Below are 72,089 nucleotides of genomic sequence, written 5' to 3'. Positions count from 1 at the left end.
AGAGATAAGTTTGTTCCATTACTACTCCAGATGACAAACAAAGGAATTCAGTAGTTGCATAGGATGGGGGTTTCACAAGGTCCATCTATGGGATGTAGGGCTTTAGGAACTTACATACACCACATAATTGACAATTATTACTTTAAAAGTTTCCATGGCTAGGCATGTTGGACTCTGTGGAGGCAACATCATGAAGAAAAAAGAAATACTGACAGAGCACTATTACTGTTAGTATCAGTAGCTGATTAGTTAGCCCAATATGAATATGACCTGAGGATTTATTGAGGACTTGCAGGTTTGGAGAATCTCTCATTTTCCATGTATAATTTAGGGCATCTTTTCACTGCAAAACCATTGATCTGAATGTGGCAAGACAGGACTGGAGGAAACATATACAGAGTAGATCTGACCTGATTTATTAATCTGCTATATAATTTCTCTGACAAGACATTTTAGGAGAAAACAGGCTGAACAGTAATATATCATCATGCAGTAACATATGCTTCAGGAATCACCTTAGAACTCCATCTTCCCAAATTGTGTGAGAAAAAGCATGCCCTCTAACTGACATGCTTGGTACTGCTATCTAGCCTGGGAGGAAATAAGCTGCCCCCTTTCTAAGACCACGTGCTGGCGAACTGAAGAAGCAACGTAGAAATAAGTTGAGGCTGTGTATCTTGCTTTCATTAATGGCCAGGGTGACAGCTACAAGAGGAGAGTAGATGGCCAATATTCAGTTACCCAGTGAGTCATCCAAAAATAAAAAAGAAAGACTTTTGTTTTGAGCCCTAGGATCAGAAATAATATTTTTATATATGTGACCCAAGAGCTTCTTACTGCCAAATGACAACAGAGTGTGGTGGGGTTACAGGAATTTCCTGATTCTGGTTCACCAAAGAATGTCATGTGAGGTCTCAAATGAAAGCTGGTGTCCCACTCGTCATCACTATCATTGTAAAATATATAGATACTATGTAAGGAGTCATGTATCTATACTAAAAAATATGTTCTTAAGCACGTAAAGTGAAAACAGGTCACCAGAAGGTGATATGTCTCAGACTGGTTCCTTCAGACAGGAGTTAAGAAATATGTATCTCTCTTTTGAGATGTAAATTAAGCAGTGTAAGCTAACACAATTGATGTCCATTCACATATGAAGTAAAAGTTGAAGAGATATGAAGTCAACAGGAAGAGCACAAAGGAAAAAACAAGCCACAGGAGTTATCCTGTCCATGAGTAAAGATAATTAACTTTGGAGGTATTTCTAGCAGGCAAAGAAGATATCCTGTTATCCTGTACCTACAAAGTAAAGGACAGCATGTTTGCATTTATGAAAGTGGAATCTCAGCCAGCCCTGGTTGAAAATTCTGCAGAGAACTTTAGGTGAGATAAATTTATTTTGACGGCAGGTTAACCTGATAGTTAAGATTAGTCTCTAGAAAGTGTGTTATGATTTTGTTTTATATGTAACCATTTGTTTCCAATAGTCTTACTCGCTATTTCTTGAATCTCAACTCTTTTATAGGGAAAACAAGCATAGGTTTATTATCAAGATATTTACATGTTATGATGTTAAGCAAAGTGCTGATCCTGAGCTGAAACTTACAAGCCGATGCGTACTTTCCTTTGGGCCCCACAGGATAAGGGGCAAGATATTACAAATAGGTCTCCAAGGACTTGAGGGTTGATGTGTGCCTAGCACTACCTACACAGAGAGATTGAGACCTGCAAAGGCCTGGCAGCTAGTGCTTGTGCTACCAGAAGCTGTTGATTTCAGGGAGCTGACCCAGAGCAAACACAGAAAAGCCTCCTTCAGGCTAAGGGCAGGTAGTGGTGAAGTGCCTCACGAACTTGGGGAGCACCACAAAGTAATCTTTAAATCACAGACTAGAAACTGTGTGTTGCTAATCGTCTTCTGGGATTTTAGAAGTTTGCATGATCTATTTGGAGTAGAGTACACTCCCCTGCATACATGAACACTCTTCTTCTTTGCTGGTACTGCTACAAGCAATTAACACCTGCTAGTGACAAAGTATTAGCTGCTGGTTGTCCATATAGTCATCATGTGCTAGGCCAGTGATACAGCTTTAGTGTAGATCAGCCCTCAGTCTGAGTAAGTCGACCTAAATTATGCTACCTCACTTACATAAGTTACGTCGGTGAAGTTGACATAACTTAGGTTGGCTTACAGCAGTGTCTACACTGTGCTGTGTTGATGGGAGATGCTCTCCTGCCAACTTACCCTATGCTTCTCGGGGAGGTGGAGTACAGAAGTTGGTGGGAGAGCGCTTTGCCATTGACTTAGCTTGTTTTCACCAGACTCAGTAAATCGATAGCGCTGCATCTATCGCAGCAGTGCAGATTTAGCCATAAGTATAGACAAGCCCTGAGGCTTGCGAATGTGACTCTTTAAGGTGTCTCCTGAGACTCTTTGCAGCACATAACATTAAAACACTGTGATTTAATTATTAACCAATCAGAATGCTTTTACTATGTTATTAACCAATTGTAGTTGATAAAATAATAATACTTGGTCAGTCATTTTGATGTGAGAATAATTCATACATATAAAAATAGAAAATGAAACATTTAATTCATACTACTGTGGCTCTTCTGGGTAATGTTGGCTGCTAATTTGGCTCCTGAACCACTGAGGTCTCAGTGTGACTGTGCTAGGCACAGAATTAGAGCATGTCACAGCAGATTTTTCTGTTACAAGAGAGCACGTTAACCCACATATGTCACCAGAGAGAATCACAACCTCCTTGGCTAAGTTGGGGTAAATTAGATACACTTTCTATACTTTTCTTTTTGGGTAGGAGTCAAAAAACCAAGAGCTGGGCAAAACCCAATATGTTTTTAACGGCTGTAAAATGGATTTTATAAAAGCTGAAGAATCTGAGTCACTTGGTAATAAGATCAAGTATCATTAAACGTGTTACTGGAATTCCTCAACCGTTGCAGCTCTTCTGTGCTGCATTTTGTCTGAATGAATTGTCTTTCTGCTAAGCAAATCCACCTGAACATTATCTTTTTTTCCAGTTAGTAACATACTGGTAGATTTAGAAAATGTCATTCTGAGCAGCTTAGGATTCTTGATTTTTCTCTCTGGTTTACTTCTTTCTCTCCCTCAATCTACTACTGAAGTATTTAACCATCAATTAAAGTTTTTTGAGTTTTTACTGTTCTGCTCTTGCTTGATGACCTACTTGATAGGTGACAAATATTTCAAAACTTTCCACCATCAGTTCTAAACTATAAACCACTACCTTAGATTCTCTGAAGGACTGATGATGTTTAACTGATTAAAGACTGAATTTGACTCCAAGCACCAAATATCAGATTTGAATGGTAAAAGTTTTGACCTACAGGTTCTGGTGCCCAGAAACCCAATAGGTACAGATTCTGGTGCTGGTTTTTTATTTGTATTGTTGTATCACCTAGGAGCCTCAGTCATGGCTCAAGATCCAATTGGGCTAGGCACTGTACAAAACAAAACAAAATAGAACAATTCTTAGCACAAACATAATCTAAGTACAAGAGAGGAGGTGACAACAGATGGATACAGACTGATGAGGGAGTACAGGAAAACAATGAGACAATATCGGTCAGCATAATAGGCCCTGGCTGCTTCTGTGTTTGAACTTTTCCATGATGTTTTCAAAATGCTGCAAGTGAGCAGTCAGAATGGACATTGTTTGACTAAATGGATGCTGACAAACCTGAGCTTTGTGGGAAAGAATCTTCATGGTGCCTGGAATAGTCAAGGGCTTTGAGAATCACCTAATTTAAATTGTGATGATGGGTCAGTTGGAAGATGCCATTGTAAAGTTTGAGTTTAATTTTGCACTTAAAGCAGAGGTTCTCAGAACATTTAATCGGGCCTCAAAGTGCTGTGATTTTGAAGGAAAATAGAGTTTTTACCGGGGAATATGGTATACTAGGCTATGAGATTAATTTGATGAAAGCCTTCAGCACAGACACAAATATTATTATAAAAAAATAGGAAACACTTGTTTTTTGCATTCAAGTTGTTTTCATCATGCCAACTAGCTCCTTTCGCTTTAATGGAAATTAAGGGAAGGGTGTAAAAAATATCTAAATTAGTTCTAAATACCACTTCTGTTATGACTATGAAAATTAAGTTGTTTTATTTATTTTCTTTAACCATCTAATATGTATCATATTGTTGGTACATTTGCAGTATCAGAAAGAAGTTGGGCTTTATGAACTATGATAAAACATTTGAAAATCTTCTGAAATACCTCAGAGCAGAGATTCTCAAACTGTGGTCCATGGACCACCCGTGGTCTGTGAGCTCCATTCAGGTGGTCCGCGGACACTTCCCTCTAAGGTGCGCGCCTAGGTGGCCGCACATGAGAGAATGAAGGGCAACCCACCTAATTAGTGGACCTGCGCAGGCATGGCTCCACTAATTAGGTGCCTGGACCCTGGAGAAGACGCACATGTAAGGTGAGGTGGTGGCCTTGGGGGGAACAGGGAATACGTGGGAGGGGGAAGTGGGGTGAGAAGAGGGAGTAGGGGGAATTTGGGATGTGCAGAGCTGTGGCGGCTAGAGAAAGAGGCGACTTTCCCCAGCTCCAAGGCTGCGGCTGCCGGGGAGAGACCCCCTCCCTTCCCAGCCCCAGATCAGGGGCTGGTGTGATGGGGAAGAGAACCCTCAAGCGGGGCTGGGAAAGAAGAGGTATCACAGGAGGAGAGAGAGGGGACATCCACCGCATTAGCAAGTAAGACTACTGATATAAAAATATGAGTTGTGTGCTTTTATTTGTAGAACAAAAAAAATTTTATTATTATTAAGCGTTTTTTTATATAGTGCTTTTATCCAAAGCGCTTTACAATAGTTAGCTAATGGTACAAACAACATTTGGAAAGATCATTAAGTGGTCCACCGAGACCCTCAGCAATTTTCAGATAGTCCACGAAAAGAAAGAGTTTAAGAACCACTGCCTTAGAGAAGACAATGACAGATACTGATCTAGTAATATTCTATAAAAGCTACTGTCATTTAAATACTGAAAGCATAAAATGATTTTTATCTTGATGAATTAACTTTAAATACATATTTCAAGACCCAACAGGATTTATATATCATATAAAGTAAGACGGGATTATATAACCAATAGATGCTGAAAAAGGAGCTGGGTTTCTGGGGAAAAAAACCGCTCATTTGGTGTCTACCCTCTGTGTACAAACCGACATTGTGTGCCAGCTTACCAAAATTTTACACCCCTCTAACCGTCCATGGTATATCTGGGTTCTTGCAGGAACAGGGATACTTTTAGTACTAGGGATCTTACTGTGGTGTTACCGGTGCTGTAAAGCCTGTTGCCCTACATGTCTCTGTTCAACATCTAACACTCCGCCCCTGCCCCAGTCACTAGCCCTTCATCCCCTACGAGATGTCGTCCCTCCCGACATGCATTACTACGACTCTTTAGTTCTTGATGATGTCCCGTGTACAGATACTCAACTCTCGAAATTACGGAAAATCCCCGTTCAGTAATGCCAAATATCCCTGAGGAGGAATTTGATGCCGTAAAATGTGATTAATTAGGCATCAAAAAGGAGGGAGTTGTCAGGGAAAAGGCCCCCTAGTCTATTATTCCTACTAACAATTATTAGCATGAAAGGAGGCCTGAATGGAATTTCCCTAACAACCCGATCTAATGTCCAGACAGCCTGCTTCAATCATTATTCAATAAAAATAAATGCATGCACTAATGACATATTAACAAAAATATAAAACGATTTGTCAGCATGTAAGCCATCTGGCCGAAACTGGGGAACTAGACACAGGTCACAAGGACCCTAAATAGGCCTGCTTAGTCTGCCAAACGAAAACCGCAAGTAGGGGTGTCTGAATAGTCAAGGCCGCCTGACTATCAGGGGACTATCTGTACGGAAGTGAAACACAGTATGCTTGCATTTTAGAGGGGGTTATAGGAGTTTATGTACCAAATAAAGCAAATTATTTAATTGTTTATGCAATATACGCCACATGAGTAACCAAATAAGGTATAATAAATGACTTAATGAAATATGCTAATTTGCGGTTTTAAGCTATATAAGCAAAGACATAATCATGTTCAGGAGGCCAGCCTAACCCTTGCATGGGAGCACACTGGCCTCCGCTTGTGCACAGGTGTAATCAAAAAAGGAGCCTCCGGCTGTCTGATTCAAAATTCACTAGAGTGGTGGTCTTTTCCCCAACACATGCAACAGACAGGTAAAGAGGGATCAAAGAAATGGAATGGGGTTATAAAGGATATGGTAAAATATTTAAAATTGCTCATTTTGAGTCATTAAACAAAATGATATTTTCCTTAGGTCTATTTTAATGCAAGCTTACACCTCGTAACAAAGGGCCCAATCCTGTAAAGTGCCGAGTATCCTTAACTCCCATTGATTTAAATGAGATTTAAGAGCTCTCAGTATCTTACAGGGTCAGACTCCACAATAACAGTATCTAGGCTAATAAAAAACAGACCACAAAATAAGTGGTGTACCCACCTCTTTCTGACTACCATAAACTACAAAGAATATGGTACATTTCAGCTTTCTGGGTGCTTTCTTCTCTAGCCCCGAGGAAAAGAACAGCCATACAGGGTCTCACCAATGGTCCATCTAGCCCCGTATCTTATCTCTGACAGCAGATACTACCATAACTTCAGGGGGAGTGTACAAAACAGGGCAATTCTTTAGAGATCCACCCCATCTTCCCCTCCTGACTATTGGCAGTCAGCGGTTTAGGCTGCTCCGAGTATGAGATTACATCCCTGATCATCTTGGATAACAGCCCTTGATAGATTTATCCTCCATCAATTTAATCTAGTTCTTTTTCAAAACCAGTTATACCTTTGGCCTTCACAACATCCCATGGCTATGTGTTCCACATGTTAATATTGTATTGTGTGCAAGAAGTACTTCCTCTTGTTTGCATTAAACCTGCTGACTATTAATTTCATTGGGTGACCCCGGTTTTTGTATTGTAGGAAAGGGTAAACACCACTTCTCCATCCATTTCTTCCATAACATTAATGATTGTATATAGAACTCTATCTTATCTTCCTTAACGGAGTCTTTTCTAAGAAGAATAGTCCTCATCTTTTTAGTCTGTTCTTGTTTGGTAATTGTTCCATACCCTTGCTCATCTTTGTTGCCCTTCTATGAACTTTTTCCAGTTCCACTATATTGTTTTGAGGTAGAACAACCCGAACTGGACACAATATTCTAGGTCTGGGAGCACAGTGGATTTCTATAGTGGCATTATATTTTCTGGCCCGTTCTTTATAGTTCCTAACATTCTTTAGCCTTTTTGACCGCTGCTGTGGATTGAGTTGAAGTTTTCAGAGAACTATCCGTGATGACTCCAAGATCTCTTTCTTAAGCAGTAACAGCTAATTTAGAACCCATCATTATAGGGGTGTGTGGGGGTGTGTGTGTTGAATTTCATCTGCCATTTTGTCGCCGTTTCACCCAGTTTTGTGAGAGCCCATTCTAACTCTTTGCAGTCAGCTCTGGATTTAACTATCTTAAATAATTTTGTATCATCCATTTCACTGTTCACTCTCTTTCCCAGATCATTAATGAATATGTTGAAGAGCACAGCTTCCAGTGCCGCTTCTTAGGGTTGGGGACCCAACTGTTTACCTCTCTCCATTGTGAAAATGGACAGCTGATAGCTGCCTCAAACAACTGAGTCCTCTCTACTAAGTACTAAAACCAAACTGTAGACTTCCAGACTAACAACTAAACAAGTTTGCTGCAACACTAAACCAAAGTCTTTTTTGTTTTGCTAGTTTTTTACGACATGACAGATTAGTCATATTTTTCCTTCATTACATATGTTACTATAGTCATGCCAAAAAATTATAGAGCTCTGATAAATGTTTCAAAAGGAAGGCCTCAGTTGTCAAATATCCAAATTATTAGGAAAGTTAGATTTAAAAAGTTTTAAGGAAAAAGTCTAGCAAAGACAGGTGAGCTATCTTTTAAATTAAAAAAGCACTGCAGACATACAATGTAAAGACCTTTTACACAGCAGAATTAACAATCAGCAAATAAAACAGGTGCTGTATGATGATGACAAAGACAATGGAAGGCTTAGATTTAAAAAAAAATCTTCACTTTATAACCCCTAGAGATGGGATCCAATGAAGACTTTCCAGATGGAATTACACAAAATCTTGGATGTGAGACTCAAAACAGAGATATCACAATGCTAATAGCTGGCTTCCTTTATAAGGGACATCTGTTGAAAAATTGTTTACATTCCTAGCAAAATGCAAAAGGCTATAACTAATCCTCCAGTGACGCTAACATTGTCTGGGCGTAAGAAAGTCATTTCCTAGTACTATTATTTAATATTAACCTGCTTGCTTAAATTCAAAGATCTACTGTAGATTTTTGTTTGTCTGCAATAACTAACAATTTATTAGATAGTGATGTCATTTTATTTACTTCAGTTTTGAAATACTGAACACTTTCAGTCTGGAAAAACAATGAGCCAAGTTCTTCACTGACACTTACATAAATCACTGAGATTACACAGGATATAAATCTGCACAATAATCTGGTCCAATTACTTCAAAGTAAAATCACAAAATGTTACTGGAAGTATAAATATTTTTCACTCTTAACAACCGCAGTAGCAATAGTTGAATTAACCAATCATTTGGACAAAACCCTATTTTGCTGATTTGGCAGCACTAATTTAAACATTAAAAACAAACGTGGGTGTTGGGCATAAAGAGTATCCTGAAATTACCATTCACAGCCACAAGATGGAGTCTGATATGACTGTATTTATTTCCGCAGAATTTACCATGGGGCCAATCCTGCTTCTATTCAAGAAAATGGGGTTGAGGGGAGTTGGGGGAAATAATTGACGTGAATGCAAGCAGAATCAGTCCTGTATTTGTATTTGACAGTGGTATTGAACTGGCTGCTCGATCAATGGATTTGTTTGGAAGAAAATGATTTTAACATTGTACTAACTTTTCTAAGATAAAGCTAAATGAAGAACACCAGTATTTCATGTCTGTAACGTATTCTGCAGATATAGGATATGCTGCATACAAGTTGTGCCTAAGCTTTTCACCCTGCAGGCCAAACATAATATTAAAATAAGTCCCTGGGCAACAGTTAAAACCTGGGGGCAGATTTTCTGCCATGTTCTAGTCCTTTTCCCTGCTCAGATAACACAAAAAAAGCAGAACCTACTCGCAAGGTCCCTGCTGAGGATCATCCAAGAGAAGGGGAACCTCCAGTGGGTTTAAAGCTGGAGCACTGACTCCAATGCATCCCATCTTGCAGCCCATAGTATAGGGGATGAAGAGGGGTATATGTAGACCATGCTTTAACTTGTGCTGCAGCAGAAAATCGGGGAGCCAATGCAGGTTGTGGTTCTCATCTGTGCTGCTGCTGGCAGCGGCGCTGCCTTCAGAGCTGGGTGCCCAGTCAGCAACTGCTGCTCTCTGCTCTGCCTTGAGAACTGAGCGCTGGCTGCTGGCCAGATGCCTGGGGGAAAGAGGCACGTAAACTACTAGACACAAAGAAGGGTGGCACAATCAAATACATTTAAGAACCACTGCCCTACAGCACCTGCTTTCAGCAGGCGGCAGCACAACAAGTGCACCTGCCTCAGTTTCCTCCAACTCCCCAGTAACTCTATGCCAGGTCCTCCAGCACTCTGGTCTCCAGCATCTCCCACCTGATTCTCTCATAGGTGGTTCTGCTTCTTCAGGTCTCTCTCTCTGTCTGACTCCCTGACTCCTTTATAGCCCCAAGTGGTGCCCTGCCTTCTTAACTGCCCAAAGTGGGAACACAGGTCCAGTTTCCCTGTGCCAGAACTGATGTCATTTGCTGGGGTCGGAAACCCTGTGATGTATCTATTTTAGTCAGTCATCCTTTTATAGGCCATCACCATTGATGAGAGATCTGTTTTACTATCTGATGTTTTTTCTGTTGTAACAATGCAGTCATAAGTGTAACTTAGTTGATGTTCCTATTTAGAATGGCTCAATGTAAAATTAATTTCAATTTTTGTTTTTTAATTTTCATTTCATTTGTGCCAAAACACTGAGTTTGATCTCACATTGGTGCATATCAGAAATGATTCCACTGAAGTCATGGAATTAGTTATGCCGGGTTAAAATTTAGTTACGTGAGATCAGAATCAGGCCCTTCTTGTTCAAAACCACATTTTATATAATGTCACACTTGAAGTCCCTGCTGGGGGTTGGTGCTCATCACTGAAAACAAACACAAAATAAAGTAAGTGGAATTACCACAAAGAAGAATTTGACCTATTCTGTTAAATGGGAGGGGAAGAGTGAAGGTGGAGGTAGACACAAAGAAGTAGTCAGCATGGGATTGAAGTGAGGCAGTTTAGGGGGTGAGAAGCACTGGAATAAAAACTGTCCCCTGCCCCCACAATGCCAAGCACCTATTTCAGTAGCACTTTGTTGACCTCCAGCCACTTTCATGCACTTTGGTTTCATATTGAAATTATTCAGTGTTCTGTTTCTTTCAAAAATGTTTTAAGAGTATTAGCTGTGCCTTTGATATCGCTGAATGGACAGCTGGACTTGATGGGTAATCAGAAGAGGGACAGGCAGTCCAAATGCTACAGGTAAACAAGAGAAAAATGGCTAGGAAAAAACAAACATTAAATGTATTCAAAATAGGAGAAGAAATTTATAAACTATTCCCTGCTTCTGTATTTTCTATCTTTCTACTGTTATTTTTAGAAGAAGCCATATTGCCTAACTTAGTTCTACTACAGCTTTATTTTCCTTTTATTCCCACCAAAAATAGTTTTCTGCAAAGGTTATTTCTCTTAAAATGACATTTAACAGGTTCATGACTCACAAGGCACTAGAGGCATCACAAGGCTACCAATGTGCACTTTCTTGTAGCTTTTTCCTATACCAAAATGTGTAGCACACTATTCTACTGTGCATATGAAGTCTCTGAATTTACCCATTAAACCAGATTAGTAGCTCAGGAGAAGCTATTTTGGTTTAAATGACTGATTAATGAGTAAATGTCTACATAAATCTAAACACAAAAGGATCTGATGACTGCATGAGTTGTATCCAGCCATTCAGCTGACTGTTAACTTTTAACCAATAGTACCTGTGTAGTCTGGTATCAGAGGGGTAGCCGTGTTAGTCTGAATCTGTAAAAGCAGCAAGAGAGTTCTGTGGCACCTTATAGACTAACAGACATTTTGCAGCTACAAACATTGCTCCTGATTCTGAGAGGGAGTCTTCCTCTTGCTAGTGACTGTGTAGTGGTGTTTTTTGTCTGGTCCCAATCTCCCCGTGCCCAGGAGGTATCCCATTGCCTTCAGTGGAACTCCTCTCATAGGTGAAAGTCCATGCTACTGTGTGCAAACACAGGATTGGTGCCTTAGACATTTCACAGCTGCCTATGGCCGCCTTCTTCCCAGAGGTGAACTCTGTCCAAGCAGACTGCCATAAAACAATCAAGACAGGGAGAATGACCCACATTCTGTGTCCCACAGCATCTTAGCATGAAAGGCAAGGCATTTCTCATGTCACGTTTGGTTGGATAGACAATGTTTTTAAAGGCCAAAGACTCTGGCATCTCTGTGTGGCTGTGTTCGAGACTTCTGTTACTAAGAAAAAGAGGGGGTCCACAGCGTGGAAGATTGAGAAAAGCAAAAATCCCAACTCATCCTCCCCCCTTTTTTAAAAGTTATGAACATGCTTAAATATACACAAGATCAGTACCTAATTTTAGACATGTTGTGTTGAATAAGAGCAATAAACAAGGGAGAAGAGAATAAGAGCATGTAGCTACTCAGAGTTCGTGTACATCCTGAAGGTTCCATTAATTTTTTTTAAATTTATAAATATTTCTAAATATTTAGAGGATAGCGGGGGGAAGAGGTTTCAAATGTATATTTCAGGCTATCAAAATTATATTGTTTTTGAAAAAATCTGACACTATAAATTTAAAAATACATGCATTTAAATTGACAAGTTTCAGAGTAGCAGCCATGTTAGTCTTTATCTGCAAAAAAGAACAGGAGTACTTGTGGCATCTTAGAGACTAACAAATTTATTTGAGCATAAGCTTTCGTGGGCTACAGCCCACTTCATCAGATGCATAGACTGGAACATCAGCAGGAGAAAAAAAACTTTTAAAGTGATAAACAAGATGATCATGTTAAGTAATCTCACACCTTCTATTGGCCTCTCACAGTTGGTATGGCTACTTCCACCTTCTCATGTTCTCTGTATGTATAAATATCTTCTTGCTGTATGTTCCAGTCTATGCATCCGATGAAGTGGGTTGTAGCCCATGAAAGCTTATGCTCAAATGAATTTGTTAGTCTCTAAGGTGCCACAAGTACTCCTGTTCTTTTTAAATTGAAAAGTGTTCTTATGCTTAGCTCCACTTAGTAACAAAATCTCTCCCCCCACCCCCTTCCTACACAAATTAGAGTTTGTAGAGAAAACTTTACTACTGCCACAGCACCTTGATTACAAAAGGCAATTACTAATTCTGAAGTACATTAAAAAGACATGACCTGATTAGGGCATGATGATTAAGATACAGATATAGATTAAGATTAGGATGCACTGATATGACCTACAAAATAAAATTAAAACCACCGTTGGAAAAAGCCAACAATTTACAAAAGGTCTTATTCTTTGCATGGCTCTAGTTAAACAGGAATGCATTAACATTTAGTTTTGACCCTGCAAGCATTTACATACGTATTTAACTTTACACATGAGTAGTCTCACTGAACTCAATGAGACTACTATGTTTAGTTAAGCACGTGCATGTTTGCAGAATTGAGACCCGAGTCACAGCTACCAAGCTGAACTCTAAAGACTATTTCACTTCCCCCATCCTGAATTTCAAGACTTCTTTACCAGAGCTGTAAAAGGTCTCACTGGGCATTCTCAGACATTGAGAAATGCACTATAGTTGGATTCTGGCTTCTTCTCTTATGAAGAACAGTTCCTTTCCCATAATTTGAGACTGGAGCCCCGTCACAAAGAGCAGGTCTTCTAATATGTGACACAGAACACCATCCTGGCATACAGCAGCTTTCTCACAGTCTGAAACATGAAAGCCCCTATTGCAACCATAGCAGTAAAGTCTTGAAAACTTCAAAGAATGGTTTTAATTTTATTTTCGCCTTTATCCCAAGATATTGTAGTTCTTTTTCTTGAATTTTTCTGGAATGACTTGTTCACGCACAGGCTCAGGTAAAAAATAGCTATCTGAATTGTCAAAAGTTCCCCATTTCACTAATAGTTTCCATTTTTCCTTTGGCCTTTGGTTAGGAAGCTTCACTACTAAAACACTTTCCTAAATTTATCTTTGTGAACTCTTCTCTCTGTTCCACTTTGTGCCAATTTAAAAATAAAATCATTTCAGTTTTACATAAGATGGGTCAGTTTCATGTTTTCAAGTTTCATCAGAGCTTTATTTTGTTCAACAGTAGCTTGACTATAATATAACATTTTTCTGAAGTTGTTTCATCCCATTAACTCTGAAACATTGTACAACGAGGACTACCACCCCTCCCTCTATGTATTAAGATTACCTCTGCCCCACCCCAATCCAATCTTCTCCACCAGCAGAGCCCCCGCTACCTCCCACGCTCTCTCCATCCAATCCCTGTTCCCTCTGCTGCCCCCCAAAACCACCAGCCTCTTCTACTGCTGAGATTATCTTTTCCTACCCCTCAACCCAGCTTCCTTCCTCTGCCCTAACCTCAGGCTTCTCTGCCTGACAGGCTGGTTCTGGGGCTTCTCCTCAGCTGCACAAACCCCTCTGGAGGGACTGTTCCTCAGACACTGGTCGGGAGGTAGAGAGGCAGGAACTGAGGTGGCCAGACGGCGGTGAGGAGGAGGGTAGGTGTGAGGGCTGAGCACAAGGCTGCTGCTAACAGGAGAGGAGTCAGGTTTAGTGAAGAGCTCCCTAGCCCCCTGCGAGGGGCCTCTGAAGTGGTGAATAAGTCTCCCAGGGACAGGGAAATAACCCCAAGTCCTGCCCCCTCCTTCGCCCCAGGAGACAGAAATGAGCCTGGACTCCCTGTTCCAGCAAATTCTCCTCACAGAGCAGCAAGCAGAGGAGAAGCGGCGCCTCATGCACCAAGGTCAGCCACACAGCCGCCATCTTGTGCCCGAGGTCACACCAGGGGCGGCTCTAGGTATTTTGCCACCTCAAGCACTGCAGGCAGGCTGCCTTCGGCAGCTCGCCTGCGGGAGGTCCCTGGTCCCGCGAATTCGGCGGCAGCCTGTGGGAGGTCCACCGAAGCCACGGGACCAGCGGACCCTCTGCAGGCATGCCACTGAAGGCAACCTGCTTGCCGCCCTTGCAGCGACCGGCAGAGTGCCCCCCGCAGCTTGCCGCCCCAGGCACGTGCTTGGCATGCTGGTGCCTGGAGCTGCCCCTGGGTCACACAACTCCATGGTTCCCAGAGAGCCCTGAATGGCAGTGAGGTTTTTCCTTCATCCTGTGATGGGGTGGTGTTTTCAAGCAAGGTCAGTAAATGCTGACTGAGCCTTTCCCCTGGAGTATATCAACTCCTAGATTAGAAGGTCGGAAGGGACCTCCAGAGTCTTTAGTCTCGCCTGTATAACACAGGCCACAGAGTTACCCTGTCACTCCTTTACTGAGCCCAATAACTCGAGTTCCTGTCTTCCTCACCATCTCCTGTTTCAACAGTTCTAGTGAATTCCACAGGGACTCAGGGCAGCCCTGCAATAGACACACATGGGCTGGCTTTGAAAGAGCCTATCTCCCTTCTCTTGTGTGTGAATACAGCAGGGTCAGGCTTGTATCATCCTCACGCACAGCCTTGCCAACATATAATTTTTTTATCATGAGATTCATGATATTTGCTGTTATTCTTAAAGCCCCAATTCCTGGAATCATGTTATTACAAGCAAATCTCAGTGCTCGCTCACTCTCTTTTTTTTTTTTTTTTTTTAATAAGAGTACATTTCTATCCTCCCGATGGTGGAGGAAAGATCAAAAACAAACCCAAAGGCTCTAAACCAGAAGGTGAATAAAAAGGATCTACTATTTTTTTTAATCTCATGATTTTTAAGCTGACCTCATAATACTGGTGGGGGCTAAGTCATGATTTTCTGAATGCTTGGTTCTGGCAATACTGCAGTCTAGACCTGTAGTTTGAACTCTACAAAATCTGCTTTCAGAAAATGTAATTGCCTGGAGTGCAGTGGGAACTTTAGGAAGTTTGTCCAAGATTACATAGAAAACCACCAGCAGATTTAGAAACAGAACCCCTGTATCTTGTCTCCTTGCCTGTTGTTTTAATCCCTTGGTCATGGTATAGCAGAGTATCAACAAAGTACTTTACTATATAGTAAAACAGGTGACCCTTACTTTAAATCAAATTTCCAAAGCTAGCTATCTGAATTATCTATGAAAATGTCATGTTTGTCCACACTAAAGTAGCAATTAGGCACTTGTTTGTTTGCAATTGAATGTCAATTTCCGCTTCTAGTAACTGATGACAGTGACAGTAGCTGTTATAAGAAAACCAATGTGATTAGAAGTCTAGCAATTATATGTCTCTACTGAAGTCATCTTTCTACACCACTCTATCTGCAAGCAACAAATTGTTAAAAGAATCTCACTTTCACCAATTGATTTCATGTGTTTAAAGGTTCCTTTTGTATTGCAGTTAAATTAGACATAAACAGAAGTCGTGAAAAAATTAAGCAAATAACAGAAGAGCTGAATGAAGCAAAAATAAAATTAGAAACTAAGGTAGAGTAGTAATATTTATAATATGTTAATTATTGTTATAGATAAATGCCTCTGATTTTAATACATTATTCATGAACACTTTGAAGCAATATATTTCATGTAGTGTTTATATTAATTATCATAGTGTTTGCTTTATGTATTTGTATGCATTTCTATAATACTCATCGCCATAATATCTGAACACTTCACAAGAACATCGGCCTGCTGTTTTGATCCCAGTCCTATAAGACTCACCATTCAGACTGACCCCTGAGATTGCAGGGAGCCCCAGGGGCCTCAGTAGGATTCCATATGGGCTCAGGGGTATACCAATCTGGTTATTTTTACAAGCTTGGGGTCTTGATGTAGAAGGTAGAACACTCCTTCCTTCTCCTTTATTAACATTCTAAGATATATGGAGTTTGTTCACACACACGCTTCACTGCCCACTTCCATTCAATAACGGCCTTACCTAGTGTGCACTGAAGTAAATTAAGAGAGTCCCAGAATTGACTTTAGTGAGCTTTGGATCAGGCCTTAAGAGTTCCCACCTCATCCACACATCAGTAATTCTATTTGTGTTACTCACTGTAACAAAGTGTACAGTAATTCTATTTGTGTTACTCACTGTACAAAGACTGCACTTATAGTTTGGCTAGTGCCACTGTAGACAGAACCACCTTTCTAGCCAGACCAGTTAGTGTTCAGCCACTCACTTTTACATTTTCTAATTTCTTTTTCCATATAGTAGATGTGGAGCCTTTTCTGAGACATGTACTCCCTTTTTATACTCTCAGTTTTGTCAGTACTAATAATTGTGGGTGAAACTGATGTAAGAAACCCACTTGTTTGTGCCTGCAAATGAGGTCTAAATGCGCTCTTAAATATCTGCACCCACAAAATTGTAGGTGCATAGTAAGCAGGCAGACAGAGGCTCCTTTTAGAGTCAGACCTATGTTATCTATAGTATTTTACCTATAAAATAACAGAAATAGGTTACAGATAAATCTTGGAATCTTCTGGATTGTCCTTTGTGCCCCTTTTGACTTTTACTGCCAGACTCCTATTTTTACCAACACTTATTATACTACTAATTCATTTGGTAAGGTGAATGAATGGTTTGGTGGCGATACCCGTATCTCCAAAAATATAGGCTGTTGTGTGGTTTGCCAGTGGTATCCACTTCAATGCTACTGTGACAGGTGCTATAAAAACCCCTAAAATAGATTAAGGTATGTTGGGGAGGGGGAAGAATCCACATACTTGTTTAGAAATGTCTACTAGTTACAAATTTAGACCTTGATTTGGCAAACAGTTACACATATGCATGTCAACAGCCTGATTGACTTCAATGAAACTAACGTGCATAAATGTTTCAAAGATCAGAACCCAATATGGATCTATAAGAGGAACTGGTCTTTAATCAATACAAGGTTGGAATGTTTGATATTTGCTAGGTAACCAACGCCCTGTAGTCCTGCTTATAAAATTAATTTATGAGAATCACAATTTTATTTATCAGAGGGGTAGCCGTGTTAGTCTGGATCTGTAAAAGCAACAGAGAATCCTGTGGCACCTTACAGACGTCTGTTAGTCTATAAGGTGCCACAGGATTCTCTGCTGCTTTTACAATTTTATTTGTATACCCCTAATTTCTTATTGATTCATTCTAGTTTATAACTGTGGTTTGTATGGTAGGTATCAGAGGACTCAAAAGTAAAACAATTGCTGTACATGACTAGTGGAGAAAGGTGAAGATGCATTCCTAATTGATTCCAGTGTCTTTTATTCATTAATTAATTAATTATATTCTTACCAATGTGTACAACAGTAGATCTTATTTGCTTGTTTAGTTTGAAATTGATTCATTTATCAAAAGGAAATGATGCAGGCAATAAAGGAAATGCCAAAATGCATTATTTCAATCAAATAATATTTCAATACAAAGATTATATTGACTAGTGAGATTACTTACATTGTCAATTATTTTTCAATATCTAAAATTTAGCTTATTCTACCAATTCTTAATGTATCCACTGCAATTAATATAATCAAACTACTACTAAGTAATAATATAATACTAAAGTCTTCCTCCAAATAACTGTATGTCATTTCTTCCCTCTCCCTCCACCCCATCTCAACCCAAGCCTGAATAAGCAGATGAGCCTTAGAGTTCAAAAACGTTTTGACATCTATTTCACAGAGACTGCTTGTGGTCAAGAGAACACTCCTAGGAAATATTTTTTTTTTCTGTTCTGTAAAACCAGCTAGCATGTAATTAGAACTTGATTTATAGCATTTTGCCTTTCATGGCTCAATGATTTCTTTATAAAAAATTATTGCAAAGTAATAGATTATGAAGGCACTTTGAGGCCAAAGAAACTACAATAAGCCTGGTTATATTCAGTAATATAAATACAGAAGCACAATATTAGTAACTTCCTTTGAATCAGTATGTAACAATAAATTATCCCAAAGCTCTTGATATTGGAGGAACAAGCTCCTTGACACCTTCACTAAAATATGGTTGGTATGTGAGGAGAAAATCTGGCCCATTGTTTTCTTTTCCAAATTCTCCTAATTTTGCCTGAGCTTCATTGCTATTGATACTATCACCATTCTCTTTGTTATTCAGGCATATCAACTTGACTGTACCCTCTTCTCAACTCGCATATGTAGACAGTTTCCAAATCTTGTTGCTTCTTCTTCCATAATCTCTCTAATATTTGGCCTTTTCTTGCCATCCACACCACTAAAACTACCATATAGACTCTCACCGTATTTCCTCTTGACTAGTGCAATCTCATCCTCCATGGGCTTCCTGACAGCCGCTTTGCTCCCTTGTCATCAGTTCAAAACAGTGCTAAGATCACTTTCCTTAACCAGTGTTTTGACCGTTTTAACCCTCTCTTTGAGTCCCTTCATTGGTTCCCACTCACCATCACATCAGATGCTTCTGGTGCTTGCCTTTAAAATCCTTCAATAACTTAGTTGCTCCCTATTTATCTGCTCTTGTATCTTATCATATTTTGTTCCTCTATGCTTGCTTAGTTGTAAACCTCCAACCATGGTTGTGCCACAAAATCATGAAGAATTCTCCTTGAGTGATATGCACAAATTAGTTGAGCAGCCTACCTCATCAGTTGAAGTACTGTTTAAAAAAATTAAATCTGAAAATACAAATGTGTGCAGATGGAAGGTTTTTAGTTTATTTGGCATTTTATAGTAGAACTGCCTTCAGCCCAAAGCTTGGTCCCTTCATTATCCTTCCCTGGCTGATAGTTCTCACAGTTATATTGGGAAAATGTATGAGACCATCAATTCCTACTTCATCGTCTGTAGTAGAAGAGGCATAGCATAAATAGTTCTCTATGGCTAACCACAGACATTCAGAGAAGAGCACAATAACTTTGGATTTTTGTCTCTTTGAAGTTAATCTATGCCTGACGATGATATCTGGTTAGATGAAGAAAAACTCACCCCTACATTAAGCTATCTAAAAGACTGTATGCTCTGTTGAGTCTCTCTCCATTCCAGATGAAACATTTTCTGGTTAAAAATGAGAATTAAGGACTCTGTTCTCTATATTGGGAACAGCACTGATCTTAGCCTCTGAAGAGGGGATACTGCTGCAAAGAATTGTGATTAGATTGAAGCTAATGAGAAAAGGAGACCCATTAAGCTTTCAGGGTCCAGCAGCTATGCAGACTATTTTTTTTCTGGATAAGGCTTTTTATGTGCAAAACCTATACATCATGTGTACTTATTTTTATCACCTATAATCTTTTGTTCTCTTTGAAGGTTCAACAGCTGTCTGAAAAGCTCTTCTACTTACAGCTTTTGAAGAACCGTGAAGACATCTTAGAGAAAAAGAAAGTTGAACTTATGAATCAAAGGAGTATTTTTCTCAAAATCTTTGTATGTTTCCAGTTATACTATTTAGGAGAGTTCAGTTTTACAAAATACTGTATGACTACAGTCAGTTTTATATTTAGAAAAAAACTGGACACTAATTATGAAAATCTGAATGATTAAAATTTGTTTTGGTTCTAACAAATTAAAACACAAAGAAATTCAGAATCTCACTCCAAACTTTAATCCATGATTTTAGATAATCTACCTGCTGGATTACCTTTAAAAACTTTTCAGTTGTCTTTATAATTTAGTATTACTGCAGTGTCTAGCATAGTCTAAATTATAAAGACAACTGAAAAGGACAGAATAAGGAATACTGTAAATATTAATATTATTATATTAATGCTACTTAGCTATAAAGGCAAAATTGCTGTCCTCTGATGGAATGTGAATTTGCGATCAACTGTATCAGTTGTATCCAATCAGATTTATCAGGTTATCTTTTCTTGTTTACAAGGGAAATCACTTTTTATTTAAATTAGTATTCAGATAAGAGCTTTGAATGGAATTTAATCTTGTCATTGACTTTATGAATGTATTTTTCTATAAATGAAAGTTTTTCTTTAAAAAACAAATACTTTAAATTTGGGACCTACTCTAAAAGGCACTAAGAAACCCCATATTCCCTAACAGGATCAGCTCCCTTAGGCTATATTTTGGGAGCTTAAATAGTGCAGTGGCCTTGTCCTGAACTTATGCAGAGGAGTGAATTTCACCCTTAATGAGCAATTTAAAGAACCAAAAAGAATGACCACTTTGTGCCATTGATTTTAAGCAAAACTCTCCACTGATTTCAACACATGCTTAAAAATTGATAGCATAATGTGGCCTCTAACACTAATGATACAGCACTATTATTATAGAACATGCTCCTTTCATTTTGTCACAGGAGCGAAACAGTAAGATTAATTCTTCTGTTGCATTAATCTTACTGTTTCGCTCCTGTGACAAAATGAAAGGAGCATGTTCTATAATAATAGTGCTGCATCATTAGTGTTAGAGGATGGAGATCTAGATCATTTCCCTGTTTTTCCAGGTTACAATAGAATACATACTGATTTTACATAGTTATAAGAGGATAAAAACTGTATTTCAACTTGATTATTTTAACAAAGATTCTATTTTCCTGTGTATTTTCTTTCCACCTTTCTAGTCAGATACAAAGAGGAAAATGATTGAAGAAGAGGAGAATTTTATTAAGGAAATCACAGATTTTAACAACGAGTATGGACTAACATGTAACAGAGAGCTTTTGATTAGAAAAAAAGCCAAGACTGAAATACTTGACTTAGAAACTAAGGCAAATATTTTGAAAAATGGTACATCTTATGTTAAACTATTTTATCTTGGACTGCTAGAGAATACAAATGACTAAAACTTAACTAAGTAAAGCAATAGTTTAAAACTGATTGCCTTCCTAACTGGATATTTCTCTTAGGATTAGATTGTGAGATCATGATCTGCCCTGAATAAGGGGCAGTATGTTGGTGTGGCTATATTGCCCAGTACGCTCTCTCCCACTCACTTGTGCTATGCGGGGAAGTACAAGCTCTGTGGTCCCTGCATCTACTCCTGCACAGCTGTCCAGGAGGTCATAGCCAACACAGAAGCATAGGGGGGTGCACATTGCATTACAATGTTACATGGACCACAATTAAGCCCTCAATGATTATTGACCACCTACAAGCCTTTCTAAATTTGGTGGGAGTTACATGCACAAGTACCTCACGGGATTGGTGCTTTATAGCTATTGTCTGAAACAGGATCCTATGACCTTTTGAGCTAAAGTACAGAATATAAGATTATCGTAGCAGGCAGTCTAACCATGGCATTTTTTGTTCCTCTTCCTTGCTGACTTGGCAGTCATTCTTTGTGCTAGCCATAGACCACACTAGTAACAAAGGCAATGGCTACTTGGACCGTTTCAGCTTCTATTTCTCCAGTGAACTCAACTCATCCATTTGGCAATAAAGTCCAGAGTCCTAGCAACATGAATAGCCAACAGGGGTAAAAAATTTCTCTCTCCAGACAATTTGACTTGACAGACTTAATTCATCATGCACCTGTTCCTTGTATTCCCTGTTTGTAGATACAGATAATTCTAATAGAGTTGTCCATATGTAATTTCTTGTATACCAGGCTAAATGTATTTTTAGCCTAATGTCCTTTTAGAATATCTGAAGATGGTTAGAAGTAATTAAAGAGTATTTAAGATTATACCATGAAGATTAAAACTGTAATACATTTTAACTTAAAATATATTTCTTCTTAGAAATGGAGTCAATGGAACGTGAAAATGCTCAGTTAAATGCACTCCAGCTGCAGAAGCATGAATTAAAGCAGGATTTATTTACTCTCCAGAGCAAACTCAAAGGTATTTAATGTGTTTGATAATCACTTATTATGATAATCATTTGTGATTTGACAAACGTATTTGACAAATAGTTCCCCTCAGATATTTTTCACAGAGTAAGAATGTCCCAATGACTATTCATTGTCTTAATGAAAGATATGAATTGTTACTTAGAATGACAATGGATAGTCACTGGGACAGGGAAAGAGTTAGAATGGATGTATAGCTTGGTATTTAGGGACTCACCTGGGGGGCGGGATACCCAAGTCCATGCTCCAATGATAATTTTTTAGAAGTAGAACACAGCTTCAAGAGAAGAGATTGAAAAAGACGCATACTAGAATATCCATAGCCCAGTGATAGTAGTGCATTACTCTTCTGAAATGTGGGAGACCCCAACTAACATTTCTTCTCCACATCAGGCAGTGGGAAGAATTGAACCCAGGTCTCCCACATCCCAGGGTGAGCGCCCTTATCACTGGGGTAAAACCCATACATTTATAAACATTTTCAAACTTAGATTCACCAAACCATTTTTTTAAATGTCATTTTTGGTTTGACCAAAAACTTTTTCTTGAAAACCAAAAAAAGCCATGGCCCACCTAGCTTTAATGATGAGCTGTTTATCCTGCTAATCTTTTCATATATAAATCAGCACTGATTTAGAATGAGGACATGAGAAATATATATGTGTGTGACTTGATTTACGAAAGAACCAACAAAAGGTGACAAAGTAAAAGTTTTTGTCAGTGTGCCAGTGGTGCATATCTGGAATAAAATAAAGCAGGAGCATCGGCTAACTCAGGATAATCTGGGGTCTCAACCTGCTCTCACGGAAGTCAAAAACAGTAGGTGTTACCATTGTCTTCTGTGGAAGCAGGATAGGGGCCATAAAAGACAAAGATGCTTATAAAATTGAACCAGTAGTGTCACTCATTTCTAGACTATTTTTATCATTTATGGATAGATTGATAGTAATTTAGTTATCTACCCTTTCCCTCATTTCCTTTCACTTCCTGTTTCCATCATTCCTTTCCCCAACCTCACCTTCCTTTTCACCTCTTCTCGCTTTATAATACTGAAACAATCTCTCTCCAAAATACTTTTGTGTTTGAAATACAGCTCTGGTCCATATATACTGTAACACCTCTTGATAGCCCGTCATCTAGATTATTATATACAAGGATCTAGAAATAAAATGGATTTATTTGTGTGACACTTCAAATAATGCAGAGTTCACTGGGTCCAACTTTTGTCCCATTTTGTTTAACACTGCCATCCTTTCACCATCATAATTATTTACTGTACTACAGTAGTGCTTAGGAGAGCTAGTCATAGACTAGGGAGGCCACTGTGGTAAGTGCTGTGCAAATTCAGAACTAAGAGATGGCGTCTGTCCCAAAGAACTTACAACATAAGAGTATTTGTATTCTGCCATGCAGAGGTGTGATCGAAGTATATACAGACATATATGAAATCAAAGCTAGTTTGAGTAACAGCAGCAACACTGGTGTCTCCACAGCTACACCTGCCTGCCAGAACCCTGCATACATACTCAAGGAGTCACCAACCATGCTGCTGCAGCTTCACTAGTACTGTTACTCAAGCTATCTTTGTTGAGTTTTAAGGAGGGTTTTCGAGGAAGATAATGATGTAGATTTGCAAATGGTAGATTTGCCCCTCCCAACTCCAAGGAACTGCATGTGATAAGGAATGAAGGGCTTGTTTAAAAATTGTACAAGTGGGTGATGGCATCATGGGCCGACTGGAGGTAGGAGTCAACATCACAATACTGAATGAGAGAAAACTAGGGTGGTGATAGGCCATGAAGGGCCTTGAAAATGAAGACAGGCATCTTATGTTTCATGTAATAGAGAAGGGGGAGCCAGGAGAGGGATGCAAAGACAGGAGTGATAGGGTCAAAGTGACAGGACAGAAAAATGAACTTGGCAGCAGCATTTGGAATGGATACAAGCAGGGCAAGACTACATTTGTCAAGGCCAGAGAAAAATCTGAAAGAATCAGCAATATTTAGTCAGCCTGGAGGTGAGGACCTACAAAGAAGTCCAAGTCAAAGATGATGCCCCTGACATGGGTCTGAGTGACAGGAAGGATGGCTGTATTGTCCACAGTGATTGAGAAAATAGGTATTGAGGAAGGCTTGGGGGAATGGGCAGGAGATAAGAAACTGAGTTTTAGCCATGTTCATCTTGAGATAATGACTAGACATCGGTGAGCATGTGTCAGAGAGATGGGCCAAGATTTTAGTCTGGACAAAGGGAGATAGGCCTGGAGCCAAAAGATAGATCTGAGAGTCATCAACATAGAGATGGTTGAATTTGTGTTTACAGATGAGATTAGTGTGGAGGTATAGAGTAGGAGGAAAATCAGGAGACGAGAGTTGTGGAAAGAAAAGAAAAAAAACAGTTGACTGTGTCAAAGGCAGCTGACATGTCAAGGAGAATGAAGATGAAGTACTGGTTCTGAGATTTGGCTAAAATAGTATAATAAAGCCAATCTTTTATTTTTATTAAATCTACAAAGCTTTGGACATAAAATGGAAATAACCAGAATGTATGTATATTGTTTAAATAATACATATGTAATAGTAGTTGAACTAGGAAAGAAATGCCATAAATTGTTCTTTATGAGGTTAAAATGTTAATTTACAGATACTATAAGCATCCTGCAGATTTTGCAATTGCTTGAAAGATTACAGTAGCATGGTAACTACAATTGTAAAATATTTTAATTTTATGTACTGTGATCTAATATATTTACCTTCATAGCAGTTTCCACAATAATTAGAATGTGTGAACTTATAAAATGCAGGCTGTATGTGAATACAGATGATTAATTTATATTAGTAAGGACATTGTTATTTTACTTTTAGATACTGAAGAACAACTACGTGAAGCTGAAGACATTACAAAATGTTTAGAAGCAGAAAAAGTCAAAGCTAGTGAAAAGCCTCAGACTGACATTGAATGTTTAAGGTAATGATCATGACTTGTATAGTTTAGTTTTCAAAATTAAACTTTGCCTTTATGATTTTGGACCATTGCTGTAACGTCATGGTAGCTACACTGGGCGTAATTTTAGCTTTTTTTGCATAGTATTCCCTTTGAAGTCCAAAAAAATAATTAGTGTGTGTTACAGAACAAATCCTGTTGCCCTTACTTATGACATCCAGTTAAGTCAAAGACTTTGCTCCTTATTGTTTGGCTATACCAAAAAAAGGACAGGTGGCACTTGATATGGATTTAATCAGGCCGCAACTTTATTATTAGATGTCCGGGACTACTCAGCAGATAAAAGTGTACAGTGCAGGTAACCCCGTTTATTCCATAATTACCCGAGGGGCTTCCACCAGCTGTTCCTCTTTTTTCCAGCCAGGTCCCTCCAGCATATCCTTTGCCAGGACCATACCATCCACCCTCACAAGAGCGTTGAGGTGGGCTATAAGAAAAGGGGGTTGGCTCCCTGCCGTTCCAACCATAGGAGCCCCAAACTCCCTGCCCCATTCCGTTCCTTTAACCAGCACTTCCTTTTTATGTCCTTTACCAGGCCATTTATCTGGTCACTAGATGTCTTCCCTATCGAATACCTGCACTGGACATCTGCCCCACACTTACAAAATAAGTTGTGACATATAGCCTACCACCTTTTCTACTCACCATAATAGGCCTTCCCTGACACCCACTGTGGGGAAGGCGAAAACCCCCCACTCCACTGAAGCCAATATAGTGGTGAGGGAAAAATTCCTTCCCAGCCTCCCTAAAAAGGAGCGACTAGTGCAATGCCCACAGCAGCTTCGAACCCCAGCTGATCATCACACTTCAAAGGGAAGGGGGTGGGGGGTGCTGCCTTGCCTGCTGTGCTGTTTCAGCCTACACCATGGAATGGTGATCCTAGCCCCTCTGCACCCATTGTGCAGTGATCTGAGGACACTGGATTCACATACATTTAGATTTGATCTGCTTTCCCTGATTACTCCCACCCTCCCCAAGTGTGATTGTCTTCAAATGAAGCTACTGTGGAGTCACTCCTCTGGTGCACAAAAGGTGCATCAGCAACCCCGTATGGCTAGTTCTCTCATGGACATAACTGAAATGCAGGACCATGTACTCAGTCTCTGCTCTATGTGAGTACTTGATCTTCCATCTTACTCACACTTTCTGAAAAACAAAAAACAAACAAACAAACAAAAAAAGAAACTTCCCAGTCCTGGAAATTGACATCTATCTTAGTTTGCCTAAATGTGACATTTCCCCTTCTATACAAATGTAAATTCTGAAATATCTTTCAAGGAGAATCCATAACTTTTGAATACAAAAATACTGAAGACATGTTAATATCCTGTTTTCTGAGCTTGGTGAAATTGTCCTTGGATGTAAGAGCTCTTTAACCAAGCCAGGGCTGGTTCCAGGCACCAGCGAAGAAAGCAGGTGCCTGGGGTGGCCAATAGAATGGAACGGCGCTCCATCCGGAATTGGGGCAGCACCTCGACTTCGGTGGCAATTCAGCGGCGGGTCCTTCACTGCTTGGGGCGGCAAAAGAGCTGGAGCCGGCCTTGAACCAAGCAAAGGAAAAGACTTCTTCATAGCAGAGGTCATTTGAAGTTTTCTTTTCCCCATGGAAATTTTTGATGAAAATGAAGTAACATTTGTCATCATCTAAATCTTCCATGGAAATTTGACTTTTCAGCTGAAAACTGAAAGATTTTCATAGAAAATCAACCACCAACCCTATTTCCCAACCCTTTATACAGAGCTGAAGCCTGGCCAAAATTCCCTCCAAATGAGAATTAATTAATTTGAAAATCTGCATACAGGGGCAAAAGACTTTTGTACAACATGTACACACAAGATACAATGTAAATAATAATAGTTGCTGATCCATAAGGGAATGTGTTAGAATTCATTCTTTTACATTATTAATTCCATGGTGATGCATTAGCTCTTCTGATGTATGAGGTTGTCATCTTCCTTCTAAATAATACACTTCTCAGAGTAATTTAGTGCTGTAACATCACTTAATAGTAAGCCTGGCATAATTCGTTTTCTTGGAAAGACTGTCTGCGTAGAAAGTTGGGAACCACCAAGAATTAGGATTATTTTCAATCCCCAGATTTGCCACTGACTCACTGAAAAACATTGTGCAAATAAGTTAACTTGTGCCTCAGTTTCTCCATTTGTAAATAATGATAAGCAAGTGAGGGGTCTTCTGAGGTTCAATCATGTTTGTAAAGTGTTCTAAGAACTTTGGACGGAAGGCACTATAGAAGATAAAATATATTTTAAGTCATGAATACTAATCAATGAAGCATCCTACAGAAATCAAATCTACAGGAAATATGAGGAGATTTACTGATTAATTGATCATAGATTTGCATTTTATGTTGCAATAAGTTTATATTATTTAGCTACTGGCAGCACAGTGTTTAGAAGATGTATAAAGTAATGCTACTACTAAAATAGCAAACATTTCCTTTTCTGTGACTTAGGAAATTCTTTAAAAAACCTACTACATTCACACTTTTAGCATTTCACACTTCAGGCCAAATTCAGAGTGGCGTTTAAGTATGTCCAAAGTTGTTTACGATAGTTTGGCTTACACCTTCATCATGGCTCTTTAGCATGTAAGTTGCAACAACTTAGACTCAGACTCATACACCTTTACCAGTGTGTTTCTTACAACCCTGATATATGACAACTTAATTGGGCCAACTGAGCTAAGATAGAGAGGGAATAAAAGATGGTTTAATTTACATTCCATTAATATAAATATGGAGCCATAAGAGAGCAGTGTTGAAAGAAAAGCAAGTAACAGGAGGGTGTAAAAGAGTAAATTACTTTAGCTCCCTCTCACCCACTCACCTCTGCATTTGGAAGGAGAAAAAAGTGGATATTCTAGCTCAAGTTATGAATTATTGGCTAAGTTGCTAATTATTAAGCTACCCTTGATTACTTGCTTTCTATTCTATAGTTGCATGTTAAGAATGAACATGGCTATGGCTCTTCCTTCAAAATAAATAAGCTATTTTAGATTAACAACTCTTAATACTGAATGAAGTATAATTTCAATACACCTGACACAAAGCTGACTCAGCAAGATAATAAATGCATTTCCACATTAGCTGATAGGCTAACTAAAACCTGACATTTTGTTGTCATTGTGCAATTTACAAGAAAAATACTAATTAAAAACTTCTTGTCTTGAAACTAATTTATTATAAAGGCTTAGAAAAAGATCAACTAAATGACCTATTATATTTCTTAGTTCATTATTGAAATGTAACTTCTATATTCCTTGTGGAGGACTTCAAATGTTGCTTCAGACAAAATCTGTTAAGTGTCATTCTGACACAGCGGTACTCTTTACACGAGGTAGACTATTTTTTTCCCCAAACACAGGAAGTCAAAAATTTCTGACTACAGGTGTTGATTCTGTATTATTTTCAAATGAAATATTCTATAAAGAGGTCATTGTCTTGCTAAAGTCAATCCTACAACTCCCAGGCAGGCATGTCCTTGCACCTGCATGGAACCCTACTGTTGTCAAATGCCGAGAAAGTGTGTTTTTCTGTCACGTTAGTTCAGCCAAGTGAGCTTAACATGACTGAAAAGCCCTGTTAAGATACTAACATTTCTGAAGCTGTGTTATTTGGTTTGAAACGTGCTAGTCTACATCTTAGAGATTTTCAGTAATGTTAAGCTAATGTGATTTAACTAATATACTTGGGGAAAAAAACACACTTTTTTGGTCTTCAGGATAGGGCTAACAGAGTTATGCTTAAAAACAGGGTGCTGCCTATGCAAAATCCATTGTAGGAATGGAGCCTTTGTTTCTAAATAGCATTTAGAAACAATATTTAGTATACAAAGGATGATATTTTGACAAGAATCATGGATAATATACGTAGATTTACCTACAAAATGAAAGAATCAAAACATTTTTGTTTACCTTTTACAGATAGAAAAACTACACTACCCCGTAAATGGTAAAAATACAGATGTTTTTAGTGCCTCATTAGAAAAGAAAAAAGAGACACAGACAGCATCAATAAATCTGATCTATGTAGCTCCCAGACTGCCCTCTAAGTCTGTTATTGTATCACATACTTAGGACCGGCTCAAAAATCAATATTAAAAGTAGCTGGCAAAGGAAGACTCTTCATTACAATTAAATATATATCTTAAAGTATATTGCATTACAGCTGAAAAGGCTGAAAAGTATAGCAAGGTAATTCAAATTACAGTGGCTCACCTTGGAGGTGAGCAAAATGCTCTGTAACATGTCTATGGTTTAATAAAATCTCTCCAAAATCCCTCCAGTAATCACTCACGGTCAGGAAAAAACCCCACTCACTGGTGATTCAAACAGCTGATGGAGCTGATGTAGATGAGCAGATGCTCCACAACATGCCCCAGATATAGGAACCAGCCACACACAATTTAAATAAAAAGCACTGATATAGTTATAGCTAAATAGTAGCTTCCAACACTTACAAGTTTTCCCAAAAATGGCTGGAATTTCTCATGCTCAAAAGATAAATTTGGGGAAAATTGTTAAAGTTTCTTTTGGCTTTTTCTGAGATCTAGGAACACACAAAGAAAATAGCATTCTCCAAATGCAGTATTTTCATGGATCCTCATCCATGGGTACGCGCCTCAAAGGAATGCCTCTGACTCAGAATTCAAAAATCATTAATACACATTGGGGCAGGAGGCACTTAACTACCTGTTGATTAGATACAACTACCAGAATTGCCAACAATAATCTTTTCATTGTGCACCACTGATGGTAGCGGGTCTGTTGCCAGACACTGTTGCTGATACAGTCTGCTTACTGTTTATCTCCAATAAATAATATTTGTCTGAGCTTTCAGAAACTGAAGCATGTATCATGTACGTGCATTAAATTGCTTCTATCATACACCTCAATCACCTCAGCTGCACTCTGTCCATCAATTAACCTCCACAGGAACTACTGTGAACATTCAAAACCCTTCAGTAGCTTCTGGTGGACAAGCAATTTACAGGCTTCAAGAAATGCCTCGAGTGTTGCTGGAAGATCTAGCTCACTGACTGGCAACACTCTTGGTCTAATGTGCCCCAGAATAAGAATTGGTTGAAATTTCTCAACTGAAATTTTCCTGCTGAAAAACAGTGTTTTATCAAAAATGAAGTTTTTTTGGCAAAATATCTTTTGATTAAATATTTCATTTTTTCTATGTCAAATTTCAAAATGAAATTAAACAATTGTTTTTTCTTGAATGGGATTTTAGATTTCTTTAATTTTTTTCAAAATCTAATAATTTTCAGTATTTTCAGTTATTGTTTTTCCCATTTTCTCTCCCTTTTTTGCTACTAGAGGCAACAGAATGAACAAGTTTAGGATTTTAGTTTGGGGTTTTTTTCTTCCACATTTTTTTAAAAATGTATCCTTTTTCCATTCTAAACTTTCCAAAATGTCCTCTACTTTGGAAAATTACATGCAGCAAAAGGAAAAATGAAACATTTACCTTGCTACTTAGTAACTTTTTCAAAGTGGATGAAGTTTTCAAGAGTCGCAGAGTGGAAAAAGGAAAGTGAATGAGTGTGAGAAGACAAAATCTGGACACTATTCCTGGTACTGCACTCAGCAGCATAAAGAAGAAAAAGAGAAAAGAAATGAAAATTCAAACGTTTAGAAAATTTTTACATGTTTTTAATAAAAAATGGTGATAATGTAAAAATTGTTCCATTTGAAAACTTTGCAAATTTGAAATTTTGGTAACTGGATTTCCAGTGAGCCATGACTCAGTTGGCTTCAAAGATCTTCCCCAGAATGTCATCTCAAATTGTTACCATGCTAGGTTGAATGCTTTACATGCCTGTCAGCTTCCCTGGAGTCTTTCAATGACTCTGATGCAAAATTGGCCTGTCCCCATCACATCTTCATCACAAAAAGTCTAAAGTGACTGAAAATTGATACAAACAATTTCAAAAACATTTTCATTCCAAGGGTTTTAAAAGAAACGAGAATATTTTTATTAAAAAATGAGAAACATTTTGTTGAAAAATATTTCACATGAAAAATTTTAAGCAACTACTACAGTCTACCAATAGGAATGAGTACTGCATAAGCAACTACCACAGTATACCAATAGGAATGAATACTGTCAGTTTCATAAGAGCTTTAACAAGGTAGCTAGGTAGTAAAGTATGCCTTCAAAGACATATTCTGGCTTAGAAACAACTCCAATAACTTCGTGGTGTCACTCACAGATCATTACAACTAGTATGTTGCATGCCTCAGAGTGACCACTATTCTGCTGGATATATCATGGGGTAAAAACCCAAAAGCCTGCCTTTGCTCCTACCCCAAAAATTACTTACAACTCATGCACAGAAGTCTCTCTCTTTCTCTCCAAAGTGCCTTCTTTGCTTCAAAGCAGCCTCAAAAAAATCAAGTCTCAGTGAATTGGATGCATATTCAAGACAGCAGTTAGAGTAAAACTGAGCTTTTTCAAAGGGGAGTTGCCTTTAAATCATAAGAGACCTAGAATGGGTGATTAAAATGGGTATCTGCTACCTAAAGTTTGCATTTAACTCTCAGATGCCAAATACTCTGCTCCTCTTGTTTCTCAAACATGAAATCCTAACTCAAGAGTTAAGTAGAGAGGGGCCTCTAACTGGTACTAATGAATTCTTGAGTACAGTGTTTGCTTCTGTTATATTCTATTCAATTACTTATCATGGTAAATATTATTTAACTTGTTTTACACTTTCACTTTAGAACTATGTGTTGCCACACAAACAGGCTAAAAGCATTTTTAATGAAAAGGTGATTCTGAGAAGGCTGGGGCAGTTTCTAATTGAAACCAGTCCATTATACAAGAGAATGTAGAGGATAAATTGTGTCTTTGAAGCTTGAAATTCCACACTATTTAAGAAGCCTGGAAACAGAAACAAAATGCACAGTCAGTTTACATTATTTAATAGTTGGGGGCTTTGTTTACTTGCCTAATTATAAAAGAACTGGTATTGCTTCTTATGCTTCATATTACAGGAAAAGAAACCTCATTACTGAAACCATGAAGGAGCACATGATGCCTTCTTTCACATAAATCATACAAGAGATATGTCCACTACAGCTGAACAAATGCTTCATATTAATAGTAGATTGCCTAAGGCCTGATTCTGGTGGTTTGGAGAAAATATTTGCAATTAAATTTTATGTTAAATTTTATAAGCAGGAAATATCAACCTCTGGAGTAATATTTGATGCAAAATGGGTTTCTTTAATGAAAATCTGCTCATTGATTTCCTAACACTTTTTTATAGCACTGCCCAGTAAAACTATTACAGTTAGAATTTTGTCATGGTTTCCATTATGAACCTCTGTTTCTGGGGTTTATAATTCAGATATAAAAATTTGCTCTAGCATAAATGTTGACATCTAAAGTCTGCTTGGGAGCAATTTTCTTTATGCAAGTAGAAACATAAGAAATCTGGATTGAAACAACCATTGGTTCATCTATGATTTCCTCTGTCTTTCAGCAGGTATAACCAGAAATGCTATCAGGCCCCAGCTACTTATCCATTTCAGCTTTGAAGTCTGAGGCTTGTAGCTTTAACCACTCCCTTGCCAGTCTCTTCCTTAAAAAGAGAACCCAGTGGGAGTTAAGAAGGGTTATTTAGGTATTGGGAAGAAATGTACCCCTCACATAGGCAGCAAATTAACTGAAGTTAAACATTTGTTAAATAGTGTGTTAGTATGAGACAAACTCTTTCACCTAGCCCAGAGTTTAGCCACCGATATATTAAATTACAGTACAAATACATCAAGATTATTAATTTAATTCTTAAATCTGTGATTGTTTCTATTTGTGCAGTGCCTTAAGTACATTGGCTGGGAGCTTTATAAATACTATGGGCCAAATCCTGGGTAGGTGTAATCGGTTATAGCTCCATTAAAGTCAACTACTCAACGAGCCTTGGAGAGGAGAAGTCCATCCTGCAAACTTCTGCTTAATTGATGTCCATAAGTTGGACTATTATCCTGCAATGAAAAAAGTTATTTTGTTTATTGTCAAATTCACCAGCATGCTAAGGGCCAACACAAAGCTAATATGTCATTTAAGACCTACTTAAGACACTCAAATTACCTAGGATGTAGGTGGTGTTTAGACCTTCTGCAGGTTCTTTGAACAGCAGTGAATTTCACCCTGGTCTGACCACTGAATATTTACCTTTCAAATGCTTTTTCCCTAATGTAATATTTCTTAAAATTTTTGTCAGAGGGTATTCCAGTCACACCTAAATTACATTTTGTAACCATTCTACAGACGTTTTCTAAGAATTTAATATATTTTTAAAGATAATTGGTTGGATGCTGCTTACATATTCTGTCCTAATTAGTGCTTTATATACAATGGAATCAGCACTTAGATTCTTAAGTGACAGGCGCATAACCTATCTAATCTTATGTAAGGTATTTCTATCTCTTTTGATTTACATCTAATTCCCATAGTTAGGCATCCTAATATTATATTTAGTTTTGTTACTGTTGATATAACCCTGTGTTTCATCTTCATATAATTTACCATCACTCCCAGATCACTTTTTAAATTTGTTTGCTCTAGTTCAATTCCATCACACATATTTTTTAATTTATTTGTTCAATCTATGGACATGGCTTCACATTTTGTGATCCTGAATTTCATTTAGGATTCATTCACCCTCATCCTCAGTCAAATTATAATATCCTGCAATTTATTGATTTCAACTGTATTAACAGCATTCTCTATCTTGGCAACATCAGCAAATTGTGAACAGTCAGCACCTTACTACCATAGCTTTAGGATCGTCTAAATAAATTTGGTTCCAGCATCAAACCTTGTAGGACTCCACATATTATCTCCATTTTGGCTTGAAACCATGAACCAGAACCCTGTCTTACTCTTTCCTTCAGACAGTTTTTAACCCAATCTTAAATCCCTCATTAATACTACTGCTTTCTGATTAGTCACATGTGTGACAGTTTAATAAATGAGAAAAACCAGGTAGATCTCCTCAGCTACTTTCCTCTCAGATTTTGGGGTTCTGTTTTAGAGAACTGTCAAGGCTGGTCTCATAAGCTAGATTTTTTGTAAACCCATGCTCTGTATCCACCGCACATCTTATCTTCCACGCTGATAGCCATTTTATTCCTTATAATGGAGTCTAACAATTTTCTGGTGTAAATTAGACATAAAAAGAAGGTCAAAAGCAAACAAAAGGCAAGGGGTGGGAGAGAAAAGAAGTGGAAAACATTCTACTAGCATCAACAAAGCCTCAATTTTTTCCAACAATGTAAAAGAGTAAATGGCAGCAATTGCAATAAATTTAACAGCAGCTGAGTGATCTCCTTCTTTCCTCCCATTTATTAGAAAAAAGAAATAAAAAAGATAATCATTCTGACTTCTGAACAAAAAGTTCTTTGCTACAGTCCACAAATACTCACTCTTAGAATGCAAGCTTCGGCCACAAGATCCCTGCTCCAATAACGTGGATGAGTATTCAGAGAATTCCATTTACGGGTAACTTCATTTTCTTTGCATTTCAGTTCAATACCACCAGTTTCTATTGAATTGGCACCTATTTTTCCAATTGCCTGCTGCATATACAACTGAATTGCGAGAAGGAAATGTATGAACCATGAAGGTCAATGATATTTAATAACTTCAGCTGCAAAAAAAACCCAAAACAAAACAAAACAAAAAAACTAATTTCAGCCTTCATCTCGTTGCCATTTCTGGCACTGAAGACTAATGGAAGAGACATCATTGGCAGTGCAAGAACATACTAAGTAAACCTAATATTTAAAAAAAGTGAGCAAAGCTAGGAATCAGCAGTGTGCTGGTATGCCTGCTACAGCAATGTTAAGTATTACTGACTTAGGGCTCAATTCTGCCAGCCATACTAATCTTGAGTAGCCTTGCTGAAGTCAGTGAGGCTAGTCACTTAGAGTATCTCTACACTGCAGCTGGGTGCGAGCCTCCAAGCTCAGGTAGACAGCCTTGAGCTAGCAGTGTGAACATTGTAGCTTGGGCTCTGAAGCCTAGGGGGACAGGTGAACATCAGAGTCCAAGTGTCCACACTGCTATTTTTAGTTTGCTAGCTCAAGCCCCACTAGCATTAATTTGTCTACCTGGGCTGGGAGGCTCACTCCTGTAGTAGTGTGTAGACATTCTCTTAGGGCCTGATTCAACTCCCATTTACTCCAGTGGGCAGTAGATTGGGTCCTCAGTAAGGCACCACTCAGTGTGAGTAAAACCCTGCAGAATCAGGTGCTTAGTGATACTGAGTTGGTGATGGCTCTTTGATGATTGTCAGCATAAAATAAAACAACTGAATTGTTTTGTGTTGTGCTTACACAAATTCAGGTGAGTAAAGAAGCCATAACTGAACGGGGATAACAAAGCTTTATATAAATATTGGCTTATTTGGAAAGTAAGTGGTTAACCTAATAATTCTCTGAATACTCATCCACATTATTGGAGCAAGAATCTTGTGGCCCAACTTTGTATTTTGTTTGCTTTGTTTTTAAAGAATTGTTGTCATTATGCTGAGGGAGGGGGAAATGTCCTATTATGCCTTGTTCTGGTGAGAAGTGCGCCTTACTCCATTTCTAAAAGTGACTGAGAATTGTGTCAGGGCGATATAGTTCCATAGATTTGCACATCTAATTTGACAGTGAAAAGGTTGGTATGAAGGTCCTTCTGGCCTGATTACTAAAACGAGAAAGCTAAATCTACTTCCAGGTTAAGCATTATTTTGAATATTTCCATTGTCTCTGCATTCTTTCTGGTAAAACTTCATCATTTATTCACTAACTCAGGCGTCTCCACAGCATTGATTGTGTAGCCTATAACCTAACAGACATCTCCTGTTTTGTGAGTATAATATTCCTGGCACATACTGTAATTACTTAGTTTCTAAATAAGAAAGAAGGAAGACTTGAAAGTAGAATCAATTGATTAATGTAAAATTAACCTCTCTGTTTGAATGAGAATGACTTACCACTGTCCCCCAAACTCTGAGAAATGTAAATGTCTCCACCTGACTATTTAAAAGTTTTAGAAAAACTTTTAAAATAAAATGCATAAATAATTATCTAATTAGCCCTTGACAGTTTCAAAGCACTTCACAGAGAATTCTCATAATAGCTCCGAGAGGCAGATAAGCAAATATGAGTGAAAATTATTGCTCGAGTGTCAGTTATTTTACCCTCAGTACTGGTGCCACAAAGTGAGTTGGGACTCCTCACATGAATCACAGCCATGGTATCATTTGCAGCTCAAGACCTGCAACCAGACTATCAGACACATCAATTTCACCTGATTCCAGAAGCTAAGAACAGCAATATTCACTTTGAAAGCAATCAGTGTCTGCCTATTTCTATATTAAATAAACTATGCTTTTGTTTTTCTTAAACAAATTAGGCTTTTAATATCAAGCTAACAGAGGAAAATACAGAAAGTAATAAATTAGGAGGAAAGACAATGAAGTTACTCTGATTTAAATCAACGTAACCAAGATCAGAATCGGAGGCTTAGACCTTTAAATGTACCACTTCTCCCTTCTAAAGGCGCTGTGAGCTATACATTACCTTTATTACAGTGCAGTGCAAATTACCTCTTAGAGCAGTGCCTCCCAAACTATGAGCCTTGGCTCTCCAAAGAAGCCTTGAAGGATTCACGGGGGAGCCATGAGTGTGGGGCGGGGGGGAGAGGAGGAGATATGCCCATTTTATTTTCTAATTAAGAGACTATTAAACTGAGCTTAAAAATTTCCTGTACCTCATCTATGGTTTTGCAGCTTATGCTGCTGCTCCCACTGAGGCTGGGAGCTTCTGTGCCCTCCACTTCTTCAGGAGGCCTTCAGCAGAGGGACTTCCTCCTGAGGGAAGTGTTCAGCAGGAAGTCTCCGCTGAAGGCCTCTTGCTGGAGTGGTAGGCAAAGAAACTTCCAGTGCCAGAAGCAGCACTACACTACCAGACAGTGGAAGAGAGCTGCTGAGGGAGAACCCAACCAACTCCCAAGAGGAGGAGATGGGTGGTAGTGGTCAGGGACTTACTCCTCAGGCGGACAGAGTCATCCATCTGCCATCCAGACTGGGAATCCTGAGAAGCGTGCTGCTTGCCTGAAGCTAGAATTCAGGATGTGACTGAACGTCTGCCAAGACTCATTAAGCACTGAGACCTCTACCCCTTCCTGCTTATGCAAATGGGCACCAGCAATACTGCCAAGAATGACTTGGATCAGATCACTACAGAGTATGTAGGCTGTGGGAAGAAGGATAAAAGAATTTGGAGTGCAAATTGTGTTCTCATTCTTCCTCCCTATTAAAGGGAAGGCCCAGGCAAGGATAGTTGAATCATGGAAGTAAATGCTTGGCTATGCAGGTGGTGTCAGCAGGAGGACTTTATCTTCTTTGACAACAAGTGGATGTTCCAGGAAAGAGGATTACCGTGCTGGGATGGACTCCATCTATCAAATACTGGAAGAGCATCTTTGGACATTGTCTGGCTAACTTGGTCAGGAGAGCTTTAAACTAGGTCCTATGGAGGATGATGACAAAAATCTGTCCAATGTGGATCTAGACAAAGACCAGGGGAAGGGGCTAATTTCTGGACAAGGGACTAGAAATCACAACTGCATTAAAAGGCAAAAAGAAAAGCAACAAGGCAGTCTGCAAAATATCTTTGATGCCTATATACAAATACAAGGAGTATGGGGAACATGGTATATGAAGGAGATTATGAGTTAATTGGCATCACAGACACTGTGGGGACAACTCCCATGATTGGAGTACCAGCATTGAGGGAGACAGCTTGTTCCAAAAGGATAGGTTTGGGAATAAAAGCAGTATGCGTTGCGCTGTACATCAAAAATGTATACACTTGCTCCGAGGGCCAATGGGAAGTGAGAGGCAGACCTACAGAGAGTCTCTGGGTGAAGATAACAAGGGAAAAGAACAGTAGCGATGTTATGGTGGGGGTCTATTATAGGCCACAAAGTCAGGTGGATGAGTCATTCTACAAGCAGGTAACAAGATTAACTAATACACATGAGCTAGTATTAATGGGGGACTTAAACTTCCCTGAGATCGGTTGAAAGACTATTACAGCAAAACATTATACGTCCTGCAAATTCTTACCATGTGTAGAGGATAGTTTTCTGTTTCAAAAGTTTGAGGAAACAACTAGGGGGTCAGCCATTTTGGATCTTGTTTTGACAAACAGGAATGAATTAGTTGTGAACATGAAGGTGGTCAGGAACTTGGGAGGAAGTGATCATGATCTGATAGAATTCAAGATCCTACAGAAAGGAGGACATGAGAACAGCAAAACAAGGACACTAGACTTCAGAAAGGCAGATTTCAACTGACTCAGAGAAATAGTAGGCAAGGTCCAATTAGGAAGAAGAGGAGTCAAAGGGGGATGACTCAACACCAAGCTATTCTGATGCCGAGAAAGGATAAAAAGAGCCACAGTCTGCACAAGGAGCCTTTTAGCTATCTAAACACCAAAAGGGATACATACCGGAAATGGAAGGAAGGAGGGGCAAGTCACCAAGGAAGTATACATGGGAATAACGTGAGCACATAGGGACAAAATCAGGAAAACCAAGGCAAAGAATGAGTCACAGCTGGCAAGAAATGTTAGAGACAACAAGAAGGGGTTCTTAAAATATGCCAGGCAAAAAATAAAGACCAAGGACATTGTGGGTCCTCTACTTAATGAAGGTAGTGAGCTCGTAACGGAAGATGATAGGAAGGCATAACTGCTCAATGCCTACTTTGCTTCAGTCTTCTCACAAAAAATAATGTGTGACCGGACTACAAAGTGATGTTACCATAGAAAAAAGGGAAGGGATGCACATTGAGATAAGTAAAGAGATTTTCTGACCAATCTGAATGAATTCAAATTAGCAGGACATGATGCTATTCACTCAAGGGTACTGAGGGAATTAGCTGAAGAAATCTCAGAGCCACTGGCAATAATATTTACAAACTCATGGATGATAGCAGAGCTCCTGGAAGGCTGGAGAAGGGCTAATGTAATGCCCCATCTTTAAAAAGGGGATAAAAGAGGAGCTGGGGAACTATAGACCAATCAATGACTTCAATATCTGGGAAGCTACTAGAGCAATGTATAAAACATTCAATTTGTGAATATGTGGAAGATGAAGCAGCAGCCAGCATGGATCACCAGCAGCCAGCATGAATTTACCAAGAACAAATCATGCCAAAACAGGTTGATTTCCATCTTTGACAGGCTAACTGATTTGGTGGATACGGGGAAATGCGGTGGACATAATATTCCCGGACTTCAGCAAGGCTTTTGACAGAGTCCCACAAGACATTCTGATATGTAAGCTGGAGAAATGCAGGCTTGGTGGAACTACCATTAAACGAATACATAATTGGTTAAACAACCACGAACAAAGAGTAACTATTACTGGAATAATGTCAGATTGGAGGAAGGTCTCAAGTGGGGTTCCACAGGGATCTGTTCTTGGTTTGGTGTTATTTAACATCTTTATCAGTGACCTGGCTGTAGGTAGAGAGAGCATACTGATCAAGTTTGCAGATGACATAAAACTAGAGGGGGTTGCCAATACTTTGGAGAATAGAGGTAAAATTCAGAGGGATCTTGATAAACTGGGCTATAGACAACAAAATGAAATTCAACAAAGACAAATATAAAGTGCTACATATAGGGAAGAAAAATCAAAGGCACAAAACTAGAACGGTGGATAACCAGCTTGGTAGCCGCATTGCTGAGAAGGATCTGGGAGTTGTGGTTGATCACAACCTCACATGAGTCAGTAGTGTGATGCTGTTGCAAAAAAAGCAAATGCAAGTTTAGGTTGCACTAACAGAGGCATAGCATACAAGTCACCAGAGGAGATAGTATCACTCTACTCGCTGCTGGTTAGGCCTCAGCTCTGGTCACCAATATATGTAGAAAGGATGTAGATAAACTGGAAAGGATCCAGAGATGAACAACAAAGACAATGAAAGAGATGGAATGCAAGCCATATGAGCAAAGGCTGAAGGAACTGGGTATGTTTAGTTTGGAAAAGAGGAGACTTGGTGGGATGAGACATTGGTCTTCAGATACTTGAAAAATTGCCATAAAATAGATTGAGAAAAGTTGTTGTCTCTTGCCATAGAGGGCTGGACAAGCAGCAATGGGTTCAATCTACAGCATAGCAAATTTAGATTAAATCTCAGGAAAAAATTCCTAACTGTAAGAGCAGTAGGATAAAGGAACAGACTTCCTCACGAGGTTGTGGAAGCTAATTCACTGGAGATTTTCAAAGGAGGCTGGTTAGACATCTGTCTTGGATGGTTTAGACACAACAAATCCTGTATTTTGGGAGGAGGTTAGATTAGATGACCTTTGCAGTCCTTTCTAACTCTATGGTTCTATAATTCAAGTGCATCTTATCTTTATAATGGAATGATTTTTATCAAATGTTAAGCCTACATGTAGCAAATGTTTGGCTGAAGATGATGATGACTTTAATAAATGTAAACTGAAAAAGGAAGAAAAGTAGATAATACGATGACAACTATATGATGTTTGGATTTTTGAGACTTGATATTACTGTGGAGAGTCCACAGTCACAATGTGTCCTTTGTTTTCAAGTGTTAATAAATGAAAATCTGAGACCACAGAAAATACAGAGACATTTAGAAAATAAATACCTGGAATTTGTATACAAGAGCCACAATTTTTTCTTTCGTAAACAAGAAGAATGAAAGATTTAACAAAACAAAACAAAACAAGAATTGTGCCTAAAGAAGCTTCCTCAAAAAGCCTTAGATGTGAATTGCAAAATGCAAACAAGCACACACTGTTGGCAAGAGCCTTTTTCTTCCAGCAGCCATACATGTGTAGAATTATGATTGGGGAACGAACAGCCATGGTATTCAAAACCATTCCGATGTCAAATAATTCTATCCCTTTGCACACTGATGATCTTGCAGAAAACGGCTAGGACCAGTTGTAAGTACAAGTTAAGAAGCATAAATGTTTTACACCGAAGCTTGATGAATTCACAGACATAGCCAACATAGTTCAGTTTCTGCATTATATGAAATTTGTCACAGCAGGTACAATAGTTGAACTTTTATTTTGCAAAAAAGCCCAACTCAAACAGCAAGTGAGAAAATACTCAAGATCCTTGATAAATTCATAGTGGATGAAGGTCTTAACTGGGCTGTGTGGGGAGGGGGCCGCAGCCCTGACTAGAAAGAACAGGGACACTGCAGCACAATTAAAGAAAGTGACACCAGCATCAATGTGGACACTCTGTATGATTCATCACCAAGCTTTGCCATTAAAGAATTTGCAACCTGAAGTATATAAGGCTCTCAACATTGTTATTAAAATTGTTAATTTTATAAAATCCTGGGCAGTGATTACCTGGGATCCTAAACATCCATCTACCATGGAAAAACATGGAATTTGCATTTTTATAGACAATCTTTAGTTTTTACATTTTGTGAAAAAATAAAAACATATATAGTAGTATCTCATTTAGCTGAGTCTCCATTATCCAGCTCTCCATATTAAACACCCTGGGGCTGATGGTGGGAGCCCTGCCATCCCAGGGCTCAGCTGTTAGCCCCAGTTTGGTTAATATGGAGAGCCAGATAATGGAGGCTCAGACAAACAGGGTTCTACTGTATCAATAACATTTTGTTCAACTGATACCTATATATATTGTGGCTAGGGAAACTGAAATTCAACATTTAATTTTAATCACAGAAACAGGTGGATTTTTATGTTTCTTATAGGAGAATTTTTTTAAAAATCACAGAAAACTAGGATCCTTGGTGATCATACACTCTTTTAGTACGTTCTGTGAACAAATGGGCACTGACCATTCAAGTTTTGTTTCACAGCAAAGGCAGGTGGTTTTGAAGTGTGTGATGAAATCAGAATTTTCCTCCTTGGGGAAAACAGATCTTGCAGATTACATACGTAATTGGACTTCTTTACTACACTGGATTAACCAGGGACATACACCTGTACCTTTATATAACGCTGGCCTTGGGAGCCAAAAAATCTTACCACGTTATAGGTGAAACCACATTATATCAAACTTGCTTTGATCCACCGGAGTGCGCACCCTCCCTGCTCGGATCAGTGCTTTACTGCATTATATCCGAATTCATGTTATATCAGGTCACGTTTGTTATATCAGTAAAGTGCCTAAAACCACTATGGCTTATTGTTAAAGGCGGCCTAGTCAGCAAGCTGTAAAGTGAACATGCAGCTTGACCAAGGCAGGAGGGGAGGGGTTTGGGGTGCTATAGCCAGGGCAGCTTGACCCTGCGTCCTTCCTGATAAGAATTGTGTTGAAGTTGCTGATACATGCATTTTAAAAGAGCAGGATGTACCCTCAGGAATGTCCATTGGGGTCTCAAGGCTGCAGATGCTGGAAAAACCCACATCTGATTAATCAATAATCTGAAGGAGCCTCTTGCTTGATCATTGAAATTGCTTACTTAACAAGGTTTCTTTAAGGGATGTTATTCTATTATTAATGTATAAATAAGGGGGAAAAGCTTGAGATAGTTGGACTCATCTGGGGACTCTTTTGGACTCTTCCTCTGGGTACATCTTGCATTCCCCACCGGCAGACGGAAGATTTGGTCACCGGAAGCCTGCCATTGTGTTACTCGAAAGTCACACTCAGCTTTGGAATTATCAAGGGTTGGGGGTGTTTTACTAATCTTGTTGCCGGAGTGTGTAAATGCTTGAGACTAGTAAAGTTTAGCTTTAAGTGAATGCACTCCTGTGTTATCCTGTTTGTGCCAGCCATCTATCAGTCGGACGGCCGTGTCTCCCCTGATTTATTTCCTGACACCTCCTCACACAGAGTAAAAGTTACCAAGAGCTTTGGGTTGAAAGAACCCCAAGTAACAGCATTATATTGGGGTAGAGGTGTATTCGCAAATTGAATGCACTGAACCTAATACGCCAAAGTTGGAATGCAAATATACTAGATATGAAAGAGAAAATCAGGGGATTAATGGAGAAAGTTTGTCTTTGAAGATGCCACATTGAAAAGGGAGTTACCAAGATGTTTCCAATATTATCAGACTTCTAAAAAGAACAAAGTGAAAGTAATCAAAATGGAATTAATGACCCAATATTCACTCATTTGTCTGGATTATATTCCCACTTTGATGAATATTTTCTTGAAGTTGAACATTAATCTCCAGATCAATTGCATTTGAAAGACATTCTTGGTAACAGCTAACTCAATTCCAACCTTAGGTATCCCTGCTCAAGAAAATCACTTAGAATTGTCAAGTGATCACATGCTAAAAACTGTCACCAAATTTTCAAATATGACAAATAAGGAATTTTGGATTTCTGCTAGGGGAGAGTACAAAGAACTCAGTGATGAAGCTATGAAGGTACTGCTTCCATTCAGTTTTAGTTATTTCTGTGTGTCTGCATTTTCAGCAATTGTTTCCAGGAAAACTAAACATAGAAATCATTTAAACTTGGAAAACAACTAATATCCAGCACTATCAGAGATTCAACCAAACATTGCACAACCTGCAGTTCAGAACAGGTCCATTCTTTTCACTAACATTTTAGGCTCTGTCCAAAGACACCACCCCACCCCCCACAAAAAGCCAATAGTTTCAAATTATAGTTTTAAAAACCCAGATTAGATCAGATTATATAATTAAACAAACTTTATATAATTAAAGTCACAAAAAAATCCAAACTCTAGAGTCCCTCTTGATTCTAGTATCCTGTGTCAGTTTAAAAAAAAAAAGGGGATTTGGTATGGGGAGCCACTAAATTTTAAAATATCTGCAAGGCAACTGCAGTACTAAAAAGTTTGTGGACACTGTAGACCATCTTTAAAACTTTCTTTAAAATCTTCCTTTTTTGTCAGAACACATGTATGTATGCAGTTTGTTTCCAAAGAAATGCTTCTGTAAGCTTCTGTAACCCTTCTCTAAACAGAGAGACCTCACACATCATATACAGCTCTAACTTATCCCTTTCCGCCGTTTGCCTTTTTTTGGTACCTTAATGGGAAAAAAAATGAAACAAACGTCAGTCTCTGTTATTAAATGCATCCATTCTAGAACTCTGTGTTCTGAATAAGCTAATTCTATCAAATCAAGGTTACACTTTTTCTTTCATGGTTAGCAAAGCCATTTTTATGAGAAGCATCACTGCTCCATGTGGAAGAGATACTCTGCCCACGTTAGGCTGACTCAAGAAATGTCACCTATATATACACATACTAGGCTAACTCACTAGTATGAAACACTTAAAGGTTGTTAGTTTCTCTCTCAACATCAGCAGTGCGCAGGGCTACTGCTGTAAGGGAACGGCTGGCATATTTCAGTAGCACCAGGATATACCTCTTCCTTTTTATCTGCCTATATAGTAGTACCAAAATATCCAGCGTGACCCTTTGAAATTGTTCTTTTGTTATAGGAAGTGGACTTAACCTAACTTTGCAGTTCTCTTCTGTTTCTCTAGCTATTAGCACCTATGACAGGACTCACTATATAATTTTACTGCTTGATATACTTCAGGCCACTAAAAGTTTGGGGTTAGCTTTTCCCTTGGTCCATTAAATGTCTAGCTAAGTAAATATAATGGGTGATGCAGAGTAATTTGGACTGGTATCTTTGACGGCACTAACTGCCTGCTTGTTTCCTAAACTGTAATATTCCCCATGGGAACTCGCCCTCTTCAGAGAGGATTATTCATTTGTGAATAGTTCTCTTTGGTTCTGTGAGAGTTGCACAGACTCTGGTTATCTGATGAACAGGGCATCTGTTGTTTTGGTCGTGGCCTCTGAGGCCACTCTGGAGACAGTATTAGGTAAGTCAATCCCTCTCAATGGCTCTATCCACTCTCCAGTAACATTTGGAGGGGGCATTTCCTCTGTTTCAGGATCTTCCACAATTCAGAATTTTGACGACAAGAAGCTGCTGTATTAACTGCTTCCGTGCCAGAGGTTAACTCAGTCACAGGTTCTGTGTTTGTAGGGGCTACTTTCTGAGCTTGGTACCGAGTGACAATTAGACAGTTTTGTCCTTGTGACCAATTTCATTCTTCATAACATCCCTCCTGGAAACTCAATGTGAAGACCTAGAGCCCTTCAGTTTAAGAAAGATTTTTAATATGGAGGTTTCCAGACTCTGAATCATTGTTGGCTTGCAGAGCACTTTCTGGTGGTCCACATAGTGAGGTGGCTGGTCACAAGGTGCTGGCACCTACTTATTTCCAGCTGCTAATGCATATTCCAATTTAGCTACAAACACTTTTAAAAATTAAAGATACTTTTAATACTACTATTTTTCCAGGTAAGCAATTGCTACAGTTGCCATAGGGTTGTCATGTGACATTGAATGGAAGGAGAAATGGGGTACAGCACAATGAACAGGAGGGGAGGTTTAATCAGAGAATCACTCTAATGAAATTGATCCACACCGTGGAGAAGTTTGAGAACCCCTGACATAGGCTATTGGTATTTGCAAAGGAGAGGACAGCAACAGCATGGAACAAACAGTAGTGGGAGCCTGTGGAAGGCCTGGATCAATTATTCAAATCCATGTATTAGTAGAAAGGCAAATTTTGAATTATGAGATTATAATCCTCTCATAGTTTATGCTATCACCACAACCCAGCAATAGAATTATAGCCCTATAATTCACATTTGTCTGTTACTGCACTTATTCTAGATATATTTTCTTCAAACCCAGAGATTGTCATTTTCTAAAGTTCTCCTCATCACTACAACTGCCAGTGATGAATAATCTCCAGGAGTTATGCAGTGTTGAACATGCAGGTCTGTCATAACTGCAAATCTAGCTCTTGATCATGCAATTAGATCTGTGCAGGTAGGATATCAGGGTCTGCTCACGCTGACCAGATTGCAGGCTTGGGCCAAATTTGAATGAAACAAGAATTGACTAACCTTGGATACCACTTTTTTTAAAAATTGAAACAGGATTAAAAAAGAACTGGACATTTACAAAGATGATGACTTGGAAAATGTTTGTGAAGCTCTTCAAACAGAAATTGAATTTCTGCAGATGGTATGCTATTTTTATTGAGCGCTCCTAATGTCCATTAATTTTAGGCCCACCATTTGCAAACTGCCTAGAGCCCCATTCTTCACACTGAAAAGGGAAAGCCGGAAAGACTTTACCTGTTAAGACTGAGATATTTTCAGCAAAAGATGCAGGGATTTAGTTGTAGGGCCACCATTAATATTAGCCTCTTGAATGCTGAACCACTTGAATGCAGATCTTGCAGTAGGAGCTACATTGATCCTGGAGAGCAACCTTTATTTAAATAGACATGTAGCAATTGGGCCACAGGGGAGTACATAAATTTTACTGCTCTTAATATTAATTTTTAAAAAGAAGGGGACAAACACATTGCAGGTAAACACTTTAAGGGTCTCATTTTCAGAATGAAGGGTTTTTGTTGATGTTTTGGAGTCTCTGGTCTAGCTACTGTTTGATGATACAACTGCTACTAGGGAAAAAAATGTGGCATCAGTGACAGGATATGGCTTACTTGGATTTGTGTACATTGGTTTCAATGAACAGTTAAAATGTTTGTGGCAGAGTAATTTATTGCATAACCCTTTATTTAGAAGGATGGTAACCTTGAACCTCATTCATTAACTTTATCATGAGCACATAAAACAAAGTTTTGCAAAATGGAAACTTCTACTTTTTTGATTTCTCTGAGGTCTAAAACATCTAAAATGTACACTTTCAAGCAAGGCCGAGAATAATAATGCTGGGAGAGGCTCATATACTATGACAGGGGCCATATAAATACACAGAGTGAGATTAAATTCCCCAAATGAGATGCCTCATGGAAATGCTCAACTTTAAATATAGCAATGTAGCTATATTGATCTTAAAGCTGATTGTGGTGGTTTGGGAATGTTACATACTTCACTATGTACAGTATGTTGTATATGATGTGTAAACAAAATAAATTTCATTTGGTATACTGATACATTACATATGTTTAAAATTTATTGTAAAAACAGTATAAGTACAAAGAAATTCAGTCCTCTTAAAATTCAAATGTTAGATTTTGGCATTAAGCCACTGTGGGTATGTCAACACTGAAGTTAAACAACCCTGGCTGTCCCGTGTCAGCTGTCTTCGGCTTGGGCTATAGAGCTGTTTAATTTCAGTGTATTTGTTAGGCTTGAGTTGGAGCCTGGACTCTGGGACCCCATTAGGGGGCATCCTTCTGGGACCTCGTAGCCCAAGCCAGTTGACACAGGATAGCCACAGGTGTTTAGGTGCAATGTAGATATACCCATGTGTTGGGTACAAGGGAGCCAGGGCCAGCGCTACCATTTAGGAGCCTAGGCAATTGCCTAGGGTGCCAGGATTATTCGGGGGGTGGCATTTTGTCGAGTGGGCGGCAGGCGGCTCCAGTTGACCTGCCCAGGCATGCCTGCGGAGGGTCCGTTGGTCCTGCGGCAGCTTCACCGGAGCCACGGACCAACGGACCCTCCGCAGGAATGACTGCGGCAGCTCCACTGGAGCCACGGGATCAGCACGGGGGGCGGCGAAATGGCCGTGTGCCTAAGGTGCGAGAAACCCTGGCGCCGGTCCTGAAGGGAGCAGGAGCTGTGCAAAGACAGTAGTTCCCAAACATATTGTACCCAAGACTGGCACATTGTTTTTGACTCCTGTGAAGGAGTACACGCAGTAACAATATCTAATATACCTCTCTAAAGAGAGTGGTGAATACTCCTGGCCATATACTAGCCCAAGTCAGCTGACTTATGGTGGAGGTTGTGACCATGTCCTTGCCCTTTTAAGTTCTTTATAAAGAATAGTCTCACAATTAGGATTTGTTTAATGTATTTCAAATTAACATGCATGTATCTTTCTTTTTTGCAGAAATTATCACAAAAGTCTTCAGGCAAATAAATACCATAATATACAGAAGACTGATTTAAAATGTCACAGAAACAGGTCTTTGCAGTACTTTAACTACACACATTTTAGTAAGACTTTGTTGTTAAGCTCTCATCCTTCATATTTCTTGTTGGGAAAAAAAAGGTTCTGTTTCTCAGTAGATTTTGTAACTTCTCCTTTTGCTGTTTATTAATGTGGGCATTTGGTTACCTCAAAAATAACATTTTTGCTATGTTGAAAGTGATCCCATTCCCATATTCAACAGGCATCCCTGTCTAGGCTGTTCCTTTACCATCTCTGAATATCGCACACAAGCTAGTACAGTAGAGTCTATGACGAACTCCATTCTGTGTGTACCATTTTCCCTGTGTATCCACTTCCATCATATTCCTCCTCTTACCAGGAAAGGTAATAGCCCGAGTCTCCTCTGAGACAGACACCTATGCTGCCAGCAGGAGATATTTCCATGCCATATGGTTATTTATACCTTAAAAGCTCAATTGTGCAAGCTTCATAAAGCAGACCATAACCCAGAAGTACAAAAGTGAAAGTCCAGAATAACTTCTATTGAGTGGCAGCAACCACAAAGCCACTCTGCTAGTTAGTATGTTTTCTAATTATGCCCCCACTCCCACCAAAAATTCTCATCAGTTAACACTACAGACTAAATCCTATTTCAGTGCACAGTACAAGTAACTGGGCTGTTTAATGAGGATTTCCTTGGGGTTTAGATTTAAGGAATCCTCCCCCACTCAATTCTGTATGATACACGATTGCCACTTCAGCCTCAGGGCTGCAGGTCCATTGCCCAGCGCACTCCATAGGTGTGGAGGAAGATGTGGGGATGAAAGGGGGTGTGGATCTATTTGTCCCCAGTGAAATACTGTATCCTAGCTCCACAAAGCATATTTTCTTACAGTTTTTGGAAACTGACCACCCCCTTGTATCTGAGATGGAGAGAGAGAGTTTATCCCTGTAAGGAGCTAATTCTGCAGTTCAAAAATCCAGCAAATTCTCATTGATTTTAAAAGCAGTTTTGTCCATGTATGGATTGAAGAGTTGGTCCCAAAGCATACTCTAAAACCACCTAGTCATATAAAGTAGGAATTATTACCATTACCAATAACTATTGCTGTTAAAGTTGATGATGACAGTTGACTTCATAATTAATATTAAAGTGTTTTTTCATGAGAGTTCTTTTAGGCCTTGATTCAGCACAGCACTTAAGTAGAAGCTTAACTTTAAGCATATCAGAAGTCCCAGTGACTTCAATAATACTAGTTGCCTACTTAAAGTTACACGAGTGCTCAAGTCCTTTGCTGAACTGAGTCAAATTCAGAGGTGGTGTATAAGGAGATACAAGTTATGTCAGAGAACCTCAGGGTGGCTAAACTGGTGTAATTTACATGCTATGGGACTGGAAGAGAGTGAAAATCACATAAATATGGGCTTTACTGTACTGGGATTAGGATTTTCCTGCCTTGTTTATTCAGATGATTTCATTGACATTGATTGTCCTAGCCATGAAAATTAACTGACTAGGATTTGACTCCTAATCTGGTGAAAACCTGTTATTAATATTCAATCTCCATATGCATGTGTTTAAATTGTTCATTTACAAGTCTTCTTTGGGTCTCTTGTCCAATGGTATTATTTATGGGTAGCTATGCAGCCCAAACACAAAGTATACATGTAATAAATGTTAAATATAAACAGTATTTGAATAGTGTATGTATAAAATTTAAATGAGTGATATGAAAAATATTATCCAATTCAAACTATTAGCAAAAGTTGGATTTTTTGGTCTAAGTGAACCTGACAAGAACATGGTCAGGCCTTTCGTGCCAGTGCTAACTAAAGAAAAGCTGGAGTGAGGATTTCCTAGTTTGACAGCAAGGTCTAACATGAGAAATAATTTTGCTGTTAGTTCAGCTAAAGACAATTAGAGATACAGACAACTATTCTACAGCCTTTACTCAGGCAAAACACTTCAGGGTGTTTTCCCTTAGAAATGACTGTAGGATTATGCAGTTAAAAGACATTTAGTGTCCCCATTTCCATTAGATGACAATGGAATAAACAAAAAAAAATCACAAGCAAAAAAGAGAGTCAACAACAGAGGCTCTCCATCTTGTGCCCATTGAAGTGGATGGTGATACAGTTTTATAACTGACTACATTGAGTGCAGGATCAGGTAGAAGATCTAATCATTCTTGGCAAGTGTGAAGCGGTACACTTGCCACAGGTAGCACCTCCTTATGGAGATCAGCTTTTACCTACTTTGGCCTCCCCCTTTTGTCAGTTATTCATTTTGTGACACACCCCTCCACACAAACACCAATTCAGAATGCTCTGTCTTCCTGACTCGGCCTTCTGGCCAGGCCACTATGGATATGTCTACACAGTAATTACAAACCCGCGGCTGGCCCTGTAGACCTTTGGGCTTGGGCTGGAACCCAGCCTCTAGAAGCCCACGAGATGGTAGAGCCCCAGAGCTAGGGCTGCAGCCTGAGGCCAGACATCTACACTACAAATAAACAACTCCACAGCCTAACTCCAATGAGCCTGAGTCAGCTGGCACAGGCCAGCTGCGGGTGTCTAACTGTAGTGCAGACATACACTGGAAGGGGAGAACTATTGAGGGTAACTATGTCCCTCTGGACCAGCTGGTGTTTCCAACAATCTTGTGCCATGTCCCAGTGGCTGGTAAGGGAATCCAGGCCCAACTTCCACACTGGGTTCTAGCCCAGAGACCCTATAACAAGCAGCGAAGTCCTGTTCAGTCCTACTCCTTGCTGCTGTTTCCCTGAGCTTCTTCCTACTCGGTGCTCTCAGGCTTTCTTTCCCCCACAATTCTTTTAGGATTGATCCTTCTTCCAAGTCTTATTCTCCCTTGTGGGTTTTCTCCTCCCTACCTCTCTGCTCCCAGGAAATGATCACAGACTCTCTCTGCAGCCTCCTTCTGCTTTAAATTTCCTGGCTTTAGACTAACGAGCCTGCTCCTACCCAGCTGGGCTTCATGTTCAGTTAAACCTGGTTCTCTCTCCAAGTGCAGCCAGATAACATAATCGACCCCTCAAGCCCACATTAACCCTTTCAGGGCCTGTGTGAGGTGCACACCCCCATCACAGCATGTTTGGCAATAACATAAATAGCAATAGTTCTACTTTTTGTGATCGGCATGCTCTAGCATAGTCTCAGTTAAAACACAAATGGCAGCTGGTCAGCTAACCAAATTCCTATAAATCTCATTGCATTAGCTGGGGATTTGCCAGCCTTTCGTTAGTGGGATATTATACATTGCATTTTGTTTGTTTTTTTCTAAATTGCTAATTCCTTTTTTATTTTAGATGTAAGGCCAAGGCAAATAGCCTTCTCTGTGGCAATATGTGCAATATATCATACACAGAAAAACAATTAAGATTCTGCTATGAAAAGGTTACTGGTCACCTGGCCCAGAAATAAAAGTTCTGAGGCCCAAATAGTCAAACATAGCCACTGATTCTTGGAGCCTCAGTTTTGGAGTTGCTAACTTGAGATGCCTTGGGTCTGATTCTCAGAGATGCTGAACCACCACATTTGCATCCATTGATTTCAGCTGGAATTATGGGTCCTACTTTTACACATGAGCTAGCAATGCTATTTTCATCGATAAAGTGGGCATTGTCAAAAACAATAAAATTTCACTTATGTTCTTGTTAATAGTATTAAATGCATCACATTTCATTAATTTTCATTTTTTTTTTAAATATCAAACAGGTTCAGCGGAATATTTACAATCCACACCCACTTACAATTTTTCATCCATTCCTGTACATTGATTACCAGTCACCAGCAGTCTCCACTGTTGCTATATTCTCACCGATAGGGCAAACCTGTCACTCACTCATGCTTCAAAAGTATGCTGGGTTGTTCAAACTTTATTTAAAAACCTGATGTGGGAGATGCTTCATTTCTTCCAATCCATTGTCTTAAGTGTTTAAAGTCCTAAGCAACTTATTTGGAAAAGGGTGTTATAATAGTGCTCTATGTCTTTATCTATGTAAAATATAATAGAAAAAATCTAGAAAATGATATTTAAAAATTTCGTTTCTGGGTTATGCAGAACCAATAAAACTTCTTGATGTTGGGCACTGCAAATGGGTTCCACTATGCAGTTCTTTACATCACCTCTTAACAGAGGGCAAGGGGCTGCAGACTTTGCTTGCCTTTACAGTTCAAAAATCCTGTAATTTACTTAACAAAGATTTGTAAAAATATAGGAGAAAAGGGTAGATCAAAGCACACTAATAAACTGTACTGCGCTTCAGCAATGTCCACATGGACAGTGAGTAGCAGGGTGCTACAGGATAGATTTACACCCAAGGTTGCTGAAAACATTTAGTTTTGTGTAAACAGGCCCACAGCTTCCAAACAGGATGGAATGTATAAAGATATTTCAGACAAATCATAAACTAAATACAGTAAACATACACACTGAAAATGAGGCTTGTTCTTGTTTGCGATCAGGATTTTATAGCTACTAAATTCTTGTTAGTCTAGAGTAGAAACTGTGGGCAATCCTGGCTAACATTCACAATAGGAGGTTTTGTAAAAGGAATACTTTAGTGCCATCTCCTGGGCTGTACACTACAACACAACTTTAAACAGGATATCAAATAGGTTTAATTTATTACATTTTTTTCATTTAATATAAAATGTTTTTTTTCTCTCTCTCTCTCTCTCGTACAGTCATTTTCATTTAATCAGTTTTTATCAGATACCTCATATTAAAACTTGTACATCTTTAATTTTCCTTTCTAAATTTTACAGGCACTGATATTATATATATTTCCTGGAACATTGTAGAACAGTATATAGTAGGTGTGTTCTAGCAACATTCTGTCCCTATAAAGAATGGGCATTAGTATTTTATAAGAAAATTATCATAGACTGTATGAAGATTAAGTTCATCTCAACCATATTCCAAAATATATCACACTGCATTCATGATTTTGCACTGTACAATGAAACAAAGCCAAGGGACATGTTGAATAGGGTGTAGGCAATCTAACGACATCTCTTGAGCTAATGGTTCCATTCCACAGACCAGACAGGGCAAAAAAAATCACCCTCCATATCTTCCCCCAAAACTAAACAGAGAGCCTCCTTCACCTAAATCGCAGTGGGTCCTGTGAAACTTCAGATCATCATCTGCATACACACTGTAATTTTTAAAGCCGGTTCAGACTTGTTCATTCCTCTGCATTCAACTGGGAATGGGAATGATTCCAGTCTTCGATCCATAATAAGATCCCTGGCAGTGAATGAAGACTAGTCATGGCTAGGAATGTGAGAATTCAGTTATAAGAACGTTCCTCCTCACTCCAAGTGGCTTTCAAACTCTCTGGTGCAAAGAGTTACGTTTCTTTTTTGTGACCTGCAGAAGGCTGACTTTCCTCCTGAAAAATCTTACTGCAAAGTCTGGTCTTTATGGGCTTGTGATCCTCAGAAAGACAGACTGAGCTCTTCTGATTTATCAGTACAATTTGATGTTTCCATTAGTGAAAAAAGCCTGTCTTTATGCACAGGAAGTAGTATTTCAAATAAATCTTTAAAAATCAGATCACAGTAATGAACACTAAAATGTTGCTCTTATATTAAAAAAAAGTAGATTTTTCTTGAAATATTCATTTTCCTGTAACAATTCTCCCATGATTAAGCCAATATGAGACCGTTTTGACTCTGTGTGTGATGAGAGAGTGTCATAAATAGATAGGTAAGGTAAGGGTTAAGTTTCTTTTACCTGGAAAGGGTAACCAAACACCTGACCAGAGGACCAATCAGAGAACTGGATTGTTTAAAGTCAGGGGCGGGAATTTGTATACTCGGGTCTTTTTTGTTTTCTCGGCTGTGAGTAAACAAGGTTTCCTCCTAACTCCTTCTTATTTCAAATATTATACCAAAGTCTGTGAGTACAAAGAACCCAAAGCAATTCGGCTATGAGGAGCTTTGTGTTGTACGAATAGATGTGGATGGCTGTGTCTTTGTTGTTTTCTCGGCTGTGAGTTAACAAGCTTTCTCCTAACTGCATCTTATCTCCAAGTTTCTCCTACACATCTGTGAGTACAAAGAACCCCAAGCAATTCGGCTATGAGGAGCTTTGGGTTGATTACATGTATGTGGAGTTGGACTGGTTTAATCGGGCTATCTTTTAAATCAGACTTATTCTTCATATTTTCTTATAAGCAAGAGCCTGTATTGAGTTTCTTAATGCAAGAATATTGTTTTATTTTTCTTTCTTTTTTTTCTATAAAGTTTTCTTTTTAAACCTTGTGAAAGTTTCTTTTCTAGTGAGGCAGGGGGAGGGGAAACGCCCAAACTCGTGCCTCACCTCCCTTATTGTCCCAGGCGGAAAGGCTATAGGACAAAGGGAGGGGGAATTTCTTGTGTAAGCTGACTAGGTAAATACCTAGCCTCGGGGAAGCTAGATTGCTTCTCCGGTTGTATTCAAGGAGTGAAGCATAGCATTGCACCGGCTAACCCAGGAAAGGGGGGGAAGCTGGGAGAGGAGGGAGAGAGGGATCCAGGGTTCTGGGTCTTGGGGGTCCCCCAAAGGAAGAGTTGGGGACACCAGAGAGAGGAAAGGGGGGGGTCAGGCTCTCTAAATCAAATTCCTGACCTGGTGGCAGCGAGAACATCCAAGCTGGTAGTGAGCTTAGGGGAGTTTCAGGTAAGCCCCCAGATTTTGGACGCAAAAGTCCAGGTTTGGGACAGGTCCAGATTGTGGACGCTAAAGTCCAGGTCTGGGACTGGAGGCTAGATTACCACAGAGAGATTACACAATTATTTGCAGTTTTTTCCATTTACTGCTACATGACATTTACATGTTGAAAAACTTCATTAATGGCCTGATCCTGCATTCCTTTCTTAGGCATAACTTTCATAGACTGTAATGAGGGTATTGAGTGAGTTAGAGCTGCAGGATCTGTCCTTCACTATGTCTGTACTGTATATGGAGTAATGTCTTTCTGAAATTAAATTGAAAATACAATAAATATCAGCTAAGCCATAACTTTTCGCTGACCATCTGCAGACTGCTACATTCACGTACTTGAAATACACCATGCTGTCATCACCATTTAATCAGTTAGGGCACATTTCACATATTTCAAGATAAACTACAGCACAATGCTATTACTGTAATCTCCAGTTTAAAGGACAAATTCCTCACAACATGCAGATGTTAAGTGCACCTCAGCTCTAGTACTCCACAGTCAGTTCAACTAATAGGAGGCTGCATTTGAAACGTGTATGGTGATGCGTTGCTCAGAACCTAGTGAAATCCTGATGGAAATTTCCAGGAATTTCATACTGATGTTTGTTGATAATAAGAGTTCACTGTATCATAGCAGGTAACTGTACAGTTTGTCTGTTAACTCTCTGCAAGCTCACTGAAATTCATGGAATCACACAGGTTACACATCAGTAGTGGACTTGGCCCTACATACCCTGTGTTCCAAACCATGAATATTTACAGGTTTTACTTTCTTAGCGTTCTTCTCAAGTAGCATTGGCAAAGACAGCTCATCTTTTTCCTACTTCCCTTGTTAAAGGTCTATGGGCTGGATCACCTTCTCTGCCTCCACAGGTTGGGTGGCTCTAACTGAGGGGTATATAGGAAGGGCTAGGTCTGGGGGACTGTTGAACTCTTCCTAAAGTGCACTGCTGAAACCCTAAGGTGCACTGGTGAGAAGGCGCAGAGAAGACAAGCAGGAGGCAGGGCTGGCTCCAGGGTTCCTCCCGCCCCAAGCAGGGCAAAAAAAAAAAAGCCGTGATCACGATCGGCATCTACTCCGCTTTCTTCTTCGGTGGCAATTTGGCGGCTGGTCCGTCACTCCGAGAGGGACCGAGGGACCCGTCACCGAATTGCCACCGAAGAACCCGACATGCCGCCCCTTCCCCTTGGCTGCCCCAAGCACCTGCTTGCTGAGCTGGTGCCTGGAGCCGGCCCTGGCAGGAGGTAGGAAAGCAGAGAGTACAGTTGATATCCCTCCTTGGTTGTCTCCTTTCCGAGCAGAACAGCCCCAGTTTTTTAATCTCTCCTCATATGGAAGCTGTTTCATATCCTTAATCATTTTTGTGGCCCTTCTCTGTGCCTTTTCCATTTCTAACATATCATTTTTGAGACGGGGCAACCAGGACTACACACGATATTCAAGGTGTGGATGTACCATGGATTTATAGTGTGGTATTATGATATTTACTGTTTTATTATCTATCCTTTTCCTAATGGTTCCTAATATTCTCTTAGGTTTTTTGACTGCTGCTGCACATTGAGAGGATTTTTCAGAGAACTATCCGCAATGACACCAGGATGTATTTCTTGAGTGGTAACAATTAATTTAGACCCCCATCATTTTGTATGCATAGTTGGGATTATGTTTTCCAATGCACATTAGTTTGCATTTATCAATACTGAATTTCATCTGCTGTGTTATTGCCCAGTCACTCGATTTTGTGAGATCCCTTTGTAACTCTTCGCAACCTGCTTTGGACTTAACTATCTTGAGTAATTTCATATCATATGCAAAGTCCTCACTGTTTATGCCTTTTTCCAAATCATTTATGAATATGTTGAACAGAACTGGTCCCAGTACAGATTCCTGGGGCATACCACTATTTACCCTCTACATTCTGAAAACTTACTATTTATTCCTAATTGCTGTTTCCTATCATTTCTGATTAATGAGAAGACCATCTCTCTTGTCCCATTACTGCATAGTTTTCTGAAGAGCCTTTTGTGAGGAACTCTTTATCAAAGGCCTTCTGAAAGCCCAAGTACATCATATCAGCTTGCTCACCCTTGTCCATGTTTGCTGACCCTCTCAAAGAATTTTAATAGATTGGTGAGGCAAGGTTTCCCTTTACAAAAGCCATGTTGACTCTTCCTCAACAAATCATGTTCATCTATCCATCTGATAATTCTGTTCTTTACCATAGTTTCAAATAATTTGAATCTCTACTCAGACCCTATGCCACCAGCACTCCCAGCTATCTCCGTGACACCACTGATTTCCTGAGGAAACTACAATGCATGGGTGACCTTCCAGAAAACACCATCCTAGCCACCATGGATGTAGAGGCTCTCTACACAAACATCTCACACACAGATGGAATACAAGCTGTCAGGAACAGTATCCCTGATGATGCCACAGCACAACCGGCTGCTGAGCTCTGTGGCTTTATCCTCACACACAACTATTTCAAATTTGATGACAATATATATCTCCAGATCAGTGGCACCGCTATGGGCACCAGCATAGCCCCACAATATGCCAATATTTTTATGGCCGACCTGGAACAACGCTTTCTCAGCTCTCGTCCACTCACGCCCCTTCTCTACCTACGCTACATTGATGACATCTTCATCACCTGGACCCATGGGAAGACGACTCTGGAAAAATTCCACCATGATTTCAACAGCTTCCACCCCACCATTAACCTTAGCTTGGAACAATCTACACGGGAGGTCCACTTCCTAGACACCACGGTGCAAATAAGTGATGGTCACATTAACACCACCCTATACCGAAAACCTACCGACTACTATGCCTACCTTCATGCCTCCAGCTTCCGGGCACATCACATGATCCATTATGTATAGCCAAGCACTGAGGTACAACCGCATCTGTTCTAATCCCTCAGACAGAGACCAACACCTACAAAATCTCCACAAAGCATTCTCAAAACTGCAATACCCGCATGAGGAAATAAGGAGACAGATCAACAGAGCCAGACGTACTGCAAGACAAACCCAAGAAAGAAACCAACAGGACTCCACTGGCCATCACATACAGTCCACAGATAAAACCCCTCCAACGCATCATCAAGGATTTACAACCCATCCTGGACAATGATCCCTCACTTTCACAGGCCTTGGGTGGCAGGCCAGTCCTCGCCCACAGACCACCTGCCAACCTGAAACATATTCTCACTAGTAACTGCACATCACACCATAGTAACTCTAGCTCAGGAACCAATCCTGCATACAAAACTCGATGCCAACTCGGCCCACATATTACACCAGCGACACGTCACAGGACCTAACCAGATCAGCCACACCTCACCAGTTCATTCACCTGCACGTCCACCATGTAATATACCATCATATGCAGCAATGCCCCTCTGCTATGTACATCGGCCAACTGGACAGTCTCTAAGAAAAGGATAAATGGACACAAATCAGATATTAGGAATGGCAATATACAAAAACCTGTAGGAGGACACTTCAACTCCCTGGTCACACTATAGCAGACCTTAAGGTGGCCATCCTGCAGCAAAAAAACTTCAGGACCAGACTTCAAAGAGAAACTGCTGAGCTTCAGTTCATCTGCAAATTTGACACCATCAGCTCAGGATTAAACAGAGACTGTTGAATGGCTTGCCAACTACAAAACCAGTTTTCTCCTTGGTTTTTCACACCTCAACTGCTAGAACAGGGCCTCATCCTCCCTGATTGAACTAAGCTCGTTATCTCTAGCTTGCTTGCTTATATATACCTGCCCCTAGAAATTTCCACTACATGCATCTGACGAAGTGGGTATTCACCCACAAAAGCTCATGCTCCAAAACGTCTGTTAGTCTATAAGGTGCCACAGGATTCTTTGCTGCTTTTACAGATCCAGACTAACACAGCTACCACTCTGATAAATAATTTGCTGGTACTGAAGTTAGGCTTACCAGCCTGTAACTGCCAGGATCACTTCTGGAGCCTTTTTAAAAAAATTGATGTCACATTAGATATCCCTTACACATTCACTTGGTAGAGAAGCTGATTTAAGTGATAGGTTATATACCACACAGTTAGTAGTTCTACAATTTCATATTTGAGTTCCTTCAGAATTTAAACTCTTGGCTGAATATCATCTGGTCCTGGTGACTTATTACTATTTAATTTATGAATTTGAACCTAAACCTCCTCTACTGTTACCTCAATGTGGGACAGTTCCTCAGATTTGTCACCTAAAAAGAATGGCTCAAGTGTGGGAATCTCCCTCATGTTATCTGCAGTGAAGACCGATGCAAAGAATTCATGCATCTGCTTCGCAATGGCCTTGTTTTCACTGAGTGCTCCTTTAGGCCCTCATTTGTCCAGTGGCCCCACGGATTGTTTGGCAGGCTTCCTGCTCTGATGTACTTCATGTTGTTGTTTTGTTTTGTTTTGCTGTTAGTTTGAGTTTTTTGTTAAGTGCAAGTCAAAAAAGAATTAGAAAAGCAATTTTTCACTTCATGTGCCACAGTTTATTCACCTTTCTATTTTCCTCATTAGGATTCGAATTCCAATTTTTAAGGGATGCCATTTTACATCTAGCTGCCCCCTTTTACTCTGTTGTTTAGCCATGGTGGCACTTACTTCGTTTTTTTTAAATATTATTATTTGGGGTATACATTTAATTTGAGCCTCTATTATGGTGTTTTTAAAAAGTTTCCATGCAGTTTGATGAGCTCACAATGAGTTAGGTGGGAGGTGGAGTACAATGAAATTTCTCCACTGTTGACATCAATTGTCAATTCACATGTCTACTGTGGCCATTGGGGAGCACATACAGTACTTCTACTTGCAGCACGTAGGGTATAATCAAGATAAACAAATGCAAAGACATTAATACAAACATCATAAAAGAGACTGTGGACCTCATGCCAGTCATTGCAAGAGAACAGAAGTATAGGTCAATAGAGTCCTGAACATGACCCCACAAGAAATCAGAGTACATAACTAAAATGCTGCCATATACAATATCATCACTAAACTATTGGGCACTAAATCAGTGTCACATTCACAAGCCATTATGGCTTTTCCATGAACTATCAACTCAGACTTATCCTGTAATAGGATTTGGAGACTTGTATAGTTTATAGTAGCATTAGGCAAGGGATATATTGGTTGTATAGACAACCCATGAAAGGTTTGGTGGTATCTCATTAAATAACCTCTACTCCTATTCAAGATTCCCCTGTTTATGCATCCAAGGATCACATTAGCTATTTGGCCACACTGTCACGTCTGGGAGCTCACGTTCCGCTGACTCGCAACCACAACTCTCAAACCTTTTTTGGACACACTGTTTCTCAGGAGAGTCCCCAATCCTGTAAGTATGGCCAATATTCTTTGTTCCTAGAGGTATACATTTACCTTTAGCCATATTAAATGCATATTGTTTGCTTGTGCCCAGCTTATCAAAAGATCCAGATCCCTCTGAATCAGGGACCTGTCCTCTTCATTATTTACCACTCCCCCAACTTGTGTGTTGTCTGCAAACTTTATCAGTGATGATGTTGTGTTTTTTTCTTGGTCATTGATAAATATTAAATACCATAGGACCAAAAAACATATCCCTGCGGGACCCCAGCAGACATACTCCCTCTCAATGAGGATTCTCCATTTATAATTTAATTTTGAAACCTATTAGCTATCTAGTTTTTAATCCATTTAGTGCATGCCATGTAAATTTTGTATCATTCTAGGTTGTTTTTTGGATCAAAATGTCATGTGGTACCTTACAGATGTCCCAGTATATTACATTACCACCGTTATCAACCAAACATGTAATCTCGTCAAAAAGAGATATCAAGTTAGTTTGACAGGATCTGTTTTCCATAAAACCACGTTGATTGGCATGAATTATATTACACTCCTTTAAGTCTTCATCAATTGAGCATGTATCAACTGCTCCATTATCTTGACCAGAATCAATGTCAGACTGACAGACCTATAATTACCTAAGTCTTCCTGTTTTCTCTTTTTAAATATTGGCAAAACATAAGGTTTTTTCCAGTCTCCTCAAACTTCCCCAGACTTACTGAAGATCAAAATAAATGATCTACTGAGTGCCTCATCCAGCAATTTTAAAACTCTTGCATACAAGTTATCCCAACCTGTTGATTTTAAAATGTCTAATTTAAGTAGCTGCTGTTACAACATCCTTCTAGGAGGAGAGGATGTGGGGGATAGATGAAGGAGGTGAAGGAAACTCAGTAGGGAAGCCAAAGAGAGAGGGGAGGGGAAAGTCAAGAGTGGGAAATGATGGATGTTCAAGGGAGGAGTAAGAAATTGAAAGATTAAATTGTGAAGTATTTATGTAAATAAATGATGCATATTCAGTGATATGAAAATTACACTATTTTTCATACAATCGGCAGCTGTTTCAACCTACAGCTTTATGAGGTATGCCCGCCTACACTCTATGCAGTGAGGAAAATACAGTAGTCATGTGCAGTAGATCACTGAGTTTTCATAGTGAAACATTCACTGATTTCCAGAAAGCTTAGATATGCCACTGTATGCACAAAATGTGTTTCTGGTTGTATATCTAGTATATATTTGCAGTTAGTGAGATTGTGTATGCAGATCAAGAATTGTATGTGCAAATAGCTATTTAGACACATTTTTATGCAGTTACTTGACTGTGAAATTTTAATGGCTGTGTGCAAAATATTTTGCATAAATAATTGTATGCCAACCTCACTGAAAACCTGACCTTCAGTTTGCTAGCCAGAATATGGTATTAGCAATCATATGCCAAATTACACTCTTTATAGAGGAAATTGATAACATTGACCTGATCCAAATAGGCTGCCAATTTCCTCATCTCTGGCAGAAACACATATTGGATGATAGGAAGATGACTTATTTTAAATATGTTCAAAGACAAGGATATAGTGAATACTATTTCCAGACAATGTCTGGACAGATAGGTGGTTTGCGTAATTCTGGCTGCACAGTAATCAGATTTTGAGTATTTAACAGGCAGAAGAGTTCTGGATTTTTGCACATGAAGATTCAGTAGATGACTTTGTCCCCAAAAGAACCTGAAAATGCTCCTCTGATCCCATCTCCTTCCCTAAAACAGCAGACACTCAACTCATAAGTGATAGAGTGACAGTGCTGCTGGTATTACAATGGCTCAGTACATCTTTTTCTATGCTGATATGTTTGACAGCTTAAAATAGTCCTCCCTGCTGGATATTATTCCATCACTAGTAGGTAAAAGGGAGTAGATATCTCCAACTCCTGCCCCGAAGACTGCAGAGTGAGAGAATCTGCAGGCAATGTTGGAAGACCATCAGAGGAGCATTCTTAGGATCAGTGGAGAATGTGGCATATGGACCAGCCTGTAGTTAAATACCTACAAATCATGGAACCATCAAACCATATTGACCTCTTTCCCCCAGTGTTATTTTTAAAGACATGGTGTCACAAAACTCAACTGTTCCAAAGTAACTTTACTTACATTGTTGTCATAGGAAAGAGGTTTCTCATCATCTCTGTTGATAACATTTGCATAAGGATCACAAACACATCGCTACTTTTTTGATTCAAGATTGGAAGTAGCTACACTCTAAGACTAGAAAAACCACCACAGTACACACACACAGTTGCAATGTGTATAAGAACAAAGACGTGTTTCACTATAGAAACATTTTTAAACACTTGATAAACTTTACAGTATCTTTTTTTTAAAAAAAACTGGCTGAATGGAGATCACCAGACTACACTGCAAATATAAAAGCACAAAAGAAGCTCAGAATTATGAACACCAGAATTTCGAACTGACCGGTCAACCACACACCTCATTTGGAACCGGAAGTATGCAATCAGTCAGCAGAGACCAAAAAAGGCAAATACTGTACAGTACAGTACTGTGTTAAATGTAAACTTAAAAATGGAGGGAAAGTTTAAAAAAAAAAAGATTTGATAAGGTAAGGAAACTGCTTCTGTGCTTGCTTCATTTAAATCAAGATGATTAAAAGCAGCATTTTTCTTTTGCATAGTAAGGTTTCGAAGTAGGGATGTAAAAGGTTAAATGATTAACTGGTAAGCATTACGCTTATCGTTAACCGACCTTAATCGTTAACTCCGGTGGCCCTGCACCAGGCCGGCTGGAACAACCCTAGCCCCAGCCGCCGCCGTGTCAGTCTGTCTGGAGCAACCTCGGTTAACAGTTAATCGATATAATTGTAATCATTTAACCAGTAAAATTTTTAACCTATATTTATATCCCTATTCCAAAGCTATTATTAAGTCAATGTTCAGTTGTCAACTTTTGAAAGAACAACCATAATGTTTTGTTCAGAGTTATGAACAACCTCTATCCCCAAGGTATTCATAACTCTTAACATAATTCATAGCTACTTATCAGTGATGAGCAATATACCATGCTTGCCCCACACCACTTCATCCAGTATGGTCAGAATGCCAGAAACTGTTTGATCCCACAAAATTATCATCCTATTACTTAAAATCGATTTGCTGCACATTACACAGGACCAAGACAAAGATGAGCTACTACTAAATAGCCATCCTCCCTTTCCACAACACACTAAAAGTACTGATAGGGTATATGACAGGTTGGATCACAGAAACCCCTTGGGGCTGCTGCCTCATGTGCCAAGACTACTTCTGTCCCTGCTTTCCTGCCCTAGGAGCTTGGGACTTCAGTGCCCTATCTCATTTGAGCAAGACCTACTAGCCTGATGCAAACCCAGACCCAGAGTCTGGGCCATATCTCCTAACAGCTGTAGGCTTAAACTGAAAGCAGCTTAAAAAGTGTTCCTGGCTATAATACACAGATGCCCAACTCCCAATGGGGTCCAAACCTCAAATAAATCCATTTTACCCTGTATAAAGTTTATACAGGGTAAACTCATCAATTGTTTGCCCTCTGTAACACTAATAGAGAGAGATGCACAGCTGTTTGCCCCTCCCCCCAAGTATTAATAAATACTCTGGGTTAATTAATAAATAAAATGTGATTTTATTAAATACAGAAAGTAGGATTTAAGTGGTTCCAAGTAGTGACAGACAGAACAAAGTGAATTACCAGGCAAAACAAAATAGAACACGCAACTCTATGTCAAATACAGTAAGGAAACTAAATACAGATAAAACCTCACCCTTAGAGGCGTTCCAGTGAGCTTCCTTTTACAGACTAGCCTCCTTCTAGTCTGGGTCCAGCAATCACTCATATCCCCTATAGTGACCGTCCTTTGTTCCAGTTTCTCTCAGGTGTCCTTGGGGGGGCGGAAGAGGCTCTTGAGCCAGCTGAAGACAAAATGGAGGTGTCTCCCAAGGGTTTAAATAGACTTTCTCTTGTGGGTGGAGACTCCTTCCTCTCTCCTATGCAGAATCCAGCTCCAAGATGCAGTTTTGGAGTCCCTTGGGCAAGTCACATATCCATGCATGACTCCGTTTTTACATGGCATAATGGTGGCTCTTCCCCTTGTGAACCAGAGGGCCTACACACTTCTACCACATTCTGTTCTGTTTCGGAAGGTGCCAGGCTTTGCTGGCTGTTGAGTGGCATACATCTGCAATCCTGTCTGAGCCAAACACAATTCAGTATCTGTAGATTGACAACAAATTGCATGACAGTTGGCTCTCCAATACTTTTAGTCATAACATATCACAAGAAATGTTGTAGCCTACCACTGTTGGAGCAAGACCATTAAGTCAGTGGCTGCAGGGCAGGCAGCAGTCACGTATGAAGGAAGCAAAATATCAGGTCAATGCTGGAAGCTAGGTGTGCCACTGTTATTGTGTTGGAGTACTGAGGATGTGAGTGATGCAAACTGGCATTTTCTCTGTAATTATTTATATAAAGCCTTAGTCTTTTAAGCACTGACCAAACACACATGAAGAAATATTGCTGCCCCAAAATACTAAAAAGCTAAATAGACAATGGGTTGCAGCCCAAGATTTTTTCCCTTTAGCTCAGTTTTGAACTCTTTAAAGCTATGTTCCCTTTTTCACTTTACCTATTTATTTGATTAGCCTTTGTCCTTCAGTTGTTTAATTCATCTGTCTAGGTACTCACATCTCACTTCACCATAGTATCTCTGAGCACCTCTCATATGCTCCTGGTACCTGCTAAAGTTATTAGGTCACCCATGCAACTCAGATTCTGCCATTTCTAATTTACCAACAAATTCAGGAGTCCATTTCCTTGTGTGAGTCTAAAGACTTAGTGAAATAGCACAGATTTGCCTCTTCCTGTTAGCTACTTCCTTCATTCTGCAATCATTGGCTTATCTGCAGCAGCCATAGATTCTGGCACTGCGGCAGAAGTAGGGGGAATCCTGAGTTGTGAGGTTACTCTAGAAGCAGGAAGCATCCTCTTCATCTCCCCCAGTAGTTAAACTCATGACTTATTCTGTAAACATCTAGGCTTTCAAGATTCATAACTGTGCTACTGAATGCTAGGTGTGATTGATAGAACTGTGATTATTGTTGTTAGTGATTTGTATTATTGTATTACCTATACTGAGTTAACTGTAAAAAGGCTGACATATGAACAAACTTGTCGGATGTTGGTCACCACAGTGCTGGAAGTCTGCTGATAGGACAATGTGGGAACTGGTTCTTGTCAGGTATCCATCACCACACTATGTTATGTATGCACCTTTCTACAATGCACGCAGGTGGTACTACGGTGTATCGTTACAATTCTAAAAGGGTGTGGTGAAATGAATCATACAGTTTAACAGCTTATATGAAGCTGTACAATGATTTTTTTTAAATCCCTTTGCCTATGTTATATCCCCTACTACTATACAAAAGACCATAGTATCTCATCAGAAAGCATCCAGGGGACATTCAGGTAATGAAGGAAGTCAAGATACGTGTTGCTCTCACAGAATTTTACATTCACTTTCTTCAGGAGGATGCTTACCAGTAGATTTATCATCTGCATCAGTCTCATGGCCAGCAGTAAGCATGTGTGCTTGGGCTCCAGGTAACCTTCATGCAAATACTCTAAACTAGGGGTTCCTAACCTTTTTCTTTTTGCCCCACCCCCAATTATGCTATAAAAACACCACGGCCCACCTGTGTCACAGTAATTGGTTTTCTGCATTTAAAAGCCAGGGCTGGCATTAGAAGGTATCAAGCAGGGCAACTGCCACAGGGGCCTCTGTAAGCTACATTGCTTAGACTTCAGCCTCAGCCCCAGGTGACGACGCTCAGGCCCCGGGCTTCAACCCCATGCAGCGTGGCTTTGGCTTTCGGCCCTGGGCCCCAGCAAGTTTAATGCTAGCCCTGCTTGGCAACCCTCCTGAAACCTACTTGCAGCCCCCCAGGGGGCCTCAGACCCCTGGTTGAGACCCACTTCTCTATACTATCCCATACACATGAAGGGAGGGCAACTAATCTTGTTATCCAATGTGCAGCAAACAAGCAATATAAGGCTGGTAGACATAGCAATAATCCCCATATAAAAAAATCTGTAAATTAAGATTATTAATGTCATTCAGCAGCACTCAAAAGTGAGCTAGTGCCTCATAGGACATATAAGATGACCTACCTGCTTTAAGGAGCTTACAGTCTAATTTCAGGCAACAAAGGGAGGCAAGTACACTGCAGGGTAGGAATGAAGGAGGAAGGAGAAGAGCACTATATTTCCAACTCAAGATAGGTTAATTTAGGCTAATTGTTCCATTCTGCAAAGCATAATATTACATTGATCTGAGGCATACAAAACTTCGCAACAGATACACAATTCAGTGGCTTTTTCTACTGGATTATGAGTACATCTGGGCTATTAATAGATTTTCAAGTTGGGGCAGATACAAAAAATAAAAAAATTCTGTTTGGCTTGAAGTGGTAGTGTCACTTTTCCTCAGGACCTTTAGCCCTCTGACATGGGATGTGGGAGATCCAGGTTTGAATCCCTGCTTTGGAACAGAGATTTGAACCCTGATCTCCCCCTTAGGCTATATAGTATTCTCAGGTAAATCACTCAATCTCTCCTGTTGAACCTGTTCCTCTAACATTATCTCCTCCTCTCACCATTTTGTGAATGGCACTTAAGCCTGTGAATCTAGAAATTTTGGGCTGAACCTACTCAGTAAATTTGTGTAAAATTCATCAATTGTTTTTAGTCGTGGCCAGTGGGAGCCGCAGTCGGCCGAAACTGCTGACGTGGCAAGTAAACGAACTGGCCTGGTCTGTCAGAGTGCTTACCCCGGGGAGCCACGTGCCAGAGATTGCTGACTCCTGACATAAACTATTGATCAAAAAAATTTCATCCAGCTCAATTTATTAGTGGGAACATCCTATTCAGTAATTACACTACAATTATTTCTCGGCACTTCTAGTGCTTTCAGTTGAAACATTACATGTCTTTTCACTTTTGGGGGGGGAGGGGAGAAGAGGATCAGGCAAAAGAGTAAATAGGCTTTTTTTACTGAACAAAATATTAAGATGATCATGGAATCAGTGGACCAAATTTGGATCATATTTTTGATAGTGCAAAAGTATTCTAATTCTATTGAACAGAATTGCTCCATATTTACACCACTGTAAACCAGCCCAGAAACTGTCCCATGGAATCTAAAGATGGCAATACCTTCTTAGGTCATAGTCCATTTCCATGGATTATTCCCTAGTGTATGTTTAATAGTCTATTCTAGTTTTAAATGTGTCAAGATGTCATATTTAGCTAGCGGAACATATACAATTACCTATACATATAAAATATTATATAGATAATAAAGCTGGGCATTTGCTCTGCCCAATTGATGAAAATACCTAAATTTGTTATTTCAAGATACGAATCCATTCATAGTTGCAATTTTACTCTATTTTGTTTTTCTTTCAATTTTTTTTAAAAAACACATCTAGTCACATTATTTCCTATCAAAATTCCTCTGACATATCCCCATCCCTTAGCGTATGCTTACACTGTCCAACGTAAACATTTTAATTTCCTTTTAACATAGTTTCAATTTTACAAGCTCTTTTAATGTCCTGCCTGTAATAATAGTGTTAAGCTTTTATATCTTCAAAGAATTGTACAAATATTGATGTAAAGCTACTGTAGATTTACCTACACACGTTACAAGCCTGAGCATTTAGTAAAGCAGTTGAATGAGCTAATAGACAACATTTCAAAACCACCAACCTGTTGCAGTGAAGAAAGAATTCAATTCTGGAAAACCAGGTATGATAGAGGGAGTGGAAGGTGCACTTCCTGCCTGCAGCATAACAGCTCCCCCATACATTTGACCTAGTGCACGCATTGTTTCTGCCATTGTCCATCTATGGTCTGACCCTCATTCCAGTCAATCACACAAAGAAAGGAAGGATTACGTAAGGTTTCCAAAGCACAATCGCCTACCACTATCTCTTTGCCCGTAGATTAAGTAATAACACTTGAATAAATCTTTTTGTCAATATAAGATTTGATTTTAAACACAATATAAAATAAGCACGCCTGCTATTAAAAACAAATCACACGTGTGCATCAGAAATTACAATGACTAAACTCTGTGGGGCAGAGATCTGTAATCTGCTGAAGTGTCAGACATGTCCATGGTGCTGTGTAAACAATTTAATTGTTTTAATCTTCAAAGTGTTTCTTCAATTTAGTAAGACAAAAAAAAACCTCTTTAAGAGAGTCCAATCAAATTTTACTATCATGCAAAAAGTGCAGCAGAGACCATCTATAAGGGGGAAAAAAGTAAGACAAATGTACACAAACTCAAAACTTCATGGTGGTGAAGCCATTGTATTTACTACAGCAGCAGCAATATGCAAAACAGGCACTTAACTTGTTTACCAGCTTTATTTTCTGCTGTAAACAGCAGATTAGAAAAATGCCACTTTACCTGCGTGATAGGTTTCACAGGTTTCAGGTTTGTAGTGCACATTGTAAATTATTACTCTAAGAAACCACGGTGTCTGGCAAAAATAATTCCTTTGAAATCAATTTTGCAGTACGACAAATAGGAATTCTTCCAAAGAGATAAATGAGTATTATTACTAAAGTACCAGTAACAAGAGCTCCTTTGAATTCCTTGGCTACATACTGCATCTCTTCTAGGGCCCGAACCAGCTCCCACTGCAATGAATGGGAATATCTGGATCAGATATCTAGTGGCAAGGGATGGGGGAAAATAGATCATACAGGCTCTATCTGCCATCTCTCAGCAAAGCAGATCTGGTGTAGGCTCAGTCTCGTGCTCATGTCACTAATGTAGTGATCCCCAAACTTTTCAGAGTCATGCCCCCCTTTACCTCATCCGAGCTGGGACCGCAGCTGGGGGCGGGTCTGGGGGGAAAAGCCAGGGGCGGAGCCATGGCTAGGAGCCAAAGTTGGGGGCGAAAGCTGGGCCAGGACCAGGGCCGGGAGCAGAGCCACAGCTGGGCCCAGGGCTGGGGGCCAAGCCAGAGAAGAGCTGGAAGTGGAGAGGGGTTGCGGAGGAGAGCCGCTTCCAGCTGCGCCCCCCTGAACATTCCTCCACACCTCCTACGGGGGCATGCCTCACAGTTTGGGGACTGCTCCACTATTGGCTCAGAGGATTCTGCAGGCCTGCCTAGCTGACCATACATCCTTGCCCTACATTAATGCTCTATGCTTGATAGAAGGTGACTAATCACTCCCCAGTTAGCAGGTCTATTCTGCCTATGGAGAATACAAAGCTTTGTAGTTGCGTGCCTGGAAAGTTGCCTCAGCAGTGACATATTGTCAAAAAGCAGTGGGGAGAAGGAGTAGATCTGTCCAGTGATGTCAGCAGTATCATTGGCACAGGGATATCCTGGTGCAGGATGAAGGAAATAGGCCACACTTCTGTGGTGCTGCCTCTCAATTACTATGGGCTTATCTCATCTGCAGACCTGCCTCACGCAGCATTTTGCCTTTCCCGTACGGTTACCCCAAGTAATCCCAGTTCAATTTAAGTGTCAAAATCCTAACAAGAACAGTGGAACCAAAGGCCAGAGCCGAGTCAAACCTGAGAAGGGGATTAGAGGAGCTGTTCAGGGTTTGATAACAAGGATAAGAGTCCAAGTCAGGTTTTAGGGTCTAGGCCATGAGGTGAAGTCCAAATCAAGCTGAGGTCAAAGCCAGGCGTTCCAGAAAAGGGAGCAAGAGTGGTCATTGCATCTACAGGAAACCTGCGCTGTTGCCTGGAACTTCTTGGAATGCCCCTTGCATTTATTTAGGGCAGGCAGCCAATCAGGAGCCATGAGACTACTCCTAGCATACCCTTTGAGGCAGGACTTCCCACAGTCTGTGTCCACAGTGAGCCAATGGCAGTGGGACACAAAATGGCTACAGCTGGATGGTAGCCTGAAGATGCTGCTGCCTACCAGCTCTACAGGCTTGGATTCTAGGCCTGTGGGACCTTACATTAAATGCTGGACCTTTACATCACCACCAGAGACTTAGTTTGAATAGTAATAAGGTGAAAGAGCCAGCCCATTCAATTGCTATATATAAAACTTCTCCCTGATATAGTTTGTTTTCCACATAATACTTACAAGTCATATTAAGAAGCATTGGTTCAGGTGACAATGAATCTCCATGGACTCCAATTGTCTTACACAAGGTTTACGTCAGGTCAGAATTCAGCCCTATAAACTTAAATCTCCTCCGTTCAGCATGCAGTTCATCTAGCGAGCAGTGTAGGAGATCAATGAGATAAGGTTTAGGATTTGCTATAGTGCTATTCTGAAATATTTTAGCAATAATGCCAATGACATTTAATTTATAAATGTTTCGTAGCCTGGCTTGGGTGTGTATATTTTTGTTTTGTTTTGTTTGTTGTCTGTGAATTTCAAATACTCTGAATTGAACTTACAGCAAAATACATTCTAAATGGTATTTCCTTTGGACAAAAAAATGGAAAACTAGTGCATCAGGATGTATATTTTTCTAAATCTCATCTGATACACAGGTTTTTAGATATAGGAAGAAAAATTGCATTAGCCTTTGAATAATGAATGTATTTTTCAGTCACCTCCATGCCCCTCAAATTTACACAAGTAAATCAGATGTTAGTCAATATAGAAATACAGTGCTGCATCCTACTCTACTTGAAGTCAATGGCAAAATTCCCACTTGGCTTCAAGAGGAGCAGCATTGGACTCATATTACACAAGTATACAGTTATGCTTAGTAGATAACATCAGTATTGTCATTCTTTTGTACGTTGCTTGCTGGGCTGATTGCAACATTCCATGCCCAACTGGTTTAGATTTCAAACAGCATTGTGCTTTCTGATCCTGTCCTTATAATTCTGCTAAATTGAAAATAGCTCTTTTGTTTCAGTGTTGCATTTAAAGAATTTTCACCTAGTTCTTCAGAGACTCTTCCTTCCTAATGGCAAATATGGCAGTATCAGTGAATTAAAAAACGTTTAAACCTGAAGGCTTTCATTTTAAATTGCAATGCTTGGTTTTATAGAAGTAAAGTCATAACCTGGAGTTGTTCCAGCCACAACTGAGCTGGTTTGCAAAATACATTTATGGTGTTATGCAGCTGATTTAAGAGCTTCATTTACAGGAAGATGTTACAAATTACATTCATTTCTCGATACAGTGTGTTGTAAAGCTAATGGTCTCCGGGATCTTCTGTCAGCATTAACTGTCTCCCGTGTCTGACCCTCTTGATGTCCCAAATGGCATTTACTTGATAGACCTGCAAGGAGTGTCCAAGGCCTGGCACTTTCAGGGATAGTAAAAGGTAGGCAACCCTGTTAAGATAATTGATTTAGCTCCAACAATGTGCTCAAAATTATTGATCTATTAGAACAAACTTGGCTAGATTGTGGCTATATGCCACTGTCTGCACTGCGTTTAGGGTGGGAAGCTGTGGGAAAGCTATGCTGCTGTGAGGTCACTGGAGGGATATGGGTTGACTCTGTGAGAATTCCTCCAGCAATCAAGAAGCACGGACACTGGAGTGGCAGCTCTACCACCCTTAGTTAGGCTATAGTGGGCACTTCCGCTCTGCAGCTCTGCTCCACTGGCCAGCACCAGGCGATCGTGCTCTGCTCTCAACCTGTCACTCTGGGAAGGCTAGGGCTGCTAACGGCGTTAATGTGGAATATCTGTACTTTTGAGGAGCACAAAGGCTGTGATTGTGTCTGATCCCTATGCAGACATACGGGGGAAATGCTCGTTGTACCCTCTCTCCCCTTGTGCACAGGGCCAGACACTATCTAGTCCTTAAGCAACATAAAAGTTAAGAGTCTAAAAATAAACA

General features: G+C 39.6%; 1 protein-coding gene across 1 annotated transcript; it reads left to right on the top strand.

Annotated features, from left to right (window-relative positions):
• The first annotated feature begins 14,094 nt into the window (after nucleotides 1-14,094).
• Nucleotides 14,095-48,075, top strand: CCDC172 (coiled-coil domain containing 172). Its single transcript, XM_032762991.1, has 8 exons — nucleotides 14,095-14,173; nucleotides 15,731-15,816; nucleotides 19,597-19,713; nucleotides 20,864-21,029; nucleotides 21,983-22,084; nucleotides 24,957-25,059; nucleotides 46,113-46,200; nucleotides 48,046-48,075. Exons 1-8 carry the CDS (start codon nucleotides 14,095-14,097, stop codon nucleotides 48,073-48,075), a joined length of 771 nt encoding a protein of 256 aa, XP_032618882.1.
• The last annotated feature ends 24,014 nt before the right edge of the window (nucleotides 48,076-72,089 follow it).

This window comes from Chelonoidis abingdonii, chromosome 15 (genome assembly GCF_003597395.2).
Source record: "Chelonoidis abingdonii isolate Lonesome George chromosome 15, CheloAbing_2.0, whole genome shotgun sequence".
Lineage (NCBI taxonomy): Eukaryota > Metazoa > Chordata > Testudines > Testudinidae > Chelonoidis > Chelonoidis abingdonii.
This window is presented reverse-complemented; position numbering and strand designations above follow the sequence as displayed.

Coding starts and splice junctions, on each gene's coding strand:
- CCDC172 (XM_032762991.1), top strand. CDS start 14,095: ATGAGCCTGGACTCCCTGTTCCAGCAAATTCTCCTCACAGAGCAGCAA. Junction 15,817..19,596: donor AAATAAAATTAGAAACTAAG/GTAGAGTAGTAA, acceptor TTCTCTTTGAAG/GTTCAACAGCTGTCTGAAAA. Junction 46,201..48,045: donor AAATTGAATTTCTGCAGATG/GTATGCTATTTT, acceptor TCTTTTTTGCAG/AAATTATCACAAAAGTCTTC.